Genomic DNA, 72,089 nt, shown 5'->3' on the forward strand with positions numbered 1-72,089 from the left:
GAATATGTGAATCACAAAATTTTGATTGAAATTGAAAAAGTCAGATAGAACCTTGTAATTCCATGCTCACAAAATGTTCTGGACAGAATTAGGAGACTTTATGTCTAGGAATGAATGTCTCTGGAAGGATAACAATTACTGCGAAGCCATTATGCTCACAATGTGACGAAATACCTCTATATCCTGCATCTGCTGCACCGCCATTAGAGCAGATACAATGTCTCGCGTCTTTAACTTTGGCAATTTGAGACGCGCTTGCCTTCTGCGGCACTTCGGGCATGAGAGACCCAACAGTGTAAATGACAAGAAAGGGTGATCTGCACATCCCAGCCACACCACGCCTGGTGCACACAAACCACAAGAAACAAGACCCCGCTGTGTACAATTCGCTGCCGCTGGTGCGACAAAAAGACACCGTGAAGTGTTCTCGTTTTACAAGCTGCGTTACCGTATCAGGGCGGGGGCGGTTAAAGCCCCGTGACGGTTAACATCCGCCCTGCTGAAGTGTCCTTGAGCAAGACACTGAATCCCTATCAGCTCCAGGGCTGCTGTTCTGCAGCAGAACCCTGACCTCTGACCTCCCTGTGGAGGGAGAGGGGGGATTGAAAATATTACATTATTATTATTATCAGCAGAATCTCATAGTTTGTTGTTAATTTATTGCTATTCTGCCATCTAGTGGCTGCAAACTGCATGTGCATGTGGCTGTGTGGCTGGGTTGTGGTCTCGAGCTGTCAACCGCTACAGAATAGTGGACACAAACAGCCAGGGACCAGCCTCACTGTGGACAGAGGTGTCGGGGAAGACAAATACAATCCTATTAAAGTCTGTTGTTCGTGGCCAACATCTAGTATTAACTGGTGATGCTTTCTGAAGTGACCAAAAAAGCCACAGTTGTGAAATCTACTTTAAAAATGGGAAAGTTGTCCCCAGCTCAGGTGAGTGAAGGTTTTCTGGTGTAAAATATTTGGATGTCAATATATGTAAATGTCTTTGATGTCAAATATTTGGACGGGAACATGAAAACTTTAGCTGTCATGTGTCAGCGTTTTGCACATCGGGGAATAAGCTTTGTAATCTGACTCGCTGCATATTGAACAGGTTATCATCATTACCTATCACTAATAAACTTCATTAAGGCTGCCCAATTACACCCTTTCCTACTGATTAATTACCGGGATTTTAATTATCTTAATGAGGATTTAAGATGTGAGAAAAGGCATTAACAGATATTGAAGATTCCCCGCTGATTCCGGGATGCGTTTCACTTTAGTCGTTAATTAATTTCCTCCTCAAACGAGCTAAGAATATAATCCTGATCTGAGCTATAGCGCCGCTGCGCATTGTGTGACTTTTTTTGAGGTGTCATTTAAAATAAAGCCGAAGTGAAATCAAAGGGGAGGGAAGAGGAGGGCTTTTGGTGAATTGATACACAAATTCATTTGGGGACATTAGCGCTATGGATTAGCATTTAGCCTCATTAGCTAAGATAAATGATGTGTCTGGCTGGGGGATTGTCGGCGGGCCAAGCTGAGGGCCCTGCAGGAGTGTGGATGAGTGTGTTAGTGTGTGTGTGTATAGCTTGGGGACAACTATAGCTGTGAGCCGGTCTCTCTGACTGTTTGATCCGAGGGCCGCAGACATAGAGGCCATTGAAGGGATGAAAAGTTCCATCTTCTGAGCCTTGGCCAGGTGGGGTGGGGTGTGTATGGGAGAGAGGGGGTGAGGGCGAGAGAGAGAGAGAGAGAGAGAGAGAGAGAGAGAGAGAGAGAGAGAGAGAGAGAGAGAGAGAGAGAGAGAGAGAGAATGGGAATGGGAATGGGAATGGCCACCTTCTTTTACCCCACCGCCCCACTCCCTGTCTCCATGGTAGCCCGAGCTCCCATATCCCAGGATGCACCTCTGCTTTGCTCCTCCCCTGGTCTCTGCAGAGAACCCCTTTCCTTTAAAACAGAATAGACTAAAAAGGGGCTGGAGCTTGAAAGTCACACCAGTCTGCCAGGAGCACTAATATTCATAGCTATGAAACTTTAATAAATCCTAAGTGATTTATTTCTAAAGTAAATCAAAGGTTCTGCATTCATGCAGCTAGTTACAAGTGGAAAAGCATTTGGCCCCGCTATGAAAATCATCCATCTTATGAACCCTTCTCTCCATATTAATTCAATTACCTTCTCCTCGCCAATATCGCCTTTAAGACCTTCGTACGCTCCCTTCTACTTTGAACACATCTCAAATTACTTCATGACCTTGGTTCCGGACCTCCTGGCAAAACGGCGTAGCCTACCAGACCCCTGTATCCTCAACTAACTCCACAAAAACAAGGGGAGCAGAGGAGAACCACGAGGAGGAGGGGAGACGGGAGCAAGACCACCACAAAGTCTCTAGAGACAGGCCAGCGGGTTAAGGCTCAGGGTCGGGGTAGGGAGAGCATTAGAGATGGAGCTTTTGTTAACAGGAGGATGAGGAGCCGCTATGGGGCTGAATGGAGACCAAAGAGAAGGGGATGGTAGGCCCGGGACCGCCCCAGGTGTGGTCAATAGGTGTTTAAAAACAGACCGAAGAGGGAGGGTCAATTGGGATGGAACAGAAATGACCACAGGGTGGGTCCCCACAGAGAGCCAAATGAAGGGTTTCTATGGATACCTTTACATTTTGAAATTTAGTCTTATTTTTTCTGCAGCAAGTACATACCAGAATATGGGGGAAAAGTTCCTGTATTTGTACCTCAATTATTCCAAAGAAACAGCATGCTAGCATTGTTAGCGTTCCTCATTGAAACCAATGGGTAGCGATAGCTTACTGTACTGCTTCCAAAACCCACTAACTGAAATTAAGAATGCTGAACATCCTACTAAGCAATTTTACAGCAACTGAGGGACAAATGTAGAAGTTGTTTTCCCCCATAATCCAGCACCGGCAACAATGATGGAATAAAAGTCAAAATGTCAAGCTATCCTTTCGAGTTCATGGGTAGGGATATGTTGTGCTAAAATAGGGAATGAGAGTGTTGGGGGGGGGGGGGGGGGGGGACGAAAAGGGAAGGGTGGCATCCGAGGTGGATCGCGGTGGCCTACCGAGGTTTACGGTGAGCTTGACGCGGCCCCCGTCCAGCTCCAGCCGCAGGGTGTCCGCCGACTCCTTGGAGGTGGTGGCCATGAGCAGGCCGTACGCCCGCTGGGACATGAAGCGCAGAGCCACGTCCTCCGCCTCCGTGTGCATGGTGACCGGCATGATGATCTTCAGGTACATGCTGCCGTCGTAACTCAGCACCGTCGCCTCTGCACGGGGGAGGGGGTGGAGGAGAGGATAGAGGGATGAACGAGTGAATTCAACACGGGAGAGGATGCTTACGGAAAAAAAGGAGACCCGGGTGAAGCGAGGGATTGCTGTACCAACATCATTTCAAAGTCAAAATGTTTGGATAGTAAATCAAGTGAGCCGAGCCTAATTGACTCCAAATTTGATCTTGTAGTTTATAACAGCGAGCGAAAATCGGGCGAAAATTGGCAGTAATCTATTTGGATGCCACATATAATAATCCACATTAAAGGAGCATTCAGGCAAGACTAATGCGGAGCAAGATCTAATAATTTATCACATTGGCCAAATAATAATATTATCAGTCACTGTTATCGGGTTTGGAAGTTTTGGTGACAAATGATACTAGATGCAGGGATGCTATAGCTTAGTTTACTGAATTGATGCTCCTGAATTCAGCTCACTGGCTGTGTTTGTCATTTGATTGTAATCATCTGTTAATTTATTACAATCACCTGTTATTTTCCTACCAAGATGGCCATGTGGTGATGTAACAGAATTCTATGAATACAAGAAAGAGAGATGAAATGTTTTCTTCTCTTGTTGTTTCTTTCTTGTGTTTTATTTTCATTTGCAACCTCTCCTTTTTGTAAATAAATGTGATTATTTCAGCTATTATTATTATTGTACAGCAAATCTTTGACGGTGTGCAGAATATGCCTATGCATTTGACTTCATCAGACGAGTACCACACAGTGGCCAAAAACAAAACATGCAGAAGAAAGAATGTAAACTACGAGTAATATTTGAAATGATTCCAATGTTAATCTCTCCAAGAGCTAAAAAAACACCCCTATTCACATGAGGCACAACCTTGGTTACTCTCTCTAGAAACAGTCCAGCCATAAATAGATCGCTGTGTAGAGTGACAGTTGCCTGAGGATTGCTCTTATTTTGCAGTGTGGGTCGATATGTGTCACCATAGGCTAACATGAGTCACCGTGACGGGGTTCTTCTAACGTTTATGTTTTGGAGCGCTAACAAAAAATGTGATGCTAAAAGACGCAGAAAAAGCCCTGCTACTGCTATCCAAACAGGAGAAAACTGTAACCTTTAGGGAAGGAATATTAACTACAAATTGGACCAAGACACCTCTTCTTCAAGAAAGCCCCCACTTGAAATGTGATTTAATGCCAGCGGGGCACTATTATGCCAGAAACTGCCTGGTAAATGAATCCACAATACAAAAAAAACATATTAATTATTGCCATAATGCCTGCATAATGTCTGCAGTCTGCTTTGAAATCGCATAATATCTTCGGGGCAGGATCTGAATCTAATTCTCAGTCATGTATTATTAGCTTCACACGTTTTCTCATTATAGTCAATATTATTGATTGTCCTTACACTCTGTTGAGTCTATTGTCATAGAGAAATATAGGATTGATTATTAGAAAATCTGATTTCAAAACTGCCCTTCATGTCCTTGCGGTGGCACAAAGCCCCACTAGATGGCAGAAGAGCACCGCAGAAATCGCCCCTTTCATCTGAACATCCAAAGACAAAACGGTTACAAAACCAGCCTTGTCTCCAAAAATAAAGACATTTCATTCTCTTCCTCCACTGTCCTGATTTCAATCCAGTCTCTCCCTCCCTCATTACCCTCCTCGTCCCTCAAAATCCCATGCCGCCGCGGCTCTCTCACCCCCGCGGACTCGCGAAGACAAACCGTGAAGCGAGGCGCCCGCAGCTAATTGGGATGAATCAGACGTACGCGGCGCTATTTGCCCACCTCGCCTCACCTCGCCGCGGCGTACGCGCCACCTGGGTGCGCGTGACTGGCACAGATGGCGGCGGTAGGCCTGGCTGCTCCGCCCGCGCTGCTTGCCAGCCTCTCGCTGCTTCAGCCCCTCCCCCCCCGGATTCCCTCCCGCCTCCTGCCAGCCAGGAGGCCCAAATGCCACCCGGCCTTAGGGTGGCATTTGCACACGCAGCTCCCTGTAGAGCTCTCTCTCTCTCTGCTACTATTCGGCAGCTGGTTGCTTGTGTCGAACACAACGCTGCATGTCGTTGAACGTCTCCCTGTGTCGAACGCTCATTCTGTGCTTGTTTTGACTAGCTCCGGTTCATCGGCTTGAATGTTCACTCTAATCTTGTCAAAGCGGTTCTTCTTTTAGCATCAGTAATGAAACTCCAGACGTGTCGCTGTGTCATTTCCAACTGTGTGTCTAGTTTGGGATAACACACATTTGCGTTACTCAACACATTTGTCAATGGCACATATTGACACAAGATATGTTGTTATTCACATATCTATCAATGTGTGATGTCCCAAACCAGACAGATGTATTGAAAAGGACACAATGACCTATTTTAGAGCGGTGGAAGTTCTGTTTTGATTTCAAATCAGTCTGGACTGAAAAGTATACTGAAACTATCATTCCTTCACACCCACAACCCCCACCGCTCTTCCTCACCTATCTCACAGTTGCTGCCCAGGTAGCCGGTGCCGGTGCAGTCGCAGATGTAGCGGTTCCAGCCCTCTTTGCACAGGCCTGCGTTGCCGCAGGGGGCGCTGCTGCACCTCTTCTGCAGCTCGCGGGTGCAGAAGCTGCTGACGCCCGGCGAGCTCTGGATCTCGGCCAGGCGCCGGACGTCGCGGCTCTTGCCGTCGATGAAGAGGTCGCGCACGCAGCCCACGTAGCCGTAGTTGAGCAGCGCCGTCCACACCTCCGGCGGCAGGATGAGGTCCGACTTGGTCTCGGGGAGGCCGCCCAGGTACATGTCGCTGTCCAGGTCCAGGATCTCGCTGCCCTCCGGGGAGCTGAAGGGCATGCTGCGGCTGTTGACCGAGATGGAGCCTAGAGAGAGAGCAGAGGGCGGGAAAGGAGAGAGAGGAGAGAGGGTGAGAGGTGTTAAATGGTGTTGACCAATACCAATATTTTTGGATTGAAGCGGATATTGTGTGCCGATATATTTAAATTTGACCATTTTTATGCCAGAAAAATCAAAACAATTACAAGGAGTTAGTGTTTCCCCCAGTATTTTCTTCTTGTCAGGGTTGAAAAGCCTCTGAAACAGCATTTAGACCATCATGGGACACAATAACGCTCCACTGAAACCCATGCATACTAATGAAATTCTTTTATGTGGGTGATCAGCTTCATACACTGAAGCTGGGTGAGTATCCTCACCGCCATCATATCGGTGGGGGATGACATTAATTGGCCAATATCCGAACGATATATAGCGATATATCAGCTAACTGATACATTAGTCTAACCCTAGTGTAATGCATGTGTGTGGTGCTGCTGGCGTGTGTGTTTGTGTGTGTGTGTGTGTGTGCATGTATGTTGGGGGATTAAGTCAGTATGTGCTTAAGAGAGTATGTGAAAGAGAGTAAATGAAGAAGTGTGTGTGTGTGTGTGTGTGTATGCGACGGGGGGGGTGAGTGGGTGGGAGGGGAAGTGAGTGAGTGAGTGAGTGAGTGAGTGAGTGAGTGAGTGAGTGAGTGGAAGATAGACATACAGACAACCAGGCAAAGAGAATGTAAGATTTAAGAGACAGACAGAATAGATGACAGGGGAGACAGGAGAGAGAGAGAGAGAGAGAGAGAGGGAGAGAGAGAAAGAGAGAGAGAGAGGGGGGGGGGGGTCTAATGTGTCTATAATAGGCTAAATGGAGGAGAAGGGAAGCAGAATGCAGCAGGGAGTGGGCGAGACAAAAGGCCCTCTCTCTTTCTGTGATTAACGACGCAGTCTTAATTTTCTATTAAAAGCCAATTACAGCAGGGGCAGCGGTGAGATCACATACACACACACACACACACACACACTTCCTGATTATACGACGCCATTAGGAGGAGATATAATGTCCAAGGTGCTTTCCCACCTACAGATCATTCATCAGACACCACACACTCAAGCATGCAGATGCTCATGTTTGCGCCCACATGCAGGAACTCATTATCTCACGCAAACACAATCCACAATAACACCAGATCTGTGTCAAATAGTATTTGCAATTAATTCTTAGCTGTGGTTTTAATGTGCTTTGAGTACCAGATGAGCCGTGTTTGGCACACAGACAGCAATGAGACTACTAAGTCAATTCAGTCACTCTCCCTGTGTTTGACAACTCTTTGACTCTATCTGAATTGTCCCAATCCAGTAAATCCACCAATCTGGTGCCCAAGGAAGCTTAAACCAAATGCTAAGAGTCAACAAAACATGAATGCATTGAGAATAAATACAGATTCTCTACAGTCCAACAGCATTTTTGGTTCTGCAAGATTTCGAAACAAATTGTAAAAGTGCAAGCATCAGCCATAATCCATATCAGACTGGGTTGTGAACTGTGAAGTCCTATCTTTTGGTAGATATGCATTTTCAGCAGTATACATCCAAAAAATGACCCAAATGGATTCTTCCTCAGATGTTGTGAAAAGGTAGACAGAGTAGTCTGAATGCGAGAAGAGGATTGTGGATTGTGTGAAAATTCACATTGACAGTGTGTAGGTTCATACTTAAGGTTAGATTTTCACAGTAATAGCTAACTTAACTCTGAGGAAGTTTGATAGTATCGGAGTATCTGATACCTGACTGACCTGAATTTGCCTCTTGGTGCAAAAACAAGAGTTAAGTTTAGGTTACTTTGGATGTCCTCACCTTTCCTTCCTTCCCTCTGGAAATCCACATGACACCACTCCCCGTCGTTGACCTTCTTGTTGCTGGTCTTCAGCTTCGTTTTGCCCGAGCCCATATCGATGAGCAGGTACAGATACCCATCCAGCAGCTCCATGGCAAAGTAATCCGTCTTCAGCTCCCTGCCGGGCTTCTGCTCTTTGGGGCCCTGAGGGCGGCCGTGGCTGAACAGGAGCAGGCCGCTGTGCTCCGTGGTGCGGAAGTCGAAGGAGATGGAACCCGTCTTCTTGGTGTTCCACTTGGGCAGGGAGATGTAGGACTCGGGGGTCTCGAAGGTGACGGGGTCCAGGGCCGCCACGTCCTCGCAACGGAACACCAGGTCACCGTTGAGGGTGATCTTGGGGTCGCGCTCGATGGCCAGTCGCGACAGTTCCAGCTTGAAGTCGTTGTTTTTGTACACCACCTGCACAGAGAGAAGAGGGAGCGGTTGGTTAGAGACAGTACTTCATAATTCGGTGTAAATTACCCGGGTTGGTGGTGTGTGAATGTGGATATGCTGTTGTATTAATGCTGCACTTGGCAAGATTTTTATGTCAAAATACACCTGTCTTATTAGCCTAAATCAGAAAATGGAGCTGCAACAGATAAGTGCGTCCCATCCCGACTAATTAAAACCTTGCAGATCCGCCCTAATTGCCCAAATTAATTTCAAATGTCATCTATGGTCACTAGCAGGAAATCTCTTCTCGGTGCACATAACGTGACAAATACTCTGTGTAGTGGAAGCTGGACTCACTGATAATGGCTGAACCTGTTGCAACAAGATATGTTTCATCATCTCTACCCACACTAGCCAGTAAGAAGAAATTTAGTGCGCAGTTTACTGAAGTTGCACTACATGATTTCTGAGTAATGAAGTTCTTCACACTTGCAAAAAATAAAACTGTTATCTCTTGGTGGAGACTACTTTTCAGGTTGGACTGACATCTATTGGTTAAAAGCATGTCATTGCAATTGCAATCTACTATTGGCTGATCTTGGCTGCTATTGGCTGATCCATGACAAGTTGGTAAAGCAGGTTAAGCATTTGATACTTGCATCATGGATTCACGTGAGGTGAATACAATGAATACAGATGAAGTCAATAATAATGTGATTGAAACTGTCGATTTTATTTTAACAATCAAAACTTAAAGATGGAGGACAAACGACATCCATGAGAGGTTCTATATACTTAATATGCGGGTTAAATAAAGGTTAAATAAAAATCAAATAAAATATACTTCATATTCAACCAACTCACCAACAAAATATTTCAACTCTTTTGAACTCTGTGTGTGTTGGGATTGTGTGGGTGTACATGCCCAGTCAGCAAGTACAGTAAGCTCTGATCACAATATATTCCCCACAGTATCACAACTCTTGCTCAAATCCTTAAAGCCTACAAACATACAAACAAAAAAAAAAAAAAAAAAAAAAAAAAAATGTGGCTCACAAATGTCAGTAAACATGCACAACAAATGAAATAATTGAAAGGCTCCGGGGGAGATATCCAGACACGGGATAAAGGGAATGTCGCCTAGAGTCTTAATGCAAATGTCTCCGACAGGCTTTGATGAACTCCGGCTCTATTGTTTCAGCTCAAAGTGTATGCCTATGCCCTAGTGTGTGTGCATTCATAATGGATTAAGTGCTAAAAGAAAAGCAAATTATTCTTGTCTTTCATAGTTGTAGCTCTCCTTTCATTTGTTGAACACACCATAGACAGCATTCTGAAAGGCCATCGTCAAGGTAATAGCGTGAAGCAGCTGAGGTGTTTGTGTGTGTATGTGTTTTCCCTCCCCATTGTGCTGCTCTTCACACGCGCACTCGCACACCCACACATACTTTCTGACAGGTAATAGAAAAAATACCCTCCCCTGTGTTTCTATCTGTGTTTTCTGGCACTGAGCAGCGTAGCCAGGTGGGTTAAAGAGATCCTTCTGTTATGCAAGGTCTCAGGTTTGATCTCATGCTGAAGTGTCGTTGTCAGTGTCAAGACACTAAATCCCTACCTGCTCATTGTTAGGTGCTCTGGATAAGAGTGTCAAAAGGGCGTGCAAAGTGTGGAATTCATAAACTGAACATGAATGTATTTCCTGAAACAAAGGCTGTGTTAAGGCTTGTTGTGTCAAATCAACAAAAAGAAAAAAGGAATGCTGCTTGGCTCCAATCAGGTGTGGAATGGAGAGATGCTCATTGGAACTTTGGGGCAGCAAACAATCATACAAAAAAATCCATAATAAATGTTCTAAGGTGTAAAAAATGCCCAAATGCGTTTTTAAAAAAAAATCCTAGCAACATGCATCAGCCACAAAAATAAAGGCTTTATATTGTTCTAATGAGAGAGTCGCATTGGCTTGTTTTGGACATGGAGTAGTGGTGCATTTCTGCCCTCTTATGGCTGAGAAACCATGCAGAATCAAACAGGGACCGGGAATGAATCCAGGACCTCACAGTCCCCAAACACCTACACTACCACTGCACCAACTGGATACTGCTTGCGCTGACAGCTAGAGGGCCATTTCAGTGCTGCTACAGTTTAATGTACTGCTAATAAGCACAGTTTAATGTGCTTGCTCACTAACTTAATATATTCAGATAGCAACTGGGGGAAAAAATGGTAGAATATACAAAAAGGATCCTGGCATTTTTCCCCATGAGACAAAAAAAAAAAAAAAGACAAATCTTTTAGATTTGGATCCACCAAAAGATTCCTGATTTGATTATATCTTCAAGCTACTGCTTGCTACTGCTATCACTGACCCAGCTGTTGCCACAATCTGAAAGTTGAATTTGAAATCATTGCTTTGAAAGGTTGAGTAGAGTTTGCAAATCTGTACTGAACAGCAATTTTGAAACTATCTTTCAAATAAATTGAAACTGAATATTGAAAAAACAGGCCAGTAGTTTCACCCGAACTCCATTTTAATGGTGTGGGGTGTGTTATACTTGGTGTATTTAGCTGGCTAATTTTTACTTTTTAAGAAAAGATAAGGTAAGATATACTTTAATTGTCCCCTTAGGGAAATTTGTCTTGGACTCGGTGCTGTAGTTCCACAGTACAAACGTAACATAGCAAAACAAAACATAAAAAAAAGAAAAAGAATATATATAATTTGAATGGGATGTGGCTCATTGTATTTGATTTTGACTAATTTCACCAGACTGCTGCTGTCATTCCTCAGAGTCAGAAATCTTTGTCTTTCACAGTATCCCTTTCAAATGCCCTCTAATCTTCTCTCATCTTTCACGCACGCACACACACACACACACACACACACACACGCCCACACACACACTCTCTCTCACTCAAAACGACACACCCACGCACAGACACAGAAACGCACCGCGCGAACACAGATACGCCGGGTTATTCTTGAACTTAAGCCTCCTGTGGTATCTCTTACATTGGCCATGCTGCCGCATATACACCTCATAATGCCATCATTAGCGGAGATTAGTCCTGGTAATTAGCCATGATAACGCTAAAACTGGCAGCTAATAAGGCGTGAGCTCGCCTGGCTAAAGGTGTTAGGAAAAGAAAAAAGAGGGAGGTAGGTGAAAGAAAGGAAAGGCAGTGGAAGGAGGATGGAGAAATGTATTTTCAGTTATTTCATTTTTATTCACCCACGCAACAAATTCGTTAAGAGTGGCAGCCTGGTGAAAGGCCTTCTTAAACATGTATATATACCATTCAGTGGACGATGCATCCAAACACGGTGCGTTATGGCACGATGAATGCATACAGTTTTAGTATAAGTGGCCCCACTGGGAGTAGAACCCCTAACCCAGGTCTTATTCATGCCATGTTCTAACCATTTGCTGCATAGGACACAGGAGATAGGGAGAAAAGTCAAAAAAGAAATGTTAAATTCAAATAAAGTAAACACAGACAGTCATACAACATTGAGGGAAAGGATAAGGTGGAGAATGAGTAGAGGAGGATGGGAGAGAGGTTGAATAGGAATGGGAAGAGGAGGAGGAGGTGACAAAAGGTTGGGTTAAGTAAAGAGGAGACAGACATGGATTCTGGGTATACAATACGATTTTTAGGCCAATTATATATAGCCACAATTTGGCCATCACATCTGATTTCTAAGATTGGGTCGCATCTGCACTAGTTTGGGGCAGATGCAACAGATTGGATGATCCTGCAGTGTCAGAAGGTTAAGGGTTCTAGCTTCAACCGGTCTGTACCATCACAACTACTTCAAACAGGTTCAAGTCTTGACATCCTCCTGTAGTGTGAGCTGGTCATCCGCTCAAATCTGAATGGAGCCCGACAATCGCTAAGGCTGGGGACACACTCAAAGTCTTTTAAAATCCTAATCCGCACATAATGACGGATTGCTCGGATCTTTTGTCTCACAGTTGGAAGTGTGCTCCCACTAGAGGCAAGGATGGGGAGTCACGCAAACATGATATAACTGAGATTATCCTGATACATCACTGATGTCAGGGCTTCTAATCTCGCAGGAACTTGCACGATCCAACGTGACGCCAATCTCGGAACCCATCGTCTATTGGTCTGACGATGATTAAACTCTGGGGGCGACGGCCAATATTTCAGGGTTTCCGGTGGAGCCAGCGGACAACCGGGCCAACACTTCCTCTTTCGTGTGCCGGTCATTGTTTACAGTCCGATAAGCAACTTGAGTCGTGAGAATGGAGTTGGAGTTGAGAGACAATGTCTCATATGCAGATATCTGTTTATAGAGATTAGCCGAAATGTTGTCTGGACCTAAAACACCTACAAAAAGTATCAATGTTTGTGTATTGTGTGGAGAAACGTTCCATTCTCGCGTCTCAAGTTGCTTATCGGACTGTAAACAATGACCGGCGCACGGAAGAGGAAGTCTTGGCCCAGATGTCCGCTGGCTACACCGGCAACCCCAAAATATTGGCCGTCGCCCCCAGAGTCTAATCATCATCAGACCGATAGACGATGGGTTCCGAGATTGACGTGACGCCAATCAAGACAACAATGGAAATGGAAAGGCAGAAACAGCTTGGTGTAAACTTTGCTCTCTTTGGCTCTTGGCGATCTGTGATGCCCCCCAAATCCACAGGACTTGTTAAGGACCCCTGCAGATGTTGGGTGATGTTGGGTAAAATCAAATCTGTAACTCGCACTACCAGATAATCTTTGCAAACCATCAGTGCTAATCGAGCCTCCGATCGGGATTTCCCCTCTGGTGTACATTGGCCTGATAATCCTCTAGTGTATGCCCAGCCTAATGAGAGAAAATGCTCCATCTCCATGTTTCTCTTGGGTTTGATCCAAGGCTTTTCTTGTTCGTTTTGGTGTGCAATCCCCAAATCCAACTCGTCGTCAAGTGTGTCCACCTCAGCGACGGCAAGATGGGAAAAACAACTGCAATAGCCATTAAGTGTGTGAAGCCCAATCTTTTCACAGTCTGTTAAGTCTTGTTGTCAAACATGAAGGGACGTAGGAGAAGGGTGGCTAGGGGCGACGAAGAGCGAAGAGGAGAAACCAAAACAGGGGAAGGTGGGAAAATACCAGGGAGGGAGGGGAGGAGAAGATGGTGGTGAATAAAAGATGAGAGGAAGAGGACGATAACAGAAGGAGACGGGGAAGCACGGAACCTGGGCTTACTCTGAATCGTGCATCAAATAATTTGTGTCTTTGTGGAGCTAAGGACCCAGATAATGTGAGGTCAGTCTGGGGCAACAGTGGTATAAATACATGTATTCACTCAGTAGCTAGTGGCTTTTTTCATACTTTCAATCCCTTGAAGCTGTCTGGGTTTATAGAACCATCTCTTCAGCATTGCCCTCAACGCAATTTTAAGATGGGGAAGGCGACTCTTGACAGCCCGTCTAAAGAGCCAAATTGGCTGCTGCAGAGGTAGTCGCCGGCATGTCCGTTAAAAAGACCGTTGTGAAAGGTTACAAAAAACTTTGAAAAGTTGAACAGAGTTAATAATGTCTTGCAACTGGGTTTTTCCTCTCGTTTTATTTGATAAGGTAATCACTTCTGGCTTCAGAATTCACTGACTTGGGGAGAAAATCCACAGGGTGTTTTTGTGTTGGATTAGCGTCTGCGGTCTTTCCGAAAAAATCAGAATGTCTGTGGGCTCAACATGGGTATTGGCTTCTGCTTTCTCACTGTTCAGATGGTTCGGCTATCGCGGGGCCAAAGCCCTCCTCAGGGGTGACTCCATTGATTTGTTTTGTCATTGAGAAACTCGGCAAATCCAAAACCCTGCAGCCCGGCAGCACAGAAATAATCACTTTTTACTGATGTACTCTGGGATGTGTGTGTGCGTGTGTGTGTTTAATGTGAACCTACCTTACAGTATTGCGCCTGTGTTTGTGTGAACCAAGCCATAGTGTTATGGACAACCCTTTAATCATACCTTTGAAAGATCAATATCATTTTAACGTCGATATTTTACATATTTTACATTATCGACCATGGTAGTTCATAATGTACTCTTTCAGCATTGCGATGGAGATATACTGTATTGATTGCTCTTGCCTTGTGAAAAAAGCACAACTGGAAAGAAAGCACAAGCAGCAATGTAGCTTGAATGTTAATCATTGACCCAATAAATGAGCAAAGGCCCCTGTGACACACACACACACACACACACACACACACACCAGCTTCTAATTTTCCTGTTGTGTGGACGTGAATGTGGTCGGGTAGGCTTTGCAGAGCCTTCCCATCTACGACGACTAAAATGAATCTGGGGTGGGGAGGTGGGTGACGGTTGAGCCCAGAAGATTTTATCGCCCCGCCAAGGTGAGACTCGGAGGATGCTGCAGACGAAGAGATAGAGCAGCAATATGAAGTTGGGAGTGCAGGAGGAGAGAGAGAGAGAGAGAGAGGGAGCGAGAGAGAGAGGGCAAGGAGGAGGGTGAGAGCATTCAGCCAGTGCATGGAATCAGTCGAAGAAATCAATTTTTAATTTGGCCGTCAGGATGGCAAAGCTGGCGTACCAACAGCGCTACCATGGACTTAATTACACAAAACTGCCCCGAGAAAGGGAAGATGAGAGGCGGAGAGAGAGGGGGGAGAGAGAGAGAGGTGGAGAGAGGTGACGAGAGAGGTGGAAAGAGCGAGAAAGACGGGGAGGAGGACGAGTAGAGAGAGAGACTGAGATTGAGGCAGGAGTGTGAAATGGGGGGGGGGGGATAGCAAGGTCACCGGGAGAGAGACGGAGAGGCGGAGGTGGCAGAGGAGAGACAGATGGCGGTGTGAAGGAGAAGAGAGGAAGAATATGTGGAAATAAGACTCGGGGCGGCTGAGGAGCGGGAGGGAGAGATATGATTTCACACCCCGCAACTCCCACTGGAAGCCTAGAAAACACACGCGGTATATGATCATAGTATGTGGGGGACTTTGAACACACATACGTATGCGGGCACACGCCCCGCAAAAAAAAAACTTCATAAGGTTTCTGCGCCTCTTTCGGTGCCTTTTTACTCCTCTTCTGCTCCCCTTCCTCCATTGGATTTCTGGTGCCTGGAGGGCGCCGGCCGAGCGTATCAAAGGGGTTTGGCCACGGTGGCGGCATGAAAGCCTCGCCCCGGCCCATAACACCACTGATAATCCAGGCTATGCCACTGAACTACCGCAGGATGAAAACACACCGCCGTCTGCCCGCGACCTCTCACTCTCCCCTGCACTTCCAGCTACCTCTCCAGCCTGGGACTCTGTCGGTCTTTGTCGGTCTGTCAGGCTTCCTCGCTCCCTTTCTGGGTGGTTACCTTTTTCTGGCTCAATTCAACGGCTGTATTCATTAGAGCTCGACCTCGGCTGAAACGTTAAGCCCATACTGACTCGAAAAATTCAGTCGAAGCTTCTGGGGAGCCTGAGTCTGACTCAAGCGAGAAATTGCAGTGGGTAAATGGTTGATAATGGTATTTCTTTTTGAACCCTAGCCACACCGCAAAAAATACCCATCTTAACATGCTGTTGTGTCAGAGTCTTAAAACCCTCCAATGGGGGCCAATGAGTGAAAGACTCAGGCAATGGGGCTAACATAATTTCACTTGTTTCCAATGCAAATCCTCTGTTTTCAAGAATTCGAGAACCTTCTGAACCCAAGTTCAAGAACCTTATTTTGAGACATCTTCACTTGTTTTAAGAGAATTCTCTGTACAGGTGAAACTGCATTGGAAGCAAAGGGAATTTTCTCACCCCATTGGCAGATTCAATACTAAATGTTTGACCTTATGGGATGGGGTAAGGCTGCATTCTTCACGGAACTGCTTGGGTTTGGGTCTGCACCGCAAATGTCTAGCTTAAAAGATATTTAGTCTAGTATTGAATCTGCCAACGGGGTGAGAAAATTCCATTTGCTTCCAATGCAGTTTCACTTGTTTTAAGAGAATTCTCTGTACAGGTGAAACTGCAAACTCACCCCATTGGCAGAGTCAATACTAGACTAAATATCTTTTAAGCTGGACATATGCAGTACAGACCCAAACCCAAGCAGTTCCGTGAAGAATGCAGCCTTACCCCATCCCATAAGGTCAAACATGAATGTCAAGGTCTGATACATAAACACCACCTTCCTCCTGTCTTTAACCTCTTCCTTTCCCTCTAAACCACCTCTCATCTCTTTCTCACCACTTTGCTCTCGTTTTTCCATTCACACTGCCCTCTTTTTCCTCTTTTGTTATTCCTTGCAACATTTTCTCTTTTCATTACTATACAAATTCCGCTCACACACTTTATTCGCTCTTCCTCTTCCGGCTATTTCTTCCTCATTTTCTCTCCGCAGCATCTCCCCTCGCTAAGCTAATTATTGGGAGATCACTCATTCTGCCTGACAGTCTCTTAACTGCTCCGCTCTCCGACCATCTGCTCTGACTTTCCTTTTGCGGCGCTTTGCTCACATCGCTTCCTCACTTTCACCTCCATCTCTCACCGTCGGTTCTCGCCTTTGTCTTTGCTTCTCCTCCGTTCGCACCTCTCCCCACCACTTTTGCTTTTGTCTGTCTGAACGTTGACTGTAAATCCAGGCGCGCCTTGATGAGGGAGAGGATAGTTAAACGCCTTGGGAGGTTTAAGACCCACTGGGGATCCTTCCGATAGCAACCCAAATAATGAAAATGTAATTCTACGGGCATAATTAAGTTAGAGATAGGGCGATTACTGCGCGATCCATTAAAAGTGATGGCAAAAGTAATTACTTATTCAATCAGCCTGGTTTTATGAGGAAACGCGATGGCGCCACGTTGCGTCGCCTCCGTACAAGTCATTACATTTACAAGGACATAATACTTTAAGCTGTGATTGGTCCTCTTGACAGCTTGTTAAGCTGTGACTTAAAGCCTTGGTGAAAATAAAAGTAATTTCTTGCCAAAGTTGAGGGAAATAAAGTTTTTATATGGCAACTGTCCTCTCGCACATCAATGGCAATGTGTGACTGTGCATGAGCGTGCGTACGCCTGCATGACTGTGCGCATGTCAGTCTGAATCTGCTGCTGTATGCTCGTGTGTTTACGCTACCCCGCTGCGGTGTGTGTGTGGCGCCTGCGGAGTGTGTTTGGGCTGCTAGTGTGGGAGGTGTGGCTAGCAGGGAAGGGAGGAGGCACTGTAAACACGAGGAGGGAACTCATGATGCGTCTGACACCTCCCACTCTCGCATATGGTGCTTATATCTGCACAGATGGATGATCCTCAAGTGACACAGTGTCACAGACAGAGTCAACACGAATGAGTGTGCGAGAGTGTGTGTGTGAGGGCGGCGGCACACTTACAACAAAGGCGAACTTGCTTGAAATTAAACCGTGTGAACCATTGATGCATACAAATGTAAGTATACTCGCTGTGCCTTTGTATCACTTGATAAAGGTGCAATAAGAACAGACATTGAGGTGCTGAGATTTCTGGCTTTCAAAACTCACTTTCCTGCCTGTACTGTGTAGATTCAAGACACTCCCAACCCAACCCAGAAGTCTATAACATTAACAGCAACTATGACAGTCTATACTGAATGCCCCTTTAACTGATTAGTTAGATGTAAACAGTAGCAACCAAACGGAAAAAGAAATGGAGATGCTTTCCCACATGGCAACACAACCAATCATGATATTTTAAACCAATCGCAGACAATCACAAACTGGGAGCTGATCTGTGAAGAGTTCCACTAGTTATACAAATTTTGGTCCCGCAGCAGATATACTGCCAGCTTGAGGCAGGGAGATAGAAAGAGCCTGTGTGCATGCGTGTGAGTGTGTATTTCATGGGTGTGAATGAGCTTGGATCAGCTACATACAACTTAACAGGGACTGTACCCTCACACTGAGCCACTCACGTCTTTAAGACAGCCCATGAAGTTGTTGCTGACTGGGGATCCGGGCAGGTCGGCGGTGTTGGGGCTCCCCCCGATGTAGAAGAAGTCGTCGGAGCCCAACATGGTGTAATCCTCCTGGGTGTAACCAGTGGTGGTCAATATACCATCCACTGAGATGGTCACCTGACATAGGCACAGCCCAAAAGAGACAGATGAAAGGAAAAGAGAGAGAGGATAGCGATAGATAGAAGTAGAGAGAGAGAGGAGAGAAATTAAGAGAATGAGGAGGAAAAACAAGGAAGAAGTTGGATTAAACACCAGCGAGAGGCGGGGCCGTCCCCTAAGTGGTGCCGCTCGATTGGTTGCTTTTGGTGCGAGTCAGAGCGGGGGCTTTCACTCCAGAGTGCAGTTGCTGAGGTTGAACCAGCGGGGCGGCGCTGTGCTCACTGTCTAATCACTGGCAGTGGTGGAAGACGTATCGATTCTTTACTTACATAACAGCAAAAATAGGCCTAAATTGTATTCTACTCTTACATTTAAAATTCAATTTAAGTACTGAAGCAGTTGCTCTTAAATTTACTAAGGTGTCTTCATAAGTTACATGCATAATATGATATTTTGATATTTCAGTTCCAACTTGTCAGTGGTCCTTTTATCCTCCATCTCACTGCTTCCCCATAAAGAAGACTGGATCAAAGCCCCCCAAAAAAATGCATGAAATAATTTTATTAACAGATCTTTTGCTTTCAAGAAACTAGTAGCTTGAGGTTTAAGATACATGGAGTGGAGTAAGAAGTAGGATATTTGACGAATTTTTCGAGTTCCCCTAAAATGGAAACTTTGAAGTAAAATACAAGTATCTAAAAACTGCACTACATCTAAAGCTTAGAACTGCATGAAAGTGAGATACCTAGAAATACCTAATTATATTGGTAGTAAAATGAGCGTTAGAGGCCCACTTTTAAAATATCAACGGGCTTTCCTTGTAATAGCCATCGCTATTCTGCAAGATTCCCCTAGCTGAACCACTCCCTATTCAAGGAACTCCTGGTAAAAATAACTTCCTTTTCAATATTTAATTGCCTCAAGTCTCGCCTTTTGTGCAAGGTTACACATTTTGTGCTGTGCGTTTGATCGCTAACCGAGCAGAAAGCGCCGGGTGGAATCAAACACACAGCCGCAAGCTGATGGCATGAGATTGTGTGGATTGAGGTGTAGAGGCAAGACTGTTTTTCTATCAGGATCCAGATGCATGAACTGTGTGTTTTAGAGGCTCCCCCAGGCTTTTCAGTGAGATGACTGTCATTTTTTTTTTTTTTTTTTTTAAACGGTGTTTCGATGTATCACGTCTGCCTGTGAGATATTAAGTCCCGGTGCCCTTGTATTACTGTGACACCACAAACCTGAGCTAAAAAAGAGTCATTTTGATTTCACCTAAATTTGAACACAGCGGTGAGTTGAGATGAGGTGAGCACTCTTGTACGGATGTAACACTACGCTTGATAAGGTGAGGCGGAGGAACTTTTTAAAATGGAACACCAGACTCCACCTCGGCAGTTCAGAGACTACCTGGGGAGTGAAGGGAAATTAGACATGAAATATGGTCAATTGAAGTGAGAATGCAGCTTAAATGAGGGGAAAAAGGTTTCCCGCGCTCACAGTTTTTGAAATAGCGTCTTTTCACAATATGCTCATTACAATGGGGCAAATAGCAGTCTTTGATGAAAATGCTAATGAGTGTTATTTGGCTAATTGAGTTGCATCATAGCTGTGTTTGCTAGCAGCGCCGCGGCTACGCTGCTATACAGCATCCTGCCAAGCAGTTTGATTTGGAAGGGACTTCTGCAGTTAGCGACCAATTTATAGTCTAATTATCCTAATAGAACTGGCCTGGGCAGTAGTGAAGCTCTCCAATCTTTGATTCAACATCTGTTATTCTGCATAAATGTTGTAGTGTACATTGCATAAATAGAGAGGCTCTGTAGAGAGCCTCATATACAACCATCTGTTTGTTTTTCATTACCATTTGCACACTGGAGAATGATCCTACCAGAAATTGCAACAAATCCAACATTATACATTGCATGTTTAAAATTAGATTTTGTGTATTGATGACAGTACTCAATACTGCGTGTTGGATCTGTTTGAAAAGCTGATCTACACTGCTGACTCTGTTAATATGAACTAGCTTTACTATGCAAAATTCCGTATGTCTATCTGAATTGTGCAGATGATTTTAACAGTGTTTGTTGAGATATGATTTTCCTCGAGTTAAGTTTTGATGTGCATTTCTTTGGTCAAACGATTTTATGCCAATAATGGTCTATTGGCACAAACACATTTTTGCTTCTTTTTTCTGCTATTATCAATACGAAAGCATGAATACCAATTTGCAAAAACAGCAATTATTCCCGAGCAAAGCTTTAATTTAATGTGAGTGGCACAGCTCCGCCGCCACGGCAGCATACAGTGTAAAACAAAGAGGGCTGAACGGAAACCCAAACGACTGCACTCAACAGATCAGCCCCCCGACTGAGCGCTTATACTTATCTTTTTCTTTCATTTATCGTATTTTCTTTTTCCACGTTTTTTTTTTTTTTTTTTTCCGTACTTCCCTTGTGAACAGGGCAACCCATTTTTATGTCTGCTGTCGCTACTTGGTGAGAAAGAGGGGTCATATTGGCCTGGCGTGACCGGCGGAAAGAAACTGCGGGTGGCGGTGCTGCTGGAGGTGGGCTCGTCTTTGGTGATCTCGGGCGGGTGTGTGTGTGTGGGGAGGGCGCTCTCAGTGGGCTCATCTGACGGCCACTTCACTGATCCCACAGTGAGGAGAGAGACCTAAGGGGGTTGGCTTAAGGAGGAGGAGGAGGAGGAGGAGGACGGGGGGAGGGAGGGGGAGTCACACTGGCGAATGCGACTCGTAACAAGCTTTTTACGGACTTTGGCCAAAGCCTTTTACCCTTGACCTCCTCTTGAGCAAAGCAGATGTGAGACTTCAAAGTGTGGAGATGGAACCTGCAAAGCTGCGAGGACATTAACACTGAAGAACACCAACAGCTATCAGGGCCGAGCTTGCGGGGGGGGGGGTCTCTTTTTACTGTGTTGTGGGCTGTTGATGGTTAGGATATGGGGGGGCTGGAAGCGCTCGACCACCAATGAGCCCGCTCATTAGCGCCATTAGCTGGTCATTAAAGGACCAGCGTTGGCCAGCTGCCAGACACCTGTGAGGTTTCCAGCTGAAAGAGGGAAAATGAGAGATTAGCAACAGTTTTTTTGGCACTCACTTACCCCTCCTTCACTTCCCTCCTCACCCACCCCTTCTCTCGGCCTCTCCTCGTGTCCCAAATTGCACCCCCCCCTCAGTGGTTCATCCATGCTTTTTGTGCATGCAGTGGAGAAAAGTAGCCTAGTTATATTCAATCGATTCATTGTGTGATCAAATGTTGGATCTAAAACCCCCGCAGAGACAAGAGGTCAAGGGAACCGATATAAACAAAAACAAAACAAAAAACAAACAACGCCAGGCAAACGGAGCGTTTGCCCTGGAGGATCTTTGTAATTATTCAGAAGTGTTAGCTAGTCTTTGCTGCAACCAAACTGCACAATCATCCTGCTGGCTAATGTTACAAGCACTTGCATCACTGGCCAGAGGACAGAAAGGGTGATGACATCACAGGTTGCTAGTTGAAATTCCCCGGTGCTGCCGGCCTACTGTAGAGTCTGGAGGAAATCAGCAAGCATCTCTGTCTCAAAACACCTGCTGCAAAATGCAGACGGATCGTTCTCTAAAATGGATCCCAAGGAATGAAATATTAAGATGTTACCAGAGAGATTTTGGCTGCTGTCTCTCTCTCTCCCTCTCTCTGGGTTTCTTTGTTTGAGAATGGCATTATTCAGCATGGAGAAATTTACATGGGCTGAATATTGCGATTGTAGATATATAACCATGACAACCTGGCAACTGAGACAGTCAAGGCCCTTCCATACTACAGCTGTTCAATGGAACATCAGACTAGACTGCTGACATTATATAGCATTTACATAACTACTGAGAGCAGCTACATTTTTTGTCATCGCCAGTAAGTTGGTTAATAACTGACAAGCGATAAATGCTGTTGCCGTGATCCAACCTTCAGTCGGACACATGGCTTTATGTCTTGTGCTATGGGAGATCCTCCTCATCTGATGGATAAGTTTCCTCCATTCATCTGTAGCCATGGCAGCCTCCGGCTACTGGTTGCTATAAAGGCTGAGAATCACACTTGAGCAACAAGACTCAAAGAGGCACATTTTTTTTTCCCCTGTCGTGAGTACTGTGGCCACGAGGCAGTATCACAGTGATTACACACAGACGAAGGCTATGTCCTTTGGTGTCTCAAGAAAGGGCTTTATGGAGTAAGTCATATTGACTTTGCCTGTTAGGTAAACAGGCAGTCTAAGTGCCTTCATCACCTATGGGTACTTAACATACTCTAGGCTAAAGCATTGGACAAAGCTATTTACCGGAGAGGCAGAGACGATTTTGGTGCCAATCCTTTCGTGACCGATGGGCCAAACTTCCCAAAAGTCAGTGCAGTGCTTTAAGTCCTATATGCTATAGATCCTTTTCTCAGAAACATTTTTGTGTTCCTTCTAAAGTGCATGAGAATTCTTATGACTGAGCCGTGGGCGAAGCCAATGAGAAGCTGGCAGCTGTAATCAAGGCGTTTGATTCTGAAGAGTTATTGCCAGAAAATTGCCCACTTTCACTTCTATTTTACCTAATTTTTCTTTCTGTGGAATGAGCTTAAAAGCAAAGTAGACAAAGGCGATTGCGGTGTAGAGCCGGGCGACATCAGGTCACCGGAGTCCGCCTAAAGTCACTTTAAAAGTAATGCTTCACCTTGGTAGATAGAAGATACGTGATAGACATGCAGGAGAGGTGAACCGCCAACATTATCTGCCTTGGGCATCCGCTGTCCCCACCAGCATTCAGGACTTGTTTTTCCCCAGTAGGGAAAATGCAAGTGAAATTAGTAATTACTCCGATCCAGGTCACTAAATAAAATATTACCTGAGTCTCCTTTTCCTTGGTTGTGAATGTGTCTGAAGTATTATTTTTAGAGCAGAATTTCAAAATGACAAGACCGAAGTGGTGAAGAGTAAGGGTACCCAGAGCAGCCAATTTTAGTGAGTCTTCATCAACTCCTGCAGCGGGTTGTACAGTGGAAAATCTTACTCTCTGCTTGGCTAGCTGTGGGTCAAAAGCGTTCACATCCTCCAATAATGAAACCATCCAACTCCATTCTTTCTTTCTTTCTTTTCAGCGGAGGGAAATATTAATCAAAATTAACCGAAAATAACCAAAATAATAGCCGTCGTCTGTGAAACATTAAGCTTTGATAATTTCACTTTTTTTTGGTTGATACTGCAACTTCCACAAGTACTTTGTCACTCTTTCCATCTCGCTGTTGCTGGACCAAAGTAATGAAAATGGTGTGAAATTGATCACCTTGTCATCCTACAGATAATAATGTGATACTGATGTATTGGGCAGAGAGCTGTTTTCAGACTCTCCTTTATTTACATTAAACCTCGTCTTGACAGCCCATTTCTTCTTGTGCCGAACCAACTGCGGTCTCTTTTTGCTGGATAAAATGTCTTCAAGAGATCTGAGTACATATGTATATAACAGCAGCGTAGCCCATTTTAGCTGCACGATCACAGTTTCCCTCTTGAAACATACTCTAGACTTGAAGAACAAGGACTGTTAATTGAATATAAGAGCAGAACTGGCTGATAAACGCTAATGTTCTTCTCTGCTCTGCTCCCAGTGTGGTTTCAACTTCATCATACTGGACACATTGAAATCAATAAAACTGATTTAGACATATAGGTCAGAAAATCTGGCATTGCGTTTTTCCTCATGGCCACCCAAAACGAGCAACTAACACACCAGTCAACTATTCCTGAACATATTTTGAAATATACAACCAAAAGCACACTTCCTAGCTCCACTGAGTGCCTTAGTTTTTATCCAGCCGCTCTTCAACTGCTTAATCTTTAGCACAGTAGTCAGGGAAAGCAAACAGAACGAGGCTTGGCTGATCTGCGCTGAGCCATGTGTCCCAGGCATCAGAGAAAACCCAGACAAGAGTTGTTTACAGCTGAATGTACTGTGTGGGGATTGACACAGCTCAGAAGATCAAATCGTGCCAAGCACTCCTTTTTACCCATCCGCACGCTGCCCAATTGGCTTCCTGGGATAGACTGTGGTAGGGGGAATGGAATATCTTATGCTCTTAACCTCTTTCTCAATCATTCAACCAACTGCGTAAAGAATAACCGAGCTTCTGCGATGGGGTAGCACATGGATAGAGTACAGTGAAGTAGTACCGTGAACTCTACTGCTCTCATAGTGGAGTCCTGTGGTGTGCTCAGCTGAGCGTGTCACTGGCTCAATGACCATGTCTGACTCCATGACTGCAGGCTGCCGGCTACTAAGGGCTCCATCAAGTGGATCCCCTCTCATCAAGTCAACAGGGGCTGACATAATTCCAACTGTGCTGGGGAAAACACTGACCACGTTTACATGCGCATGGAAAATGGGATTGTGATCATCAGTATCAAATTATTGCGATGCCGCTAAGACAATAATGCGAGTAAGGCAGGAATTGTCTGATTTTACTTGCATCAATAGGACCAGAACATGCATACACCTTAATCACATTTCTTTAAGAGTGATCAAGTTGTAAATCATGTGTAGTTGGTAGCTTGAAAAAGACAATAGTTGCAGTAACAACCTATCACATGTAAACTCGATCATTAGGGGAGGTGTCACTTTACAGAATCATGTAAGCGGCTAAATCGCACTGTTATCTCTCTCGGACTATAGTGCCAATAGTTGCATTATTGCCCGCATGTAAACGTATCCACTAAAACACTTGTCAGGATGCCACACACATATGCATGTGCACACTGTTACACACCTGCATACAATCACTTACACACGCGCGCACACACAATCACACGTGTACACACAGGCATGCACAGACACTGAGCGAGCTCACTGGCTCATATACTGTCTTTATTGATTTTCTGTGTTCTGGCAGCAACTTTAGTTGCTGACTGGGTAAAAAAAAAATGAAATGAGGAACAGCTACCAGAAGATAAGACAACTAGCTACTGCTTCCATGAGGAAGTGCATCAAAGTGAACCCAGGCAGTACGCATTTGATAGAGGGGCTGGGGAGAGGTATCAAAGCAAGTCTTGCTGGCAGCTTAAGTTAGCCATATCCCCAGTATGAAGGGAAAGAAAAGGAGGAATTGTACGCTTTGCGGTGTTTGAAGCTATCTCCTGTCAGGCCTTCGACACGTACAATGGAAGACAGCTTTGTGTGAGCCACTCATGCTTATAGTGCACTCAGCCTCTATTCAGGAGTACAGGAGTACATGTTGTAACTTCTGTTCTAAAAGGCAGTTCATGATTCTGAGGATCCAACCTTTACTTTCAGCAAGAATTCATAGGTTCTTCTTCAGCAGTAGCTGACTTGCACAGCACAGCCTAAGTATCGACACCTATCAGCAACAGCACCTTGATGTATTCAACTTCAATAATCCATGCAGAGCAGAGAGGAGGCGACAAGCTTACCTTGATAGTGCATCACTTACCCTTGTTGGTGCTATATCTCATTACTCTCAAAAGAGGCTTCTTCAGACTAATGCTCATTACTTACCAGCTGAAGGAACTTTTACTAGGGGAGACAATGTGTTATTATTCAGAGTTAGTAGTCACTTTTAATCTATTAATGCATTACAAAAGTTAAAAGCTCACACAACAGAAATGTATCACAATAGACCACGCACTTTGACCCTCCCTTCACATAAGGTCAAAGCCAGAGGGAGGAGGGAAACTGGAGAGAAAGAGAGAGAGAGGGTTTCCATTCAGCAATGGAGTCCTTCGATAGGTGTCTGGCAGCTGGCCAACATCTATTGACCGGGCGCAATTCATGGTGAGAAGGCCTTCAACAGTAAATATTGAATCTGTAGCTTGGCGAGCTAAACCACTGTGGACCTTTGAACTAAGCTACATCCCTAGGTTAGTAAGGGCATGAGGGCCATAAAGGGTGGGTGGGGAGGACTGGGGCGAGAGCCATTTTGGCAGCAAATGTTAAGGGAATGGGAAGAGAGAGGGGAAATGCTCTATAGCTGTGTGACGGAGAGAGTTAAGGGGTTGGAGGGTGAACGAAATCGGTTAGTACTTTAGTAAGTAAGGGAAAGTCAGACACAAAAATGGTTGTTAGTACAGTTACAACAAAGGTTTGATTCAAACAGTAGATTAGTAACACGTTTGTTTTAGTAAATTTAGTAGTAGTAGTAGTAGGACGAGTAGGTGAGGATTCTTTAAAAGTCCTCTGCAATTTGATTTGCTCAAACCAGATCCAGATTTGGACTGAATGTGTGTTATTTCATGTGACAAGGGTTTGTTTTGGTTAAGAAGAAACAAAATGAATCCATCCAAGCTAATAGGGTGACACACAAGCCATGCACTTAAATGGCAAGATGACAGTCAGAATGGGAATGGAGGGAGAATTCCATTAGACACAACACAAACAGACCGACTATCAAACGAAAAAAACAAATAAACCGTCTGACAAGATGCAGCAAAATGGGGAAGTAAATTCAAATTTAATTGTAGAGCACCACAACACCAGACAAATGGGGAAAGGAATAGAGCGTCGAGGTTAAGGTTTTTATTTGGACAAGAATGCAACAAAGATGAAACAAAAAAAAGACATCGAGACACGCGTGCAAAAGACTGACACGCGCTGGGCTAGAGCAGCGGTTACACCCTGTGAGGATGTCGATGTCAAGTTTCTAGCCGATAGTAGCATGCAAACAGGGTGCAGGAACACAATCACTGGATACTGTAAGTTTGGGGTGGGAATGGGGAAGGATGGGACCAATGTCAACAATCACGGATGATATCAACGGAAATGGAGAGGGTTTTTTAAAGAATTGGGAAACCTGAGAGGGGACAGCGGGCATCCTTGTCTTCGGTGAATAGAGTAATTTGTATTCAAATGGTAGGAAATGTCAAACCGTTGCAATGACGGTTGATAAAAAATGATAAAAAAAATCTACACTCACTCATGATTGTGGTTCTTGCGGCCTCTGGCATTTCATCGTACTATTTTAGATGCAAACTCAAAATTGCTTGATCGCTTCTGTCAAATTTGAGCCAAGACAGAGTGAGTCACTAACAGATACACTGGCTTTCCATACACTTCTAAACAGTTTTGTCCAACTCCCACTGTGTTATGATGGATTGGCCAGATTTATTCCTCGGGGCATCAATCCTCTATTCACCCAGAAAATGAAAAGCTGTCTCCCCTCTTTACTTTTTCCCTTTTTTGTTTTAGCAAGATAAGGTGTGAGGTCATTATTCATTTTAGTACGTTAATTTTGAAGTTTAACTTAGAAGTAAAAAGAAACAAAGTAAAATAAAAGAAATGAAAAAATAACAAGAGGGTTTGGCTAACGTGTTTTATGGCCATATTGATAATATTAGGACAATTGATATATGTATGTATATATGTTAGCCATGATATATACATATACATATATGCTCAATGCAATCTGTATATCAAAAAACAACAAAAAAAAAAGATTAGGGGAGTCAAGTCTCTTCATGCAAGGGGTGAGGCCAGTAAACTAAGTATAAAGTTAGTGTTAGTGTTAATGAGGGGTCGATCGCACACAGTCGAGACTTCCCCAGAGATTTCCCTGCATACTTTGCAACAACGGGCAAAGAGCATCACATTGGCAAGTCCAGTGAAAGCAAATAAGACTTACCCGACTAGATGGCAGCACACTAATGCATTCAACCTAGCTAATAATAATTCTAAAGGAGATCCTAAAAAGGGGCTGTGAGTATTAGTCAGAAACCCCTTTAGATCATTTTCAAACACATTCACGTCCGCAAGTTATTTTGGCAAACTTCCCCCAATTTGCGGCTTAATAAAAGGTATAATTGCCATTTCGCTTTCAACAATGAGCTTACATTGATACTGTCAGTCTGCTCATTTCTACACCTCGGGTTCAGGAGACTATATTACCACAAAAAGCCACTTTATTAAATATGTGTGTGATTGTGTGTGTGTGTGTGTGTGTGTGTGTGTGTGTGTAAGAGAATGTGTTCAGGTGCAGGCCTGGGAACAGCTCCATCTTGGTCATAAATCAGCCTAAGGCCACTAATGGGATCAAGCCCTCATTTGAGGCCTACTTTACAGTGAGGGCTTTGGCCACTAAATCAGGAGGTGTAAATACTCCTCATCACTCCATAAACTAGAGAACGGCTCGCCCAGACAACAGGTCGTGGCCCACAGGTCCAGCTGAGGCAAAATAACAAGATGGCCTCCTCAGCCTCATGTTGTTGGAAAGTTGGGAGAATCACTGAACAAAAAAGCTCTAACCGGGTATTACTGGAATTGCCATTGTAGGGTATTTCTCTGCTTGTGAAGTCTGCTGTGTACGCTCACTTCATAAGGTTCTTCAAAGAAAATAAATAGGGAGGAAACAGGGATTAACTGAAGTAAAAGATAACTCTTCTAATACATTCTCTAATACTCAATTGAGAAGAAGATATCTTGCATAATGATTCTTTATTTCTTCATACGGATAGTGTTTGAAGTTAAAGAAATTAAAGAAAAATAAGTAAATAAAAAAGGGAGAGAAAAAAAGAGCAAAACAAAAAAATTCTTAAAATCTAAATTTGCGTCATTTATCTTTTTTAGGCAGACCTCTTTGTATGAACACGTTCAATTATTTCAGGAAGGGGAGAATTGGATGGTATAAAAAGCAATAACAGATAAAGAGAGGGCTAAAAGAAAGACATAGAGAGGTGGAGTTTTTCAGCTACCTTGGAATTGATGGCGGATTGTACTTTCAGTAAAGCAAACAGAATAGAAAGAGGTAACGGAAAACCCAGGGCAAACCAAAGTATAAGACAATTAGAATGATATCTACCATATAATGCAGTTTGTTTACCATAGCGTGTCCAATGCCTGCGTGCTTCAGGAGAAAACAGGGGGAGGAGAAAGAAAAAAAAATAATGACAAACCGTAAACTCAACAAAACACACCTCAACCCAAAAAAAAGTGGAAAAATAATCGCCTTTTGCAAAAAACAGCTTCTCTTCTCAATAGGCGATGAGATACCAAGCAAAAAATTCCTTGTAATAGTCAAATATAAATTAAAAGAATATAAGTTTTTTCCTATTGTTAATATATTAAATCATCCAAATAAAGAAATAAAGAAAGTAATTGTATAACTTGTTTTTTTGTGTTAAAGGGTCATCCACAAATCAAATAATAAAGGAAGATAAGGAATAAAACAATAACAATACATTTGTTAGTATGTAAGTCGCAAGTTAAGTAGAGAAAACAACAGATGGTTCACATTCCGTGAATGACACAGTGTTAGTCGTTGAAATCAAAAAAGGTAAAGGGAAAAGAAAATTTTACCAAAGAAAATAATCAAATTGGAAGAATTCTGAAGCTTGTTGTTAGTAAAAGAGACAAGAGTTAGCAAATCAACTTCCACATAGAGGGGTTTTGGGCAGTTTTGAGGGGGAGGTTCGTTTTGAGCGGGGAAGGGAATGAGGGAAAAGTACATCAGTATTAGTAAGCACTCAGATAGGCTAATCTGGTCAGCGGGCGTGGCTGGAGGGAGGGTCTAGTCCATCAAACAATGGTGTTCCTTTGCATTGGGCGTGGCCAATCGTGTTTTGATCACTTGGAAAGTTGGAAATCCCTAAGTTCCCAAGACCTTGTTAATAGGCTGCAGTATATGTGAGTAAGAGAAAACCAGAAAGGAGTGTAAATGCTGAAAAAAATCTCCAAAATGAGTACCAGGTTAGAGTTACAACTATAGTGCATTTTCAGTGTTACAGTAAGTGATCTTAAATCATCACAGGCATTTAGGAAAATTAGCTTTGCATATGTTTGAGCGTGAGAGAGAGAAAGAGTGAGAGGTAGAGCAGACAAGAGAGAGAAAATTAACTCATGCATCCCCTCCGGTGTTCAGGTGTCCGCTGCATCCTGAAAGAGAAAGATATACATTCAGTCGTTTAAGTCAGTTCCAAAACAACAAAGACCCAGGCTCGCTGCCCCTAGGGAGAGAAATACATGCAAAATGAAACGTGAAATGTTTAAAAAAAAAAAATGGAACCATGTCATAAATTTCATGCCTAGCATTTGTAAATTGCGCTGACTTCCTTCTAAACTTAAGAGGAATTGGTCTTATTGTAGAAATGAGCTTTGAATTGTCAAGTCTGCTGAGTGATGTCGTTTTTAAAGGTTTTGTCTCACATGTCTTTCTACTCGGCATTAAAGCTGCACTGGGCAACTCTGCGTGTTGGCGGCTCCAAATGGCAGCGAGAGGTAACGCTTTGAAAACTGTTTGAACTTCAATACCCGGAAATCAAGTAACGTATCTTCACCAAACGGCACACGGCACGCTCATGTTTACCAGCCCGGCCGGTCTGCGATGCTTTATACCAAAGGAAACCAAAGAGACGAGAGAGGAAACAGATCTCAATTTGATCCAACTTCCTCTGGATGGTCGCTGCTGTTTGTATTTCACTGTTATGTTTCTGTTCGTTACTTGTTGGCAGAGAAGCGTCCATTTTTACATCAAAATCCTGCCTAGTGCAGCTTTAAATATGCACCATAGAGCTCCAAGTTATGCTGTAGGGATGCATGCCAAAGGTGGACATTACCACCACAATGTTACGGATAGAACTATGTGTGTAGGAGCACAACCCCATTTGGTCGGACTAAGTGAATGTTTACGTTTGCGCACAATCCTGTGTACGAGTCTGGGTGTCTGTCCCTGTGTATGTGTGTACATATGTATGCATTAGTGTATGTGGGTGTTGGGATGGCTCACCCTGCGTTCATGCCAAGTGTGTGGGAGCTGAGTGGAAGTGGCAACCACAAACTGAGGACCCCCCCCCCCCCCATGGGGCCAACGGGCCAATTCAAAGCTTCACGCCCACCCACTCTTTGATCCGAGGTCACGGTAAAGTGCTGTCACCAGTCCCCCACTTTGTCTAATGACTCCTGTTAATCCGTTAATTAGGTAAATAAGCTTCAATGGTGGGTGTGAATTTGCATATGCGCGCGCCGCATTGGCGACCGCACTCCTCCGTCTCTGAGCTGACAAAAACAACAGTTGATACATCAAAGGGTGGATGTGACAGAGGGGCTCAAAGGACCGGGAGCCCAACAATGGCTTATTAAATTAGACAAACGCATGCTTACGAAGGTGACAATGACTTTGGGCAGACAGTCGGTCTGCGTTACAGCGGGGGGAAAAAATAAATGAGAGATTATTATACGCAACATTTTGGATCCTGTAAGCTTCAGATCCCCCATGGGCGTTTGATGTCTGGATTCTGAACTTATCTCTCAATCGGTTCTTTGACAGAGCAGCCGTGGGACGGTGGCGAAAAATTAATCTTTCAAAAATTGCTGATGATCTTTTCATGTGACATGAAAAGGGGACGACAGCGAGCAAAACTATGGGGAGGAAGGCAGACTGGGGTCATGGTTTCTTCTGGACTTCAAGAAAAGGGAGTGAGAACCCGTAAAGTTCTCAATCTCTTTTCTTTAAAAAAAAAAAAAAAAGTGCTTGAACCAATAACCTGCCAGTGAGCCACTGAAACAGATGCGTGAGAGTAGAGGAGTGGACGATCCACAGGCACAGCTATTATAGAAATCGCACTCTATACTACAGACTTGCGAACTGTAAGTACTGCTGAACTTTTGCTCCACCGCTGAGATCAATTGTGCGGAAAATTAAAGTTTTGTTCTATTTTTGTCATCAGACGGCAGACAGATTGGTCTGGTAACCACTTGCTTTAGAGGTCTGTGTTGTGATTTGCCGATTTTGCTCTACTATAAGATCGTCAAGAAGGGAGTGTGTGCGGTACCAATGCAGGAGGATAAATGCCTGAAGAATGACAATGCAATCCAATAGCGTCCCATGTAAGAGACATCCCTCTGGAACCATCCTACATGTGCCAAATTGTCTCTCGGTGAGAAAGCAGAAACTGGAGTGCTGCGGCAATACAGTAGCCGACAATAACCAAGAGAGCAGCGAATAATAAATCTCACTAGGGGTTGCGGAGACAAAGAGCTACGCGAGAGAGAGAGGGCTGGAAAGCAAGGGTATTCAAAATAGACCGGCTTCACCCCCATTGCTGCTACTAATGTTACTCTCTCACGGTAAATTTCCCCTCTCGCTAATAAAGCTTGTTTCAACTTTACCCCACATACACCACGCCTGGAGCCCCTGCTGTGACAGCCCATCACCCGCTCTGTAATTGACCCATGTGGGAAAAAGGAAAGGCTGCGAACGCCAATGTTTGCTGATGGGGAATAAAGCTCCTAGTCATGTAAACAACCAAGGGCCCAGACAAACAACTTTGTGCTGCGTTTGTCTCGAAGGGCCCCCTGGGCGAAGGAAATCTTCATGTATTATGAATTGGGGGAGGGGTAGGGGAAAAAAGAGGGGGGAGGAGGAAGGAGCTACGCTAATGCTATTAACGTGGCGATTCGCTGTCTTCGTAGACAAGGGGAAAGGGGTTGACGCAGCTTTGTGTCAACACACGAAGAAGACCCACGCCGGACCGGTGTTGACCGAGCGCGATGTAGAACGCCGCCGTTGTCGATCTTCACACACACGTCACCGCGGACGCTACCGAGCGGCGGCCACCGGCGAATAAGCCGGATAAATATTTAACGACAAAGCTGTGAAAATGATCAATGGCTCGCGCGCCGGGGCCAAGGCTCTCGGTCCGGATAGATTTATCATTGTAACCGAGAAAGTTGTAAGACTGATGACCGCTCCTCCTATAAATTTCCAATTTGGCCATTTAGAAGTAAGTGATAAAAGTGATATTGTGGAATAGTATTAGGGGTGGGAGGGGAGGGAATGGGTGCCATTTTTCATTAAGGGACAGGAAGTGAAGGGTAATGTGGTTCGCAGACTGGAATAATGATTAGAGATGGAAATTCAGAGTGGGAAAAAAAAAATAAAGCGCTACAGTACGCGGGGCCACACACGTAGGCATAAGCACAGAATTATAGAATACACATATGTGCCTCGGCGTGGATATTTATGCACATCAGGCGCGCCTCGGTAATGCGGACACTCGGCGGGTGACCCTGCAGGACGGGGGGGGGAGGGGTGCATCAATTCAGAACGCCTCTTTCAGGTACATTCGGTTCCGCGCTCATTCCAATCATTCGGCATTCACTCCAGTCCGCCTCTCTCCAAGTCTGGCTCCAAGTAATGGAAACTGGCAGACAGGCTTCAGGTGCAAATATAAATGTCACTGCAATTACGCCGGAGAGAGAAGTCTGCAAACAAACAGTGTGTTAGGGGCATCTGTGTGTGTGTATGTGTGTGTGTGTGTGCATGGAAACTGCAGTAGAATATATTGTCTATTACAATGCGAGCAGTCATAATTCTCTCCCTCTTTCTCTTGCACTCTCCCTCCTATCGTCCTCATCTTCATTTTTTCCATCTCCGACTGACTCGCTCTCTTTGTACACGGGTTTGCGCACTCCCCTTCATCTTTTGCACTGGCTTCCACATTTTTTGCTTTCTCCGTTGCCTTCGATTCCATCAGGGGTGTGTCCAAGTTCAGCATTAACCCAATTGTCACTATATGATATTATGGCACAGTAAACATTCATGTTAAAAGGAAAAATCCACCCTAAAACACTGGTAAAAACAGCTAATGGCGATATACCTTTTGTCCGTTTTGTCGTTTGGTGGTGTGTTTTTCTTACTCCCATGGATAACTGGCTAAACGTAGACAATATGATGTCACATTGAGATTCCCAGCGTAGCTACAATGTAGTTTGATGGCAGAAATTGAAGATATACAACAGTGTAAGAGTATCCGAGAGTGGAATTTCCCTTTAAAACAGCTTTTGAAACTGCTCTGAAATGATATCATAAAGATATTTAGCTCCTGATTTCACAAAAGGATGCAGGTAGCAGCTATGGACGACTACAGACGTCATCTCAACTTTAAGTTTTGCGCTAGATTTCAACATTGGTATCAATCTATTCAACGTCATAATGTTTGCTGGGCATCTCTCATTCCTTTCTCTAAGCTCTCTCTCCTTGTTCTCTCCCTTGATTTCACGCTCTCCCACAATCTCTCCCTCGATCTCACGCTTCTCTCTCTCTCTCTCTCGCCAACTTTTTATTACCTGTCGCCACCTGTTTGAGTGTACTAATGGCGCAGAGATTTGTTATCTGATTACAGGTCTGCGAGAGAGAGAGAGAGAGAGAGAGAGAGAGAGAGAGAGAGGGGGATGAATAAACATAAAAGTGGCGGAGCAGGTAGTGGCAAATGAGGCTGATGAGTGAGGAGTGTGTGTGTGGAACGCGGGCGGATATGCTAATGCGGTGGAAATGCGATGCAAATGAGCCTTTTTTCCGCCTCAAACGCGCAGGTGAACCTCGGCGTGCGGTTATCAGACACACAGGCGGGTGTTGTGTATATGTGCGCGTGTTAGTGAGGTGTGTGTGTGTGTGTGTGTGTGTGTGTGTAGCTTGACCACTGCACAGGCAGAGGCTGTATACAATAAGTTGACCCTTGATCACCGGGGAGGAAGCAACAAAGGAGAAAAAAAAACAATAAAAAAACAACCTTAACATTTACTCTGTGACACACGCTCACCCACAAACGCTATGATGATGTTCTCCATCCCCCCGTCCCGCCCCCTCCCCCCCTGCGGCTGGAGCACATTAAGAATACTTAAAATGTCATTGGCAGTAAACTGAGTGCGGATTACAGGGGTGTTAGGATGTCATTATGTACATCAAACAAATCCACTACCCCTGCCTGCCGTGAATAGCAATTCCTATCATCGCCGTAAAAAAGGGCGTACTGTATGCGTTGGCGGGGCCATACGCTCTAAATGGCATTTTCGATTTGGTTACAAGAGGTTCAGTCTGTCATTATGCTAAACCGATTAGGCTGACCTTATTGAGATGCTAACAGTGCGCTCACATGGCGGATGGTAGTGGCTAATCCGTGAGGGGTGTGTGTCTGTGTGTGTGTGTGTGTGTGTGTGTGTGGGGGGGGGCATAACATGTAGGGTTCCAAAAAGTCTAAAATGACAGATTACCTAATGAATCAATCATTAACTTAATAGAATAGGCTACTCTAACTCAGTAATGTAATCAGATTACTTACTGACTGTAACTATAATGGTGCACACTGTAATTTATAGTAGTGTAACTACCATTATATGAAACCATTATCAACCATCACTTCAAGATATGTAGATTTATATTAGTGTTAATATCATAATCTTAATTCCTATTAAAACATGTTTCTGAGTAATCCAACAAGCAATCACCTATCCTTTCCAACAGTATTTCTAATCTGATTGCTTTGTGTTTTACATAGTAATACTGACAGATACAGCTAGAAATTTGGTAATCAGATTACTGAAATCCATTTACATTAACATTTAATCTGCATCCCTGCCTGTAGGCAGTGATGAAAGCTCAGGGTTTTTTTTTTTTTTAATCACGCGGACACTGTGATCCATGCTTTTTTTTGTCTCGACTGTCTTACCTAACAGAGTATATCCAGATTACAAGTTAAGTGCTGCAGCAAGATGAAGAACTAGGAAGAGACAACGTATTACTCCCATTTTAGCTTCACTTCAGTGGCTACCAGTGCAGTTTAGGAGTGATTTTAAAATGTTATTGATCACCTTTAAAGGCAGGTTTTGGACTAGCACCTAGCTATATCTCAGAGCTTTTAAACCCTATGAGATCCTGTACAGTTCAGGCTGAAGACTATAAGACTGATGGAGCTTTCTAAGCTCTGGAACAACCTGACAACTCAGCATTCTCCTTTAAAACTTCTCCTTTTAAAAAAGACACTTTTTTAGGCTTACTTTTACTTCACCTATGGCCTGTATCCCATTTTTGTTACTGTTTTAATTACTCTGTGCATTTGCCCTTTTACATTTTACAGTTTTTTCTTTATTAATTACTCTTGTATTATGTATTGCTCACAGTTTCATCTATCTTGCAAATGGAATCTGGAATCATAAGGATAAATAACACTATATTGTGTTTTCTTTCTTGCTGTACTCTCTGGTCTTTGAATGTATGCAGGGGTTCCTGCTTCCTACTGGCAGTTTTGATACTCGTTTAGTTGCCTATTCGACCACCCTGTATTTTTACCATTATTCCTATTACAGCAATTGGAGGTGGAGATTGGATTTAGTCACAGGGAAAGGGTTAACGCAACTACTGGAGTACTGCAGCCAGAGACGATTCACTAGCCAACAGACACCGTTGCTAAGTGACAAATTGCTAGCAAGGATGGGCAAGAGAGATAGACTGAGAGAAACACAGAGAGAGAGAGAGAGAAAGAGATGGAAAGAGAGAGCGAGAGAGGAATTGATTGGCTTCCTCTTAGGAATTCTGGCCTGCCTCTCTCCATGTCGGAGGAAGGTTGGATGAGAGGGGAGGGGAGAGGAGGGATGGATGGATGGATGGATGGAGGATGGCGGCTGGGGGGTTGGGGCGGGGGGATAATTGCAGCTGTTAGCTTGATGATGCCTCGCAGAAAAGGGAAGAAAAACAATCTGAACAACTGAGAGAGAGAGAGAGAGAAAGAGAGAAGAGAGCATGGGAGTGTCCAGGCATCCAGTATTGATTGAGAGGGGGAGCGTGCGGCGGTGATGTTCTCATTCTGTCTCCTCGTATGAAATAAATGTGATCGCTACCCAACCCGCCCCACCAGTTAAAAACATGCCTATTAATACTGAGATGTCTTAGTGACTGGAATTACATTGGCTGTGCATGTAACTTAACATATCAGTGACTGAATGTGCATTTGGAGATACCTCATTTACAAAAAGGATGTTCCTATTTTATAAGATCATACAGCATACAGAAGATCTTATGACACTTATAACAGATGATGATCCTCCCTCCTGATTTTTTTTCCTTCATAGCAACTGTACTGTGACAGAATCTCATGGTGAAATCAAACTATTCAGGTGTGTTTTTTTTTTTTTGGGGGTGGGGGGGTGGGGTGGGGGTCTATTTTCTATCAAAGGTGTTCCATCCTTTGTTGGGTCTGTTTCTCGATAAGACGCCCGTACAGTACGTAAGTGGAAAGGGTGTAGGCAGGCTTAGTGAGAGGACTGTGCGTTGTGTGTTGAATATGAATGCGTAAAAGCTAGCACCAATTTCTATTATGTATGGGAGACATGCAAGGAGGCTAGGAGAAGTCGAGAATTTCGATGGAGGTGTGTGTTTGTGAGTGTGCTCGGCGGAATAACTATGTTTGCCTTATTGGCTTTTATCTAATGTTGTCTTACTGGTTGTAAAGTTTGTGTTAAGTTTTATTATCTATTATTGAGCATGTGGGTGTGCTTGAGCCAGGGCATACGTACAGAGCCTTGCCTGCCACCTATATAAAATGTTTGCTGTATTCAGTGTGGATGCACATGGACTTTTGAGAATATTCTTGTGTGTGTATATGCGTTTGTTTAGTGCTTACTTAATGGTAGTAGAGGGACTTAAAAATTCCAACCGATAATACCACAGAATTTTAATTAAAATCAACGTTCCTGGAAGTGGATGGTCGGCGTGGCGGCCATTTTCATGTGTACTGTTAAGCTAGCTTCCGTATGAACCGACTTACGGCAAGTCACTGAGCTGAGAGGTTTTACAGCAAGAACCAAAGCAGCTTCTCTGTCTCCTTGCTGTCATGGATTGCTAACATGCTAATGTTGACTAGAAGAGCTAGAGAGAAGTACAGTCTTTGATAAAGCTACGTTAGCCTGGTCGCTAACGTTAGCTTTCAGTTGAGTTTTGACAGTTTGCTAACAGACACACGTGCAGAGTTCTCAAGCAAGTGTGACCAACTTTATGGCCTTAATGCCAAGACTTACATTGTCAACATAGCAACTAACCCTTAAAATTCTATGATCAGCATTTTATGCTATACTAGCAAAATTACCATGGCAAACAGTGGAAGGACCGTTCTATCCATTCAAATTCTGTGGATAATACCGTCACAGATTATAAACCAAACAACACAAAAGCTTTCATGAACTGGATATAGGTGGAATCACTATTGTGTTATATCAGTCAGCGATAGAGAGTAGCAAAACAGACACATATTTATGCTATACTCTGGATTTCTCAAGGCTGTGTAATCCAAAAATAAATAAAAGAAATCAATTTGCGATAAATTGGAATAATCCAGTGGATGAGCAATTGCCGTTTAGAACAGGTCATTACCTATGTGTAGCGGATTACATTTCTCATTGTAACCTTTGCTGAACTCAGTCCTGATGCAGATCAAAGGCTTGCCTGTTCCAGCTGAACTCTGGGCCGCCGGTTGAACCTCAGCGTTCTGCACTCGGCGCTTAAAGAACAAGAACAAATCTGTTTGATCCCTCCGCTAATCCAATAGCTGCATCCAAGGTCCAATTATATGGAAAAGAGATGAAGGGAGACTGACGGGGGGGGGGTGGGGGGTGAGAGACTAAAAGAAATGGGGAGAGAGAGAGAAAGAGAGAGAGACAAGGCAAGGAGAGATGAAAAATTGCTGTAGGTGAGTAGAGAGACTGGCGAGAAAAGGGTGAGAGTGATACAGTACAAGGGGGAAAGGAATAAAAAATGAGTAGTGAGAGAGAGAGAGAGAGGGAGAGAGAGAGAGATGCTGAGTTCAAAGGTCTCTCTCTCCAGACGTGAGTTCAGAGACACAGCGGCTGCGGAGCCTTTTGGTTGTAAAGCCACATCGGGGAATAAAAAATAGTCTTTCCTCTGTTCTCTCTTTCTTACTGGAGACCAGACTGTTCACTCTCTGCCAAAGATCCCCCCCTCATTCTCACACACACTCTCTCTTCTTCTCTCAAACAAACAAACACACACACACACGCACTTCCTTTCCGTGCCAGAGAGTGTGTGTCTCATGTTTCCTCCGGCTGCCTGCGGCGTCCTGTGGGACGCAGGTGCCTGTTAAGCACATAGACAGGCCGACGAGGCCAGACGGTGCTTACTGTATTACTGTATTACTATCTTTCAGTAAGTGGTTGGGAGTATTACCTATAGATCAAAACAATGGCATCCAGGAAAAAGGGAAAGAGCGGGGTTCTCTTTCTGGCATCGCGGCTCGTGAGCGTGACATGCTCCCATCTTAAAACATCGCTCAGCGGATCAGGTTTTAGCTTTATGTACGAGTAACTTTCATCGATGCGAGGCCTGTTCTGATTTTTCCACTGATCGTCACTGTGAAGTTAGACCACAAAGAATACCGTAGCATATAGATTAGTCCATGTGCTTACTGTATTTCTATGTTACTATCTTTCAGTAAGTGGTTTAGAGTCTTACCTACAGATCAAAACAATGGCAGCCAGGAACTTTTCCATGTAATTCCAGCTTTCCACAAAGCAGCGGCGCTCTGCTCACATAGGGAAACAGTGGTGTAGATAAGAGTATATGCACATGTACGCTGTTTACTCTATCAGAACTTTTCCCTAGCACAGATACTTATTTTTTGCATGTATTCATTATTAACAAGCTGCATCAGCAGAATACAAACCTATAGCAAACAAGTCAAAGCTAGCTTAGTGCTAATTTCAAGCTCGCCACCTGTTTTGTCTGTGAACCTGACCAGTATAACAGTATCAAACCCAAGTATATCAATTATGCATTCACAACTAAACAATAATTTTTAACATCTAGGTTAAGTTGACGACACACAAACAACAAAAATCAAGAAGATCGAAGGCAACCTTTTTAGGCCTAGCCATGATTTTAGTCGCAGAGGAGGTAACTGCCACAGATATAATTGAATGGAACTGAATGAGCATTTAAAATGAATGGAGGACTATGATCATCGTCCCCCTAAAAAGTCCTCCCTATGGACAAACCAACATATAGGCTAGAAGCTCTCCACCTATGGCGAACCTAGAAATTTAGTGTAACCAATCACATTCATGCTGTTAGCCTGGCAGGAGGGACGTTATCCATAACAGCAGTGACTTAGCCTACACAAGGAGAGTTGTTGGGTTCCAGTATATGAACGGTCCATTTGCTGGGTCTGCTGGTTTCCATGCTGCTCTTTTTGTTGGGTTATTTATAATGTGGTGGAAATATTGAGGCTGCGATGGGACAGTAAGGTCATGGGACGGACCCACAACCTGTTGACCCTGTCAGTTGGGTCAATACTCCTGTCTCACTACTGGCAGAGATATCCTTCACACTTCCTTGAGCTGCACTGGCACTTAGGCTACTGTAACAACACTAATACACGCAAATAGATTGACTTTGAGTTGCCGTAATGGGTGTGAATCTAGTATTAGTCTAGTAATCCAGAGTCCTGTGGTCTCCCGTTCGGGCGCCAGTGGTTTCACCTTTTGTGCGAGTTATTTTCATCAACATGAAGCCGTTCCGATGTCCCCAGCGGTCGTCGACATGAAAAGTTATCCCTCCGACAATACGGTAGCATATGGATTAGTCCGTGTCTCTGCAGGTCTGCAGGGCTTCTGGGAACATCAGTGTGGGATTGGAAAGGATCAGAGAATCAATAATCGCAGAACATACAGTAAGACGGTGAGGAGTTTGTATTTAAATGACGGCGTTTGCATACGTTAAGGGTTTGTACAGTAGCTGTTACGGCTAACTATAGGCTGACAAGAGTGTCCTTGCAGACTTAAGGTTCGGCCTATTTTCACATCGTGTCCCGTTTTGGCGGACACGTGCGCTGCATCGCTTGCGCTAGTCGTTTCCCTAGACATACAGACATGAAGGCCCCTCTCTCTCTCTTTCTCTCTCTCTCTCTCTCTCTCTGTCTCTTTGCCCTTTCACTATCCTCATTCTGTAGTGTGTTTAGACAGTGTGCAGTCCCGGAGGACAGGAAGAGCCAGGGTGGTTACCAGTGCTGAAGTCTGCAAACCGTCCATGATGGTAGTTCATCATGCCAGAGGAAGAGGCGAAGGGAGGGGGGGAGGTGTAGGAGGGAGGGAGGGAGGAGATAAGGAGGAGGTGAAGAAGGGAGGGAGGATGTAAAGGAGGAGGGGAGGAAGGGAGGGAGGGAAGCCTCGCTGCTGATGCTAACCAATGTGTGTGTGTGTGGGGCAGGGTGGAGGGATGGGTGGCGGATTGGTGTGTGTGTGTGTGTGTGTGTGTGTGTGTGTGTGTGTGTGTTGGGGGGAGGCGGGGGGGGCTCGCACTGATGAGAGGTCAAGCCGAGTGTCCTTGCCTGCCTATCACACGTACACCACAGGGACTAGCCAAACACACACACACATACTTCCCACTTCCCCACATACACACCCGCAGTACCGCCACACTCCACCAAGGGGAGCTCTGATCCTGCGATCCTTCGCTAGGCACACTGCATCTCCCTTTTTCCCTCTATAACTTCCCCTCCCCTCCTCCCCCCCTCCCTCCTTTCTCCCCTCTCTCCCTTGGTGGAGAGTCCCTATCACCTCACCTAATTCTGTCTGCTTCATTTTATCCAGTACAAAGCTGACAAATTCATAGGTTTTGTGGAGAGAGACGGTGAATGGAAAACACACACATACACACATAGCAAGGGACAGAAAGAGAGAGATAGAGAGAGAGTCAGAGGGAGCTTTTACTTATTTCGGAGCTTACTGTTGCGGCAGTAGATATGCACGATGTTGCAAGAGCCATTAAGCGCAATAGACAGAAATTGGACGAGACTTTCTAGACCGCCGGCGCCGTGCGATAGCCTCGGCTAGAATGTAACGCCGTGTCTTGTAGACCGGGGGGGGGGGGGCGGGGGGGGAATTTTCGATGGCAGCTCTGACGGGACGAGGAGAAGAGCGTAGTATTATCGCGTTTACCTTTGCATTTTAGGCATTAGCGGATGCACTTGTCTGAACTCAAAGTGAGGTAGGAGGGGGGTAAAGGACATCTGTGAAGTGTTCCGTTTACATGCAAAGGGTTCCTCCACCTGCAAGATCTTCACATCTGTACATACAGTACAGTATCACCTCCATGTGTAAAGTGAGGTGAATATATCCGGAAGGTGTATAAGTCTCTCAACACGTCTCCGTGCCTCGACACATTAATAACTGTGGAATTGCATAGTTTTGCACACCCCGTACATATGCTCTCATTCCTCCCATTGTTATATATATCGCATATATATGATGATACTTTTAGAATTCTTCACCATTTTCATAATGCACAAAGATCACATTGTCTTTAAGTTGCTATGCGGATACTACTTGCTGCTATTTTGCACATCCTAATGCTCAAATCCAGATTTTTTCATACATTTCTACTTAATATGTACAAGTTTTAGAGTTTTTGGTTGCATATGTGTATATAACTGGAATGTGCTCTATTCTTATGTGTATATTTTTCTGTATCCTGGTACTATTTGCTGCTGCAGTGGCTCAATGTAACCACAAGGATCAATAAAGTTCCATCTAATCTAATCTAATCTGTTGGTTATTGTGGGAACCTGTAACTTCCCCAGTTCTCTCTTAGCACGTGTTTGACCACATGGCTGCAAATTCTCCAATGCATCGGAGCGAGCACACGTGTGTTTTGCGCACACGTATCATGCAAACGCGACCCATGAAACATCAAACCGCTTCTTCCAGTCATTGATCAGCCGGGTATCAGCCAGAGTGTAAACACAGGGTCAGAGGTGTGTGTGTGTGCGTATGTGTGTGTGTGTGTGTGAGAGAGCCGGGTCAATGTCATCAATATCCCTCTCTATGTGTCTCTCAGTGGGACTGTCCAGTGTAAACCTAGAGAGCTCTTTAACACTTAGGCCGCCTGGTATGTCAATTAGGAGGATCCGCCGGGGATTGAAGCTGTTACGCGGGTTAATGGAGATCGCCTGGACAGTGTGATGTGGGTGGTTAGGACCGGCTGAGAGGCACTGGAAGAATACTGTACATGCATCTGATATCTGTTTAGACGTGTGAGGTTTTCATCCGACAATATTTATAGCGGCATTATTGATTTTTAGGCGTTCAGATGGGTTTCTGAAACAGAGCAATTTGCACTGCAAAAATGCCTGTTTTACCAAGTCTTTAAATCATATTAGTCTTAAAACAAGAGAGAAAAAATCTAGTGAATTCCAATGCAAATCAACTTGCTTCAAGAATGTTCAAGAATAAAGTGACCATGCAGTTATGACATATTGCAAGAGCACTTCAAGAAACAATTTGTGGAATTATTATTAAAGACAGGTGTCAATTATGATAGAACGATAGAAAGGTAGACAGATCGATAGAACAATAGAATGATAGAAAGACAGACAGAGAGATAGACAGACAGATAGATAGATAGATAGATAGATAGATAGATAGATAGATAGACAGACGGTTACTGACAATGAAATTCTAATTTACGTCATGTTGAATCTGCTCACAACTGTGTCTCAGTCTAATGTGTGTGTGTGTGTGTGTCATTTGCCCAATGGTCATTATGGTGCAGTTGGTGGTAGGTGGGTTGCCTCATGCTGTAAAAGTCATGTTGGCTTCCTAAACTCATTAAGCTAGTCTCACTCTGCTGATCACACACAGCCCTACAGCAGAACATTTTTGACCCCGACCGTGTGTGTGTGTGTGTGTGTGTCTGACTCGGTGCGTCTGGATGTGTCTGTGTGTGTGTGTGTGTGTGTGTGTGGGTGATCGTTTGCCCTTATCCTAAAGGCAAGTACGGCATATGGTCATAAAATAGCAGCTCACGAAATCCTGGCCTATTTCCAAATGTCTAAGTTATCACACTGAAACACATAACAATATTACTGCTATGTGACAGAAATTGCGGAGTCTGGTCGGCATGGAAATCTCTCCCTATAATTTTCCAGCACTTACCCTACATCGAGAATCACTTCTTCGGTCATTAAAAGTACAGGAGTTTGATGCTATCCGTCGTTTTATTCAACACTGAATGGGTGTTTTTTGCAGCCGCACACAAAGGAGTTGGTGTACTTTCTTTGTGTTAATGCATTCACATCAGGCCTTTTTGCATCCCGGGCCACTTACGATGCCTATTATTAGGGCTGACAAGCCATTCATTCCAATTACAATTACCAAAACACTGGGAAGAAGTAAGCAAGGCAATTGTAAGTGAAATTGATTGCATCTCACTGCCGCTATCTCTGACTGCCAATTGATGACCTGGTGTATCGAGCCTCTGCTGTTGGTGCTATTCAATTCGTCTTGGGCTGTGTGTGTGTGTGTGTGCGGGTGTGGGTGTGTGTGTGTGTATGTGGAATTCAAGTAGATAAAACATGCTGGCATGCACATCCACGCGCAAATTCACACACGCAAGCGTCCAAGTTGCTCTTTTGTTTCTCATTACCTACTATTAAAGGTTTGTAAAGATGTGTTGGGTAATTTGTTCAGAAAGGGTATAAGTGCATTGTCGCCTTTGATAAATTAGGGCGCATTCCATTTGTGTAGCTAAGTACATTATGTGCATACATACTGAGCAGGGCACTGTCTCCCCTTGTTCATTAATAACAGCCGAAAACAGTGTTCTCCGACACGGCACCTATGCATATACAGTGGTTTTCTGTCGGAAGGAGAATGATGTATGATGTACGGCAATTACATTTTAGCTATGATTGGGATGTTTGACCTTTGGACTGTGATGACCCATGAATGACCCCTGAATATGAAGGTGACATGGATCTTCGGTTGTTTTGGGAAAAAATAAACACAACAGAAGGAAAAAAAAACCATCTGTACTGGTCTTCTGTTCATCTCCAACCTGAAACCAGAGAAACTGTTAAGATAAGTTGGGTGGCAAGCAACAGGAGAGGAGGGAGGGAAGGCGAGACAGGAGGCTCCTCCTTGACGCTCAGAGGGAAGCGGAGAGATAAAGACAGAGGCAGCGAAAGAGTTAAACAACGCAGCAGAGGTCGGGGCGGGGTGGCAGACGAGAGGGCCCCCGTTCATTTCGCCGTGCTGTGTTTACCTGGCGCAGGTTGCGGGTGACGCGCACGTCATGCCAGGCGTTGTCGTTGAACTTGCCGTTGACGGGCTCCACCAGGGCCTCGAAGGCCCCCGAGCCCAGGTTGATGACCAGCCAGACGGCGCCGCTCTTCAGGGAGAGGTTGACGTAGTCGGCCGACTTGCCGGTGTGCAGCATGAGGCCGTTGCGCTGCAGCGTGCGGAAGGAGAGCGTGATCTCGTCGGTGCTGCTCTGGATGGGCGTCAGCGACAGGTCGTAGCAGAAGAACTCGTTGCCCTTGAAGGTGGCCACTGACTCTTCCTTACCTGGAGACGAGAGGAGAGGGGGAGGGAGGGGAGAGAGGGAAGGTGAGTTGAAGGAGGTACTGCGTGAAAGTAGGAATACATCAATATAATGATTTGGGGATTCATCGGGCCAAAATTGGCCTTTCAGATGTCTTGACTAAGTTGTCCACCTCCCAATATGATGAATACAATGCAGTTTGATTACAGATTTACTATATAAATGATCAATAACTACACTGGTTCCTTATGGGAAGCCATTAATGTAAACTGATTCTGGTGTAACGTTTTTGATCAGACTTCACATACATATGAATGGATATGTAAAATTATTTGTATCATCCTGGGTTTCAATGGAGAGTTTTAGTGTCACATGATCTAAATGGTGTTTCACAGGTTTTTCCACCCTGACAAGAATAAAATTCTAGGGGAAACAGTAAAAACTAATTTGGCACGAAAATGGCCAACTTTAAAGATACTGAATATCGATTGAATATCTGCATTGGTATTAGTCAAAGCCCCCACTAAACCAGTATGGACCTTCAAAACGTCATATTGGTCGAAGCCTATATGAAAGATGGACTAACATCACTTAATCTGTAATGCATTTGTTCTATGCAAACATCTTGTGGGTCAAATGTATTGAGATGAAACCGATTAGACGTGGTTATTGATTGCAGTAATACAACATCAATTTTGGTTGCAACTCTAATTCAGTAATAAAATGTTTTCATCAGGAAAACTTCACGGGGCGAAACAACATTTGTTTTAGTTTACGGATGCATTATCAACGCATAAGTAGAATTAATCCAACACATGCGACACCATCGTAATGCAACAGGATGATGCAGCGATAACAGATTCTTTCTTTTGAAATAAATGGACTTCCATCAGAGCAAAGCAAACAAAAAAAAAAAAAAGGGAATGAATCAGAGAGAAGGCGAGTGAAAGAGAGGGACAAAGAGAAAGTGGGAGAGAATATAAAGCGAGACCAAGGAGGCCAAGACCAGACAGACAGAGGCGAGATGGATTAGAGGAACAATTCAGAGAAAAAGAGAAATGGGGGGAAAAAAAGAAGACGTGTTGACATCTTTGCTAATGCCTGTCAGTCTATCTGTCTGCCGCACATGCCTTCCTTCCGCCGCAGTGAGCTTCGTTCACACACTACCAGTCAAAACAGCCGGTTTTGCACAATGGACACATGTCAAACACCGGCCTAACAGCAGGGGAGGACACTGGTTCCGCCTGTCAGGAATTGAACAGATCTCCGCAGCTGTCACAACAGCAAACACGGCTGCAGCAACACACACACACACACACACAGCGGTAACACCGCAACCACACGAGTCACAGTGTGCACACTGAAGCTGCTATGAACACCTGTAAGTAAAAGCTGTTAATCCATACTGTTTCCCCATATCCCCACCCATACAGTCTACTTAACGTGTTGAAATTGTCAGCAGCATGTTTATATAACCCCAGAATAGTTAATATTCTATTTTATTGCTTTATTGTTTGATCGTTTTTATTGTTTCTGCTGTTTTATTGCTTATTTTATATTCTATCTTGTGCTAATAATTGTTTTTTTTCCTGCTGAATCCTATTACTTTTGCTGCGGCAACAACCTCATTCCCCCCCAGAGATCAATAAAGTTTCATCTTATCTTATATATATATAATAACAAGAATGGGTACAAATTCCTTGACAGGTGTTACAAATCAACTGCTTCCCAAGGCAAAACGTGACCTTCGGCAAAAGCGTCGAGGATCCGAACAACGGCGCCCATAATGGCAACATCTCTCTCAACTCTCTGAAATCACTCCACCCCAGGCGGTGGTGTTATGAATCGACCGGTTTCCCCGACGCGAGCCGTGATCTGAAGTGACACTCCGCTTCCGGTGTTCGTTTGCCCCCGCCGGTTCCCCCGGGGGAGGCCGGTCGGAGGAATCTGCCTCAGGTAATGAGGTTTAGGCCTGACACGGGAGGGGAGAGAGGGACTAAACCTGCCAGGACGAGCCTGTATGGGCCGGATCATCAAATCTAGTTTACCCCGCAGTTCCATTACAGCAAAATCACTCCAATACCTCGGTGCATTTCCCCGGGGAGAGTGGCGATGGCCGGTCAGAGGGGCGGTCCGTCGGCAGACAGATTGAAAGCCGAATCTCATGAGCAAGCGAGTTAGCCACAGGAGCAATCTCAGGTGAGAGGAGAGGAGCGGTGATGGATAACAGCATGTCCATTTCATATCTGTGCGTGCAATAGTGACATACGACCATGAACTAGTTGTATGTGGAGTATGACTGCAAAGAGATGATGCGTGCTGTGTTACTACAACAAAAGAAGGAAAGGCAGGAAAAGTAGATTTTTCTGTAAACAGACATTTTTATCAATAGCCACTTGCAGAGTAATGGCTGCATGTGTAGTATGTGAAATGAAAGAAGCTACAGTATTTCAAAGTGAGAGGCGAAGTGAAAAGCATTGTATTGAGTGACATAACTGCTATACTGCTGGCGCATTAAAGGGATGAAACAGCTCACTTTGAAACAAAGACATCTCAGTCTCGTAATATGAGTGTGCGCACTCGGATGAAAGAAAACAGTATTTTATGTTGGGGGGGCGGGGGGACAAAAAAGTGAGGGATGAATAGCATCCCCAGATAGAGAGACAACTACTTAAAAGAGCATTTTGGCTGAAATCGAAATTTAGAACAATCTCAACTGGAGCGTGAATCGTCATCGAGAAAAGGCATCAAGGGAGAGATGGAAAGAGAGAAACATAGGGGGAAAAAAGACGGAAAGAGGAAAAAAAACCAAATCCCTCGAGAGCAGCCTCCTGGCGGTGTCTGTGTTGCTGATGTAGGAAGAACAAAAGCGTGGCAAATGGACCACAGCAACCATTTTCAATTATGTATTAAGTTGGACCCCCTCCCACAATATGGGCTGTTAACGGTAAGCAACAAACAGCTTGTGATTGCCTCTATGAGCTCGGCGTCAGGCGAGATTGAGCCGCACGCAACGGAGAGGCGCGAGCCGCAAAACGAAAAACTTTCCTTTTGTTTATGCCTTTTTAATGAACAGAAGGCTGAGAGGAGGAGATAAAGCTGGAGAGGATCAGGGAAGCGACAGGGAAGGACGAGGGGGACGCTTTTCGCTGTCGCACCGCCGTGCCGTGCAGATGACAGTCAGTCTGGTTATGTCGCCAAGCTATGTCCATTAATAAATTGTCTAGAAATTAAACAACGTATGAACTATGTCTAATTAGACATTAACAAAAAAAAAAACCGATTACACAGTAACGTGGCTAATAATTATACAACAATATATTTGTGTTCATATGTATTTACATGGTACCGGACCTGTAAAGTGAAGCGGTTCTATTTTCTACAATTCAATAGTAATTCCCTTTCCTCCACTCTTAAATCTGTTTGCTCCAGTAAGTCGGTGATCCTCCTCCACACTGCAGAGCATTGGAAAAGCCTCCCCCCTCCTCCCAATTCCCCAGGAGAGCGGAGGAGATCACTTCAGCCCCCGCGTTCAAAAGGAAAGCTAATATAAAGAAGTACTCTCTTTTCTTTCTCCGAGACCACTTCAGCTCCTATGAAGACGCACTCGTCCCTATACATCTGTTTCTTTCTCCCGCATCTCCATCTTCATCCTCTCCCTCCCTGTCGGTAGCGCCATCACGATTACACGCGCGCACGCGCCGTCGCACGTGCACACGCGCGCTTACAGGATACACTTTTCACCCAGATCAAATCTCTTTACATAAAGCCCCGAGAGCTTAGGCAGCGGTCGAGTCTGCAGCTAGAGGTAAGAGAAGACACACAGACAGAGAGTGGAGTGCTGTCAAGGTCTCAATTAACCTCGCAGAATGTCCTGACTACATCACGGAAATGACTCATTTGAAATTTAGTCAATAATCCAAGTTTAGTTAATGGCTTCTTTATTAATTATATTTTGAGTTCTTACGGTGTTTTGATTTCATTTCTTTGGGAGGACAGACAGTTCGCGCTGGGTATTTTTAGGGGGCTGAAATGGTACACCCAGGGTCCAGGCAGGGCAATCTATCCAACAATAGCTTCTTGAATAAGCAGGCATAATGAGGCAAGCCGGCGCTTATCATTTGCCCACGTGTAATCCCCCAGGCTTCACTGGGCTTTCATGGTGCTCGCACTTCAGGCTTCCTTATCCTACGCATCGGATGAGGAGGTTAGATAGCCGGGAAAAGTTAACGATGCAGCTGGTGTGCGAAAGGTTGCGAGGTAAATAAAGACGGAATGATTCCGGCGCTATAAAAATAGTATTCTAGCATTGCTTTTGCTGGGGTGCAGCAGGGAATTCTACTGGTTAGAGAGACCGTCCTTCAATCGGAAGACCTGGGTTCATGCCCCGATGTTGGCAAGCATCCACCTTGCCGAAGTGTCTTTGAGTAAAAGACAAAAGCCCTACCAGCTCTAGGGGTGCAGCTCTGTAGTTGACCTCGGCTGTGGAGGGGGCAAGCAAAAAGAGAAGTAACGCATTATGAACCGTCCTGGACCAAGTCTCGGCTGTTCTTACCCATCCTATTTTTGAGGCGTTCCCAATCCACCTCAGCTCAGACGGCGCTCTGAACCATTCCCTTTTCCTTTCTCCCTTCTGCCTCTATTTCACCAGCTCATACCTTCCTTTCCACCCTTCACACAAAATGGATTCAATAACCTCAACCTCCATTCCCACCTCTGTCACCATCACGCCACCAACAATAGCTAAGGAGTGCGCTGCAGTCAATGTGTCAAGAAGCAGCTCGCCCTCTGCGACCCCGGGCCTCTATTGTCCTTGCAGGGGCGGTTCGCCTCTCCTCTCTGAGCTACACAGTGATAGCATGCGGAGGAGGAGGAGGGGGAGGGGGAGGAGGAGGAGGATGGAATTCCAACCCATATGGAATCAATGCCATTGACCGGGACCATCACACACATGCACACGGACCCACAAACACACACACACACACACACACACACAGTACCCATACAGAAAGTCCTAACACGTTAACTCACTCACTTGCACACATACACAACCCTAACCCAAGCACAAACCCACGCATCCACACACACACACACACAATTGTATTACTATACTTGAGGACCATAATTTACTACATTCATTCCCTAACTCCTAACCTTACCTTTAAAGAGGTGATAAGTACGATTTTTACTGCTCCATCACACACAATCATAATATATCTGCAGGGGGTTGATAGGGTTTTTGATCAATACCAATGACTCAACGATTACTTGGCCAGGTGCTGAGATTTCTGGCTTTCAAAACTCACTTTCCAGCCCGTACTCTGTTTTGGAACAAAAACTCCCCACCCACTGCAGTTTCAAGACATTTGTTCATAAGCCAAAAAATCAAATGACAAAGCAGTATTTCTGTTGCAGTATTTTGCATTGTGATATATTACCTCTTCACTCTGCTCTAATTAGCTAGCTTACTTGTCTCTGTTGTGAAGTTATTGTTTGTGTCAATTTACAGGCTGCCGTCAGGAGGGGTTGGAGACTATGCCACAGATATTAACCCTTACCCTAACCTAAACCTATCCTAATTCTAAAACCTTCTTAAACCTAAGGTTAAGTCTGAATCCTAAAATAGCCCCTAAAAGAAATGAGGACCATCAAAAATGTCCTCAGTTTGGAGGATTTTTCTCATCGTTTTATCCTTGTGAGGACATGGTCCTCATAAGTACAAAAGTACAAAAACACACATACAAACGTACATACACAATCATGAGGAGCATGATTAGCCTGATGGTACTGAGTGTAACATGTAACATGCAATGATGAAATACTAGAAGTCATGGGGGCCTCATGTGGAAGACCTCTGCTCCATCAGAGAATGTAAACCAAGCCGCTCAGGGCGGCGTGACGCATGTCCACTCAGCAGTGTGCTGTTACACTCCAAAGGACATCAGCCTAGGGCTTGGGGAAGTAAAGGATGATGCTATCTAGCTTGCCTGCAACAGCAATACCATGAATTATGATCTACGGATATTCATAACCGGTGTCCCTACTGCGGAACAATACGGTATCATAAAAGGTGATAGAATGTCACTAGACCATTGCAATTGGTGTTTGTCAATGTTGCCCAAAAGTGCCATTTTTAGGGTGGTCCAAGCTGGATATTAAAGTAATAAAAGTGCAGCGTAGCATGTGTTATTAAATTGGATTGAGCTTAGCCTAAGAGAGAGAGTGAGAGAGAGAGAGAGAGGAGGGGGGGGGGACTGTTTAATAAGATGAGCTGCATGAATAGCTCCATCCAAACTTGTGTGGTGCATTACTCAACGCATAATGAACCTTAACATACTGCTTTTTGGCCGATTGGATTACATATTGGGGGTAATTAGGTAGTTTTAGGGGAATTGGAAGAGAGAGAATGGGATGAGACAAGTACGCGTGTGTGTGAGTAAAAACATCTAAAATCTAGATGAACGCAAACGCTGGCAAATCCACTCTTCACATCACACCGCCTCACTATTTCTACACACACACACACACACGTACAAACACACCCGCACGTGCCCACACAGCACACACAGTCACCCTCTATTACCTTCCCACTAGTGCCGTCCGCCCCACAGAGGGCGTATCCGACAGCTTTCGGAAAACAACAAGTCAACTGCAAGACGAGAGAGCAATGGGAAATGTATGGGCCGTATGAAAGCTTTGATGCCGCTTCATGAATCAAATGGGCCTGCTGGGCCTAGAGACAGCGGCCAGTGTCCTGCGTTAGCCCTCAGGCACAGGCAAAGGCCCGTGGACTGCTGGGAAGAGCGTTTGTTTGCTTATTCAGCTCTTGGGCAGTGATAAAGAACTCTTACACGCACACATGCATAACCATCTCCCTCTTACATCCGCAGCTGTTTGCATGAAGCGTGCAGCAAAGTGAAAACTTGGAGGGAGAGAAAACTAGTGTGTGTGTGAGAGAGAGAGAGAGAGAGAGAGAGAGAGAGAATTCCCTAGGGAAAGCCGAGGCAATAGGGAGACAGAGCGAGAGAAGACGAGGCAATGCAGATTTTGAAAAGACTGAAGAAGAGGAGGGAGTTTGGGGTGTCAGAAGGTGGGCGGGTGCAGGGGGGGGGGGGGTAGAAAAACTGCTGAGACGCGATGATTGATAGATTGTTCAGATCTTTGAGCCCCCTCGCCGCTTTGTGTTTCACTCCGCATGGATTTTCCCTTCTCTGTCTGCCACACATATAAATCTGAACTGTCAGCTGTCCTTAACAAAAACATATGTGGTATTCTAAGCTCAGGCGAAAAAGCCAATGAATTATCCTCTGTGGCACAGACAGAGGAAGCCTCCGAAAACCTGCCACTGACCGGCACTGTGCGCCACAGGACAGTGACAGTGTCTCGGGAGGAGAACCATGATCCCCGAAAATAGCAATGTCTTGGCACCAGAAAGGGATGCATGGTGAATAATTACCACCATAAAACAGTATACAGCAAGGATTGGTCTTGACATCAGGGCGGTAGTACTTGAGTCTGGTCTAGGACTTAAGTCCAGTCTTGAGACCACCCATTATTGGATGTTGACTCGACTTTCCGATCTAAAAATTTTCTTAGATACATTTTTTTAAGCTCCTTAAGCATTTGGAAAGACTCTTGGTCTTTCCAAACACTTTTGTCTTGAGTAGGACTCTATTTGCTCTGGTCTTGGTCTTGACTTGGTCTCGTTCCCTTTGCATTTAGTCTTGGAATTGACTTGGTCTCGACCCCTTTGGATTTAGTCTTGGAATTGACTTGGACTCAACTAAGGTGGTCTTGACTACAGCCCTGCTAAACATGCAAACAAAAGTGCATTAAAAAAACATGTTGCTAATTATCTGAGACATAAAATCACGATCCCGGCACATTCGCTGAAGGTGAACTTTGGCCCTTAGACTCATAGCCGTATCGAATAAGATGTATCTACAGCAATTCTCCATTAGAAGAGATTCTCTATTATTCTCCCCTGCCTAGCCTGTGGCGCTATCTAGTTAGTTGCATTGGTAATTTGTGGATTAACTTATGGGTCCCTGCCTCTATAGTATCTGGTGGGCCGCTGACAAAAGGCTGAGATAGAGGAACATTGTTCCCGCTGCCGATCTTCTCACTCTCCTTTTTCTCCGCAGCTGGTGATTGCTGTACATATCGATCCACGGTCTGATTGCGCTCTTGTAATGAAGGAGCTATAATTTGCTGTCTGCCCAGGTCATTTGCTGGAGGCCAATGTTCTTTGTTGCACTGACCATTTCTCTCCCACTTTGGAGATGCTTGTTGAGCCCATAGTGAATGTGAGCTAACATGCCATAGACAGCGATTCTTTTGTTCCGAGGGATGCTGCCAAAAGGGCCAGAGTGTCAATATCGAATGAGCTCTCCACAGTGAGGGATTGTTGCATGACAGCTCCTCTGTACTTGGTTCGATTGCTTCTGGGGAGGGAGAGTCATTTCAGCTCTCTCCTCCTTTGCCTTTTCTTCCTCTTGAGCCTTGTGTAATCGTACAATATTCATACCCAAGACTGAGCGAGCCAGGATTCGGGAGGATGGAGCCTCACGCTTTCTGGAGATAATACAGATGGATAGATGGAAGAGCCAGAGGACTGAAAGACAGCGTCCTGGCAGTATGAGGTGGATTGCAGAGCGGCGGGGAATATTTTTGAAAAGTTACAGAGAAGATAGGTCAGAGTCTGGTTCAAGATTAATGACACCTAAAAGAATTTAAATGATTCAAGAATGTTATCTCTGGCTAGAAAACATTTCGAGTGTTTTCTTTGTGTAGCTTTTACTGTGCAATGCATACATCCGCCATTTTCTTAACCTACTTGACTTTATTGGTAAAATTTATGTCTACAAGGTGTCCATAAACTTTACCCGTGACTAAGTGTGCTGGCGGAGACACTTGATTAGATTCATTTGGCTCCTCCACCTTTAAATGTAGCTGCGGGTCACATTTTAAGAGTGCATGGTTCGTTTTAATTTAAAATCCCTTATGCTGTTGCTTTGATTGACAGTATTTGAAGGTCGCTGGAGGAGCATGCAGGTGGTAAAGAGAAAAAAAAAAAAAAGTAAATCTTTCTCGTGGAGCTGGTGAGAACAGAATCAAACGTGATTTGCATACTAAAAGCGCGCTTCATTTGTAGTCCGGTACTGTAACTTAGGTCATATTACACTGACATTACACTTAAAGCAAGGTGTATCTGGAGCTTGGCCATGTCAGCATTATGTAATAAGGGGGAAGATGGGGCTTCGGTTTGACCTTTCCAGAGAACATCCTCTGTCTGTTCTAATGGCTGTTGATCACTCCTTCCACACCATAATAAGGCATCCTACACCCAAACCCACTCACTCTCGTCTCCAGCAGTTTTCAGCAGGCATTTTAATGAGATAGTTTTGCCTGTCCCGTTTTCTAGGTCCGCACTCTTGTTCTTGGAGGTAATTTGAGGTGGTAAAGGATTAATGAGATATACTTAATAGGGGGAAAAAGAGTTGCCTTTAATTGCCTGTCGCCTAGGAAACAATCCATTTTGTAACCGTGGCGACAGAAACCGCCGCGGCAGCCTCATGACTCCTCGCCACCTCTCTCTCTCTCTCTCTCTCTCTCTCTCTCTCGCTCGCTGTTTTTTCACCTCTTTCTTCCTCTTTACCTCTGTTCCTTTTTTTTCCCTCAGCCATTTCTTCTCCACCCCAGCGTGGGCGCCTGGCAGGTGACTATTATCACAGTGGTAGGCTGTTCGGTCTCTGGGCTCGACCGGGACACAAAGAACATGTCAGGTAAACTGACACTAACGATAGGCTCATGTGCTCCTGAATGGCGGACTCCTTAGCCAACAGGGAGCTGACTGCAGGACGGGCAGAGTACATAATAGGCCCTATTAACTTGAGCTAGAACATGTCCTTCACTTGAACAACGTGAGCCAAGTTGCACTTACCCGCACGTCTTTCATGTCATATCACATCAGAGAGTACCACTGTTGAACAACAAGAGATTGGATTTATTTCCTGGATACCTTCTCCCTTGTATGCGGGGGGGTAGAGGAGGTAGAGGAAGGCGAACCCACCTAAAATAAGTTTACTCACCTTTTTAGGCTGACATAAGTCTTAATGACCTAAATTCTTAAGATACATCATAGTAAGTACCATCAAACTGATTTAAGTGATATGAGGATAGGGTCATCTAATGAAAAAAAAACAGCACAAATTTTTGCTTTTCTGAGAGTGTAAGTGATTTTTGTTTGGTGGTTGCTTGCCTTTGCCGACTGGAGATCAAAGTTTACAACATCAGAGAGAACCATTGAACCAAACAAGAAACTGGACTTATTTCCTAGATTACCTTGCTGGTGTATATAATCATCTTGATCTCTCATTTCACATAGATAGCTGGCTAAAATGATCAAGCTAAGGCCCACGACTTGTAGCTCAGCAACATGAAAATAATCACATGAAAAACCAAGCTATGGATTGATTTTCTGTCCTATGGCCCCATTGAGCATTGATTGGGTTTGGTTCATTAACTCTATATTGAAGAAAAAAACAGCCACCACAAACACAATACCTTTGTAAATATATAGGATGTAATAATAGCACTACTACTACAAAAAACCGCACAGTCTGCCAGCATAACATGGAAGCAGTGTCAATGAGTCTATTTGCTTTCATATAATCACTGTGCGAGTACAAAACTGGACTCACTGCCTAAAGAGATACATACATCAAATTTAATGAAATGCACTCTCTTGCACAGTTTATCACAAATTACTGCCAATAAAGCCGAGGGAAAAGGAAGAACAATGTGGTGTTTATTTGGAAGGGTGCCTGATGTTGTTTTATGTGGGTAGTTTTAATTGTATGGAAACCTTGGCAAATTGCCTGAAGAATTATCCAATGGAAACTGTTTTACTTAATATGTTAATGTCATTGCAAGGAGCGGGGAGGGGTGTTTGTGTAGCGTAGATGGATGTGTGTGCGTGTGTGTGTGAATGTTACAGTGAAGTCGAGCCCCCAGCACTGAGTTGGCCTCCTCTTTGACAAAAAATCAACCTCCCAAACCAATAAGGGAAGACTGATTTCTCAAGGGGGGATGCTGATTAAGACAAGGGACATTGATGCGTACATGACAAGACCTGGCACTTCTTCTCATTCTCTTTCCCTCCAGTGACCCTTTTGACACTTATCAGCAACGGCCGCCAGCAAAGAAGATGGCAAACCACACAGAGGTCGCAGAGGGGAAGATTGATCGACTGCTCGGGAACATGGAAAACACTCAAAGTTGGAGTCAAACTTCAGTAAAAGTCGATGTCGAGAGCGAGGCGATATGTAATCCGGCATGTTGAACTGCTAATAAGGCATTCAGTCAGCTGAGGAAGTGTTTTAATGAGCGAAACTTGTTGCTGAGGGCGTTGACCTCTTGAACCCGGTATCGAGAAAGTGTGTAACTGCCCACAGAGGAGCCGGAAAACATGGCTGCTCGCAGACAAGAAGAGAGTTTGCTATGCCGCTAAGAAAGGAGGATTTGGCATTGTGTATCTGACAAGTTTTAAACTATTAAACAAATAAGGGTGACATGTCAAAACGGCGTCGTAACAAATGCCACCGGCGTCTGGCAAGCCTTCCGACAAGGGAGTTGCTTTTTCCAACAACTTGTACCTCTCTGTGACTCAAGTGGAATCCTAATGAAGCCCACAAGATGTGAAAAGTGAAAAGAAAAAAAATGTTGGAATGGGTGAGGGTGTGGGTGGAAAAAAGAAATACAATAACATGCAGACAGATAAGCCAAACTTGTGGAATACTCTTTTTTTCCCCTCTCATACCTGATCAATATTTCCACTGACATTTGAAGGTGAATGTAAAATTACCAACTCTGAGGGTGCGCGGACAGGACAACAAGCGGGACGAGGGAGCTCAGACGCCGTTTAATCCGCTGATGTATCGGAAAGCCTTTAGCTAAATGCTAACCTTTCCCTCTGGAGGGCTTGTCAATGATGAACGCAGTGCGATGAATCAGCCAGTACGGCGTACAATGAGAGAGAAACTGTGAGCTGGAGAGATAACAGTTGCCTAAGAATAGTTTGTAAAATGGGGGTGCGGAGAGTATTTCACTTTTCACTTCTGTCGGGTCGAAACCGTACTAGGGGAAGTACATTTTTCACGAACAGGTTTTAAGAGGTTTCAAGAGCCCAGGGGTCATGAAAAGTGCACAATGCATAAAGGATCATGTACAATTTCAATTGAACTATGATAGACACCAAAATTACAGTTATGTAATTTTAACAGCAGCGATTTGGTTTGCAGACCTCAATTCATTCCTAGTCCTATTCTAAGTATCAGTTTCAGTAATCCATACAGTTAGATAAAGACTACCAGACTAACAGTGGTGGAAAGTAACTAAGTACATTTACTCAAGTACTGTACTTAAGTACAATTTTGAGGTACTTGTACTTTATTGAGTATTTCCATTTTATGCTACTTTGTACTTTGTACTTTACTTTATATTCCACTACATTTTAGAGGGAAATATTGTACTTTTTACTCCATTACATTTATTTCACAGCTATAGTTACTAATTACTTTTCAGATCAATATTTTAGATTTAAAACATTTGAACATCTTTATAAAATAACTATAAAATAGCATTGTTATAGATTAGACTACCCAAAAGTATAGCTAAATTGTTAAGATTAGCTTCACGTTGACAACTTTAAAATGCTGCTTACATGTACATGTATGTCAATAAATCAGTATTAATATTCCAATAATTTATGAAAAATATAACTTTCTAAATGGGGACAGTTTGCATAATGAGTATGTTTACTTTGATACTCTGAGTACATTTTGCTGCCAATACTTATGTACTTTTACTTAAGTAAGATTTTGAATGCAGGACTTTTACTTGTAATGGAGTATCTTTACATTGTTGTATTGCTACTTTTACTTAAATAAAAGATCTCAGTACTTTTTCCACCACTGCAGACTAATAAACATCTCAAAAATGATGCTTGGAGAACGGTTGTATCCATTGTTAGGGTCGATGGGAAGCTCTGAAGTCATGTTACAGAGATTTTTTTCTGTTTATTTTTTTATTAATGCTACTTTTTACATTGTTTATTTTTCTTGGTTAAAACTTTGTAGCTGTGCAAGACCACTACATAAATGCAGTATGAGCCTCTCATACCGCCCACAAGCGGTCAGAACAGAGCGACCCATCAACCAAGTTGCTTGCAGTGTGTAAAAGCAGTGTGAGTGCTAAGCTGGGTTTTGCTGGAAAAAGAGCATAAATGATCAGTCAATTTTCCCTCAATAAAAGAAATAAGGTTTTTAAAGCAGTGGGGGGCCTGCCACTGTTGAATGACTATAGGTGAAGCACTAGATACTGTATGCCCACACTATACATATTCACTGTTGTGTGTCTCACGGATACAGGTAATGCATTGGGAATGCCGGGCGAGTTAATGGATTCAAATGGAATATTTAACCAGAAGTCATGTTTTCATTTGTACTTCTTCTAACGATTAATGTTTCTCGTGCAGCGTTGGTGATGCATAGACTGAAAGCACGCACACACACACACACACACACACACACTTGCCCGAGCGCATGCAGACGCGTAAACATACCCAACGCGCGCAGCTCTTCTTCATCAACAAATGAGTTGTGTTGTTAGTTGACGCTACAGTGGCTATTGACAGTGAACTAGCAGTACGGGTGATGGGCTGTTTGTCTAATAACCAAGGCTGCATTTCAATTTCACAACTCACTGAACAGCCTGCTTAGCCACACAAGACTGATATGACACCAGGCTTAGCAAGAGGCTCTGTGTGTGTGTGTGTGTGTGTGTGTGATGATGATGATGATGATGATGATGATGATGATGATGATGAGAAGGATGATGATGATGATGCTGGTAAAAAAGCCATACATTAACCTCCTGGTCTACAGTGATGGCATCCATCAGATGTTTGAGCCAACCTTGAAACAGGTGGAAGAAAGGGAGACTTTGTTGCAGAGCGGGATGGCGAGTGCCCACACACACACACACACGCACACACACGCACACGCACACGCACGCACGCACAGACAGAAATAAGCCAAAACACATCTACCCCCTACTTAGTCCCACGAGGGCCCCATTATATTAGTGGAGCTTGAAAGTGACTTTCCCTTTATACCTCTCCCTTTAGGCCTGGCCTATGTGATACACGCAGACAGCGCTCTATGTCTGGTCTAATTAAATACTCTAATTCACTGCCTCCCTCTCTTCCCTGCCTCTCCATCTCTTCCCGTCCGTCTTCCGCGCCTCCGTCAGTCTGTCTCTCGGTCTCCCGCAGACCGATTAGTCACTAGGAAACGACGTCTGCGAGCAAATAGACGTGGCGTCGCTGGGAATTTCGGCTCGAAAAAATACCCCGCCAGGTGTTTACGTTCACGCAGCCTACAGACGCCTGGAGACAAGGCGGCAGACAGACACTCCCGCATTTACAGTAAACACAAACAGAGACGCTCCCCTTGTCTTGCACGCTCTCTTCCGACAAACTAGTACTTTCCACGCCTCATATCCCTCTTCCTCTGCATCCATCTCTCTCTCTCTCTCTCTCTCTCTCTCTCTTTCCTCCCCAGTGGTCATCATTTGCCTTGGCTTTAAGGACACACGCATCCTCTGAAGGCAGCGAGTTAATTAGACATCGGGCCCTATCTATCCCACTCACTCACTCTCTCTCTTTCCCTCCCTCCCCCTCTCTCTCTGTCTGACTATCTGTAGGCTTAGACAAGTGCTGCTGCTTCAAGGAAACCACACACACACACACACACACACACACACACACACATACACATACACATACACACTCTCCCTCTATGCAGCAGTGTGGGCAGCCGCTGAGCTATAGTGCATGTGGGTGTTTTATTGTGCATGTGCAGTATAGTGCGTACGCGTCTCTCCAGGCCTGTGGGTAGGTGGAGAGGTCGTCGAGTTTGTTCCTAGGCTTACCGTCCCCAAATGGCGAGATTTCTTCTTCTTCTTCAGGTTTTTTACCGCATCGACAACTACGCCGTACGTTCCGCCGTTCCCCTTGATGCGACGGCAGCCTCATCGCAGCCTTCTTAAATGCGGGAGACGTGACTCCGCTGCGACTCCCGTGCGAATGTCACAACTCTTTACACTCCTCACGTCTGAAAGGTTCCTCTCCCCCCCCCACCCCCGGGCTTCGCCGGCTAACCTTGAATGGAGAACTAAAAGGATAAGGTACGTTCGACACCCCGGGGTGCGTCGTGACAGCTCGAGCCATTGTCTACGGTGACACGGCGGTCTATCGCTGTGCAACATGTGAACGTTTGTGTGAGATTTATGGGGGAAGCGGAGAGTGTTCACACGTACCGCTTCTGTCAGACTATCGCTGTATTTCTTACACTGGAATGAATGGGGAGCGGACGCTTTTTCATCCGCTGGCTTCTTTCTAGGTGGAGTGGAGCACTTTCAAAAGATCGGAGACGCTCAACTTTTTAGAGGAGCGCATATGACATGAAAAGAGGAGGTGGGGTTTCATGCTAAATTAGGCAGCTGATTGGCCCCTCTGGCTCCACGGCCAAAGCCAGAACAGGGAGTCTTCTCTGTCATTGGTCAAACAAAATAAACCCAAACCAAGTGGTACATGCAAGGGTGGAAGTAATGAATTATAATAACTCTTGTTACCGTTATTAAGCACCGTAATTGCATACATTTTTTGGAGTCTGTAATCTTACTTTTACTCAGGTATGTTATGTTTAAAGAAAGCGCCACTAACATACACCTAACATGTACATGCTTACTTTAATTAAACACTTGATTTCGTAAAAAATCCTTTGAATTCTGTCCTTTCGTCCTTTCGCATTACAACAGTAATGTATCCATCGTTGGTTTATGTAACCTATACTTGACAGTGGAAACAAAAACCCAAACCAGTGGCATAAGCAACATGATGCATGTATTTGTTGTTGGTTTATGTAACCAGCAATAAGTTGATTTGACCATCGAAACAAAATACTCAGTGTCATCACCAGCTGAATAAAGCATCTGTTATGGCAGTGATTCTCAACCTTTTTCATATCAAGGACCCCTAATTTAGTCCACATTGGAGCCACGGACCGCCATTTGATGAGTTTTTGTCTCTCTGACAATGTTTACTGTCAGATATGATTTTGTCCAGAATTCCATGACTATCTTGCACTGTAGATAGAGAGATAACAGTGAAACTATGAAAAAAAACAGTCATTCTTCTACATTCTCTAATTGTGTTAACTTCTTGTAAATGAAATAATGCTCAATTTTGACAGTTCATCAATTTGCTGGGGACCCCCTGGAACCCCCTAAAGACCCCCCTAAACCCCACGTTGAGTTATGGTACTTATCAGCACAAAATGCAACTGAGGCAGCGCTGAAAAGCTGAATAGTGTGAGCACACCCTGAGTACAGAGACCAAGGCTGGTAGTTTCTGCTAGCTTGGGCGCCTTGGCCTCCAAGCCTCCCACTCAGGCCAGTTAGCACGTTAGCATACCGCGGAGGAACTAGCGGGTGAGCAGCAGATGCTATTTTATCTCTCTGAGAGCGGGCCCGGCGGGGATTCATACTTAGCACGGCTACTCTCTGAAGAGTTGACAGGCAACAAAAAAACACAAGCAACAACCACGTGGGAGGATGGGGGGGGGGGCACAGCGGGATAGAGCCGGGTCGTTTTAGCCTATTAGCCTCAATGCTAACGTCAAGCTTAGCGCCCTGCTGCTCTCGCGTCTAGAACATGGAGCCAGGGGCAGGAGCTGAGTCTGCAGGGTGGAGAGCGGGGAATCTTGATAACTTTCATTGATTATGCAAATGCTAACACTGCGATTGTGCTTGTTTTATTCTTTTTTTTTCACATCAGAGAGTTAAGTTAAGCAGAGAAAGTAGTTCAATGCACCAAAAAAAAGGCCTTATAAGGCCTTTATACACCAGAGTCTAACCAATATTTCAAAATTTAAGTAGATAAATTTAAGAATCATACATCACAGCATGCTACATTCGTATTTTGCTACATTCACAATGTAGCAAAATACATTACATATAATTTGAAGCGTTTGTGAATAATGTATCCTGGGATTAGCAAATATAAAGTATGAGTACATTTTTCATGAATAACGCATCCTGGGATAAGCTCATATTTCAAAATACTGTATATTCTTGGATAACATATCCTGCAATTAGATGCATTTAAATGTATTCCATGGCATATATATTTTTTTTTTATCATGGTTGTTATAGTACTGCTATGTATCTATGTTTCTGTATGATTTGTGTGTGTGTGATTTACATATATGAATATACATAACATATATGTTGTGAAAATGCATGCAAATACATATATTGTTTTGCATGTGGGGTAGAATGCAATGTGAAATGTGGCTGGATGGATGGATAGATGAATGGTTGAATGACACAGTAGCATGTCAAGGCGCCGGGATGAAAAGAAACACAAGTGTGTAGCGCCCAAGGTGTGTGACACACACACGGAAGAGGAAAAAGCGAGGAAGGAGACGAGGCAGTGTTAGGTATTTGTAATGTTAGGTATTCACCAGAATGGGGGATGAGGGCACAAGCTTGACAGAGGGAGAGAGAGATGTTAACAGGGAGAGAGAGAGAGGGAGAGAGAATTTCTGGAGAATGAAAGCTCGAGTTCATATGGGAGTTGAGATGAGATCGAGTTGAGCGAGAGGCACTGAGTGTGTGTGTGTGTGTGTGTAAGAGAGAGATGTTAACCTTCCCTCTCACTCCCCCCCCATTCCCATCCAAAGTTCCCCCTACAACCAAACTCTCAGCATCAATATTACAGAAGAGACGTTTCCTCTGCTATCTCTCCTTCTCTCCTGTCCAACCCTATTCCTCTCACCTCCCGCCTCTCCCTTCATTCATATCGCATGAATATTTTAGTGCTGAGAATCCCTATCTCACGTTCTCTCTCTCTCTCTCTCTCGCTTGCACAGCGCAAAATGATCCAAAGGAGCACCGACACCAATAATTAAAGAGTTATTGAAATTAGCATTGACTGGCCATCTTGTTGCTGCCGAGTGCCAGCGAAGATTCCCTCTCTGCTTTGATCGCCTAACAGCTTTCTCTTTGTTCTATTAAACCCTGCTCTCGCGATTGACTCAGACACACACTCACACACACACACACACACACACACACACAGTCACTTGCTCACACACAACAAGGCGCTGCATTGAAGTAGCCCTGCGATCCAAAAAAATTAAATTACACTACCTAGAAAATTGAAAATGGTGCAGATTAGGGAACACATATGAACTATTAACTATGGGTTTTCCCTCAATAGTTTAATAATTTATCTCAATAATATGTGATACTAGCACTTTAAAAGCCCCATACTGAGAAAAGCACATTAAAAGCTCAAGTCATGTGCAACAACTTCCTTACTGACTGCTATAAGCACTAATTAGGATGCTATTGAGGGAAAACCCATAGTTTATTATGGAATAGAATAGTGCAGAATAAGGTGCAAATAAGTGGTTTGTAATGACTAATAATGAACCAGTACATTACTAATATGCATGTTAATAAGAAACGTATTAATTGTGTTCCCTTATCTGAAGAATTTGAAGTAGGAATGGTTATTTGCATGTTTCCGACAATTTCCACTTGCACGCTTACACACTTACACACACACACACACACACGGTGCAAAAGCAAATGCTGGAGCACCGCAGCCATTTGAGATAAGGCGGCCCGTATTAAAAGATAAAGATAAACATGAGCATCAAGCATGCTGATATATGCGGTGGCATGTCAAAGAGAGGAAGCATGGATGTCCTGGAGTCATACTCTGCTGTTGCATGAAATCCCCCCCCCCCCCACTCCTTCCTCCTCTCTCTGGCATGTCACTCTATCTGCTCCACCCTCATCACTCCATCCCAGCATCTTCTCCTCCTCCCTCTCACCCTCTTCACACCCACTTTCTCTCCAGTACCACCTCCCACGTTTTGCCCCCATACGCCGGATTTCCTGCGTTGCGAAATCCCTCCGAGCCTCATCCTCTGCATCCCTTCGCTTCCTACCCTCCCCTCCCCTCCCCTCCCTTCCTCCCTCCTTTTTCCCTGCTGTCAAAGCCCATTCTCTCCCTCCTCCACCAGCTGTGTGGAGCAGAGGCCCGCTGTGCCAAGTGCCATTTGATTAGCCTCTTTCTGGCAGCCACAGTAATTGTGCGGACATTTCCTCTCCCCTTCCTCTCCCTCTCTCCCCCCTGTCCATTTCTCCCGCCCCGCTCTCTCTTTATCAACTGCGCCGGGGATGCATCATCATCATCATCATCATCCCTCTCGCTCTCCATCTCCTTCTCTCTTCTCTCCATCATCTAGCGCTCTCTCCTCCACACCCCCACCCCGTGACACTTTCTTTCTCTCCACCCCTACATCTCTCTCTTTCTCCACGACAGAGAAAAACACACATACATTCCCGTGTCTCTGGCGCTGTCTCCCCGTATTTATTTTCCTCCTCGTGTCCCTCCCCCCATTCCCTCCTTTCTTCTTTCATTATCCCAGCATTCCATAAACAGCCCGTCCTCTCATCGGCCGAGCTTAAAAAGTGCCAGCGCGATACTACTCCCCCCCCCCGATACGAGACGGCAAATGAATTCAGCACCTGATCACATTTAGCCCCCATGTATACAACCAAATGAGCTGTGAGATTGGGATATTTCAAAGGGGGGACTCGGGAGAGAGAGAGAGAGAGAGGGGATGAAAGAGGGAGAGAAAGCGGAGATGTTAGATAGAGGAATGGAAGATAGGAAGATGGGAGAGAAGATGGGAGAAGGTGATGGGGGGGGGGGGTTGTTTGTTTGTACGAATGGAAACTCGGGAAGGTACAAACGGTTCCCCACTACCTTCCTAATGAAAGCGCTACAGTGTTGCCGTTGTGTGTGTTTTGTTCCACACAGGCCTCTGGCATCATGAACTGTGGCGAACATATTTCCATAAAAACTGAGCCAACTCTACTGGCACATGTACACACACACACACACACACACACACACACACACACACGCACACACATCAATGCAGATGGGCTGGAGTATCCTTTGCACTTCTAACATAGCAATCATCATCAATCAGCGTGTAGGCTATTGTTCTAATACTGAATACATACAGTATATATAGATATAATTGATATGCTGCAAGCTTCACTATACTGCCATATGTTCACCATGAGTGGATCTATTAGTATGGATATTGTCACAGGCAGATCAAATGGTGTGTGTGTATGTTTGTGCATATTTTTGTGTGCGAGTCTGTACTACATTTCCATCAAATAGTCAGCTGTGTGTGTGTGCATTTGCATATACATGTTCATGCTATGTGTTATGTGGTATGTGGTTATGTTTTGTCCTGCATCTACTGTGTTAATCCTGTATTGTGTAACTGTCTTGCAATGCATCAGCACCAATTAACCAGGAAAATTAACCTTGTGCATCCATTGCACTGGGTAAACAAAAGGGATTTGATTCATAAAGCTGCACTCAACAAGATTTTAATGTAAGTATACAGCCGTCTTATCAGCCTAGATCACAAAGTGGCGCTGCAAAAGAGAAGAGTTTCTCATCACTCTTAATTGAGATTCAGTCGTAGATTTGCCCTATTTGCACGAATGAAATTCTGGTGTTGTGTATGGTCACTAGTGGAAAAACGTCTTCTCCATAGTGACACATCGAGACTTCAAAATACAACATTAGATCTTTTGCCTCTCTCATCCCTTTGGTGTTCTTTGGTATGAAGCATCACAGACCAGCCAGGTTGGTAAACATGTGATATGATTTCTGGGTAATGAAGTTCAAATTGTCCAAACAGTTACCTCTTGCTGCTATATGGAGCCGCCAACATACAATATGAAGTTGCCTAGTGCAGCTACAGCTTGAAGGGGCTTTTCCCACGAGGCAAAACTTTCAGGAACGGAGCCAACTATCGCCATTCAAAAAGCTGCAACCGCCTGTCAGGGAGCGCGAGGCAGCAGGAATGACGGGTTTATTCCACGCCACACAGAGGGAATTAAAAATGGATGGCGGGTGAGGTGAGGGGCCACGCACCGAGTGGCATTCGGCCAGCTTTGAATCGAACTTTCTTGTGAGAAACTCGAGCACAGCATGCGAGTGGAGGGACTGCGGAAAGAGGATAGAGGAAGACGAGCGCGCAGGTGTGTGTGTGTGTGCGGAATGAGGAAGATTTGATTCCATCTTTACAGCGGGCTTCGAGTTTCCTTTCAAGCCTTGAGATATGCAATTTTTTTTAAGACAAGCGATAATTACTTTGCTGCAGAAAGCCAGCAATCTACCATCAACCGATTCTTTTATTTCCCTGTTTCCCAATTCTGTGAGTGTGCTGCTGTGTGTGTGTGTGTGTGTGTGTTGGGAGGACTCTGATAGCAGAAAGTAATTTCCTTGTTTCTCTTTGTGCTTGTGCGGTCCTCACTCCCAGTCAATGACAGTGATATGAAGTATGGCTGACTGACTAGCACTTATTCAGGGACACAGTGTGAAACAACACCAAATTTCATGTTTTGACACTTTCTTAAAAATGCTGTGATTGATGTTTTTGGATGCAGTTACAAATTGTTTGGACTATACTGCACTGCTATCTGCTATTCTCAGGTTTAGAATGATGCACTCATGCTTCGGTGTGTGTGTGTGTGTGTGAACGGGTTCTTGAGTATGTGTCGACCAAAATGACATGTTTCTGCACTGCACTTAGGATATAGGTTGAATCACTATGGTGTTATATCAATCAGGGATAGAGAGCAGCAAAATGTATTCATAGAAAAGTGTCACAGATTATTACTTTAACAGATTTATCTGTCAGTGCAACATGCAAAAATACTATTTCACAACTTCACAATTATTATTATCTTCTTGTGTTAATTAATTAATTCATTTCTGGACTTTTTCTGTGAGTTCAGTGCTTAATTTCCATAACACAATGTATTCTATATGTTCTCAGATGTCTAATTTACCTTCATACGCACTTTCTTTCTCTCTCTGAGTGTGTCTCTTTCTCTCTCTCTCTCTCTCACACACACACACACACACAAACACACGTACGTCAATCATAACTGCCCGGCACACAGAGGACATTTGACACTTAGCGGTCTTGACATGGCAGACAGGGAGGAGGCGGAGGGGGGGGGGGCTTTAGGAGCAAGAGACGACCAAGCGAGGCTTTGTGAGTAAGCACTCTCTGTTTTAGTCATCAATCACACACACACACACACCCTCACACACACAATGTCACCTCTGCCCCAGGGGTACAGAACTGCGCTCTCCCTGACAACACTGACAAACAAATACTTGCATTAGCCTCACTCCGACATCTCCATTCGAGACGTCGCCTTTGTTTTCGCGAGCGTTTCCCGAGCGCGGGTGGGAAAAACTGTTCTCGACTCACATGTAATTGGTTTAGAGCCTCCAGTACATGTCACACGCGTCTATCAGCATACACAGCCCACCTGGAAGTCACACATGATTGTGGGTGGGTGGGTGGGGGGGTATTCACTTCACATGTCAAAACACCCAGTTATGTCAACCACGAAAAGGGTTGATGCTTTTGAGAAGCGCCTCTGCAGCGCTGTTCAGCTCACACACACCAGCTGCACTTCTGACAGTGGAGTGGTAAACATGTCTGTGTAAATATTCATGAAAAATGAAAAGACAAATCTGCAAAAGGTGGTTAATCAATTAGTGATCAATGAATGAGCTTTCACTGTTGCTAAATGGAAGCACATGATGGAAGAAAATCAAAATAGAAAATACAAAGAGAGAAGATATGGAACAGTAAGATCAGCAGCTGGTACACATAATATGTTCGTCTTGAGTCTATTATTAGTAATAATCATCATTTGATGCCTGATTTTTTCACCTTACTGCCATGCATTAGGAGTATGTGTTCACTCTAATTGGATCCGATGGGTAGGGTGCTGTCACTGGAGGGTGCAGCTGAATAACTTCTGTTGGAATAGGCAACTTCTTTCACATTAAAGTTACAATAAATAAATAGGCTACATTATACTGTATATCATCAGCTTGTATCTGCCTGTGACTCTGTGTGTTCTAAATCCCTTCTGAAACTGTCTTTTCAGTAATGTTTGGGACGTTTCGGGCCATACGGCATTTGCTGTGGGTGTGACCAGCCGTGAGGTTGATTGTGGCTAGCAAGGGGAAGCTAGCAGAAGCCATAGCAACAACAACAGTGGAGGAAAGGAGAAAGAAAAGAAAGTACAGTGACGCTAAATGGTCCAAAACATGACGAACATCAGTGATGTTTTTTCTTATTGCAGACTGGCTGCGTTCACTGTCTGCTTCTTCAACGCCTGTAGTGGCTTTATGGATGCTGGTTACCTCAGTTTCAAGGTAGACAGCTCATCAAAATGAGTGACAAGTGTTGGAGCAGGAACTTGACCAACTGAGGAACAGGAGGACGGGACTAATAATACACCTCCTGCCACAAGGAGAAAATATGCATATTGTAGCTTTAAGGCCTCTTCTAGGTTTGATTGCCTAAAATCATGCATAAAAAAGACACACATACTGTAGATACAAATGCACATCGAACCACATGCTCGCACATAAGCACATCTACTATATACGTCCCCTGCACCACATCAGGCTCTCCGCCCTGTGGGCATGTATTCGGCCCATGCCAAATCACCAGCGCGCTGACCGACCGGCCCACCGACCAAGTGGCTGGCTGGCTGGCTGGCTGGCCGGCTGAGCTGGGCACCGCTGCCTGGCACAGTCCTATGCGCCCATCCTGGCATGTCCGCGCCGTTGCCAACCAGAGGAAAAAGGCTTTCAGATACACAACACAAATCGCCACCTGCCATTTGTCCCATTATCCTGTCTGCAGGCCTCTCTCTGTACCACCAGCCAAATGCCGAACAAAGACCGCGACAACGCCGCGGTAGCTACACAATTCATTTGTATAGCGTCGGTTAATTGTGTCAACATATGCAAAAAAGAAAAGGCTTTTCTCGCTGAAATGTGGCACATTATGCAACGCTATTCAAAACATGTCCGCGCGTCGGTGATATTCCTGAGCCCTTTTCTCTCGCAGCGGGGCTTGTTTTTGTCAATTCTCGACAAATGCAGCGGCGCTGTTTATACGGCAGGTTGCTGACATCTACAGCCAGGAATAACAATTAAACGCCTGGGGAAATTTCACACCCACCTCAGCCCATGAAGTTCCCGGCGCATTGTAGATGTGCCGTGCATGTGGGTCAGGATCAAGGCCGGGGAATGTACTTTGCAGCCTTTGCACAAGGCCGCGGTATCGATCCAATAGTCAGTCATGCGTACAAGTTTCAGATAACAATGCATTTATTTCATATTCGTAGTTTTGTTTACAGAAATATCATGCCCCTGTGTGTTTCTGTTATGAATAAACAATAGAACAACAAAAAAGCAGAGAGTTCTGACCACTTGCAATGCTTGCATCAAGTTTAGCCAGGCTGGATGCCGTCAGCTTTAGGAAAACACTGAGTTGTGAGCTGGTAGCTATTAAAAAAGAAAAAGAAAAGAAGACCCCATCCATTTTTCAAAAGCCGAGCAGGCCTCACCTTTTTTTTTGTGTTCTCCGGTGACATAGAAAATAGAAATCAATGTGTCTGGGGCAGCGCAGGAGCCCGATACGTTAATGTGGAATCGATGGCTAATGTCACAGTCATTTTTCCTCATCCACCGGCCGATAGAAAGCCGCGAGAGGAAGGCGAGAGCCGGGCCCCGCGCCGCCGGGGAGTGGCTGAGGGTCAGTGGGCCGAGCGAGACGGAAGAAGAAGAAGAAAGGAGGCCGCGGAGGGCGAACAGCGGCATGCTGGGATTTCCACGGCGGACGTGTCCACGGAATGAGCTTTTCTCGCACGCTCTCTCTTTCTCCCTCGCTCTCTCTCTCTCCTGCCAATCCCCCACCTCCCATCTACCTCTCACTAAATTGAGGTCCACACTATAATGTCTCGGAGTGGCTTGTCCCCATATGACTCACCCCGGGGTAGTAAATCATGGCCGATTCAGTCGACGTCTCGGATTTGAGGAGAACTCGCGAGTCGAGCCGTACCTCGCGGGGAATGTTTACAGCGACTTTGCATATTGCAGGTAAAGATCACATCCTCTCGCTTCACTGTCAAACTGTTCAGGTAATATGCTTGATTGCCCTCGAGCTGAACCGGCGACACCTCCGAGAGGGGAAAAAGAAACTACAACAAAAAAAACTCTGGGGCTGGGGTGTCGTCATTCGGGGCACGTAACTTTCGGGCAGACCCCCCATCAACGCCGCAGAAGTTCACCTAGAGTAAACTGTGCCAAGCAGTCGCCCCGTCTCATACCAATCAGACTACGAGGTGCTCTTCGGGGTCGGAGCCACGACTGGAGCGGAATAGAGAATACAAAAGGGCCCCGTCGGAGATCAAACAAACACATCACGGAGGCAGCGAGGCCCGGGCCCTAAGACGTCGGAGGAGGAGGAGGAGGAGGTGGGTATCGTTAAAAAAAAGTAAAACCCAAGTCATCAACACAAAGGAGAGCGCAAACAAGTCGGCGAAATGTACAAGGCGTGACAACACGAGCGGACACAGAGGCAAACACATACGCACGATCCCTCCGAGCCACTACAATCAGAGAGCCGCGGCTTCCCATAAAGCCCGACTCTGTAATAATCCGCCAGTCTTTAAATATTTATGGGCCAGTGCCTACAATCCTCCACCTCTCCTTTATTATTTGTCAGCAGAAATGATTTAGCCTCTGGAGGTCTGCTACATTAGATATATGTATTCAGGAAATTACAGGGGCACCGCTCGTCGCCAGTTATTGCACTCTATATAACACTACCCACCGGTCTAAATATGGTAAACAAAAATCTCCAGAGCCTGTGGAGTTGTGAGCAAAGCGGCGTTCGGCGGGCCGCGCGGGCGGACGCTCTCTCGGCGGTGATTGCCGGGATTTGCCGGTGTGCTTTGAATGTGGGCGAAGTGTTAAGCCTGTGGTGCACTGCAAAGCCGGTGTCAACTATGGCTTCACGATAAAAGCGCAGTCTGGAAGCTTGATGGAGTTCTTTCTTTATTTATTTATTTTTTAAACCAGGCTTTTATTCCAACGCTCTCGTTTCTCCTAGGTGATGCTTCTAGGTCTTCAACCGATTTTGGTGTCATTTCTCAGTTTCCCTCCTTGCTTCTCCTCATCACCTGCATGGCTGTGCCACTGATGACCTGCTAGGGAACGGTGCATAGCATCACAATAACAATAGCTACTACAGAATGACAAAGCAGCTTAAGGACACGTCTCCCCAAAATGACACCCATACCCTCAAGGAAAAGGACAGGAGCGTGCACGCATGCATGCGACGTGCGTTCCTTTTGGCCCGTGAGCATGCGCCCTCGCGTCCGAGACAAAAAAAAATATGTGTCTCTTTGAAGTGGCCCAGAGATTAAATTACTTTCGGCGTGGATGGTGGGGAGGGGGAAATTGAGAAAATGATTAAAAAATAAATGGAAAAATGATTTCCCAT

At 44.7% G+C, this 72,089-nt stretch overlaps 1 protein-coding gene across 1 annotated transcript; it reads right to left on the bottom strand.

The window, feature by feature from the left end:
• Nucleotides 1-448: 448 nt before the first annotated feature.
• LOC139650022 (neurexin-2-like) lies at nt 449-47,310 on the bottom strand (the record flags this gene model as incomplete). Its single annotated transcript, XM_071526553.1, has 9 exons — nt 47,271-47,310; nt 45,247-45,548; nt 29,227-29,271; nt 18,242-18,403; nt 7,929-8,367; nt 5,739-6,122; nt 3,078-3,281; nt 1,843-1,943; nt 449-582 (listed from the first exon to the last, which is right to left on the bottom strand). Coding segments are annotated over exons 1-9 (1,811 nt in total), but the record flags the coding sequence as incomplete, so codon positions are not given.
• Nucleotides 47,311-72,089: the final 24,779 nt, after the last annotated feature.

This window comes from Centroberyx affinis, unplaced genomic scaffold, assembly GCF_046629955.1.
Source record: "Centroberyx affinis isolate AG114_WGS23_722 - 3 ecotype Tasmania unplaced genomic scaffold, CSIRO-AGI_Caff_v1 ptg001428l_1, whole genome shotgun sequence".
In the NCBI taxonomy this organism is placed as follows: Eukaryota; Metazoa; Chordata; class Actinopteri; order Beryciformes; family Berycidae; genus Centroberyx; species Centroberyx affinis.